General features: G+C 42.0%; 1 protein-coding gene across 1 annotated transcript; it reads left to right on the top strand.

The window, feature by feature from the left end:
- Window positions 1-36,377: 36,377 nt before the first annotated feature.
- On the top strand, window positions 36,378-64,912 carry PSMD3 (proteasome 26S subunit, non-ATPase 3). The gene is made up of 12 exons (XM_073608013.1): window positions 36,378-36,622; window positions 44,269-44,459; window positions 45,939-46,076; window positions 47,943-48,079; window positions 50,862-51,052; window positions 53,989-54,092; window positions 55,350-55,464; window positions 57,551-57,670; window positions 59,392-59,495; window positions 61,365-61,520; window positions 62,467-62,517; window positions 63,926-64,912. The coding sequence occupies exons 1-12, from the start codon at window positions 36,499-36,501 to the stop codon at window positions 64,001-64,003; spliced, it is 1,509 nt and encodes a 502-aa protein (XP_073464114.1). The 5' UTR covers window positions 36,378-36,498; the 3' UTR covers window positions 64,004-64,912.
- Window positions 64,913-72,089: the final 7,177 nt, after the last annotated feature.

Here is a 72,089-nt window from a genome sequence, read left to right as displayed (position 1 = left end):
GTTATCGTTCGTTAAAACGATAACGAAAATACCTGAAATTCGGACGAAAATGCATTCGGACGAAAACGAATGCACATGTCTATGATCCACTACCACACAGTGCCGATGTACAGCTGAACCTGGGAGATTGAAGGAAGCTCTGCAACTCACACTGTTCATGAACTCTTATAATTTGGAGATCATGGAGATTTGGTAAGAGGCCACTAATTCTACTTTTGAGCATTGGTGGAGCACAGAAGCACTTTATTGGATGTCATTATTAAGGAAAACTGGGAACAGTGCACCTTTACTCATCTGTTTGTCCTTTTTGAAAAATTGTTTGGACACAATTTTTTTGATAAGTTTTTGGACATTTATGTTGATATATCACATTGGTGTCTTTGAGACATATTGCACAGTAGACTTTGAGTAATGATCAATATGGACACACAGTGACACATTTTATGTGCTTGACACATGTTTGTGTAGCGGGGACACATTTTTGATGTAACTTAATGTTAATGTTATATCTTATCCTCTGGCGCCATCTAGCGGCCAAAGTGCAAAAGGACTGAATCTTTATATTCTTTTCACTTTTCACGTTGACCTGGAAGTTTATGTTTGTTTATATCTGGACATTAACTTGACCTGCCCACAATGCACAGTGACTCCCATGATCCTTGGGGAGCAGAACTGCATTGTGGGAAGCTTGTAAAAAGGCTGGGAGTGGCCATCTTAGGTCTCTTGGAGATGCATGGCCAGCCTGGGAGGATCTGTGTGAGGTCCCCAGCCCAGTGCGGCCTACCCTGTGCGGAGCGGAACAGCAGCCAGCGATCCTGCCTTACATCACTGCGTTCTGGAGCAGCAGAATGATCATCCAGAGACCCTTGAAGGAGGTAACTGAGGACTCCCGGTCGTCTGAGAGTAGTTTTTGATCCGGCCTTACATCACAGCGTGCTGGAGCAGCAGTGTGATCGTTCCAGAGACCCTTGAAGGAGGTAACCTAGCTGTGAGGCCAGACCCTAGGACCTCCCGCACTTATGCCTTATTGGAATGGAGGAAGGGGGTCCCTGATAGTTTTCAAGGCACCAGTGTGAGACTGCCTGATAGAACTGAACTTTACCTGTCACATCCTGCCAAGCAGGGGGAGACAGAGCTCACTCAGCAAGAGTTCAGTCTCCAGTCTACCCCAAAGGAAAGTGGCAGTGGGTCCCCTCCCAAGAAGAAAAGGGCAGCTATTAAGATAGTTGGAGTCCATGGGAGGAGTTCACAGTCAGAGCAACAATTCACAATATACAGAAGAAGCTCCAGGAACAGAAAGACAAGCTGTCCTACACAAACCTTATGCGTCAGATCAAAGAGGGATCCCACAGAGGGTATCCTGAATCTGAGATCGTGGGAGCTGTAGTGAAAGCCATCATTCCCGGCCTAAATCTCAGAGGGATGCTGGAGATGAAGAATGGCCTGACCCTAGTGCAACTCAGGAGAATATTAAAGAGCCACTACAAGGAGGAAAATGCTTCTGAACTGTACCAACAATTGATAAATCTCGCACAAGATAGTAAAGAAACTCCCCAGAATTTCTTGTTCAGAGCTATCGAGTTGAAGGACCAACTGTTGTTTGCCTCAGAAGGAGAAGACTCGGATGAACACTTTGGGGTTGAACTGATCCAGAAGAAATTTTTGAGGTCCGTGGCTACAGGACTGAGGAGTGATTACATCAAGTTCCAACTATGGCAGTATTTGGAAGATCACTTCATTTCAGATGAGGCGCTCATAGAAGGAACTAATGAGGCAGCCAACCTGGAGATGGAAAGGGAAAAGAAGAAGAGTCAAAAGTCTGGATCTATGGTTGAAGTCAGAGTGGCCAGCACAACTGATAGAGATTCAGAGATAGCCGTATTGAGGCTACAGGTGTCTCAGATGACGGAGATGATGAACAAATTGATGGCAGAACTTACTTGGATGTCCGGCCAGAAAGCTACGAATCAAGATGTCTGTCGGAACTGTGGAGGTGTAGGTCACTACCAGCGAGTATGTCCTAGTCCACGAGGGGAGACAGAAGACAGGCGTGGACCTCAGAGAAGATCTGGGCCTTCAAGAAGAAATTTCTCTGAATCTGAAAGAGAACAATACAGAACACCGGCAGTTTATGCCATCTCAGTGAGGAGTGCTCATCGGTCTTTAAAACGACGCCAGAGGTGGCACTCTCAACCTAGGAAGCTGAGGGGAGCATGAGTTCCATCACACGAATCGTCTGCTCCAGATGTTCCCAACAGGCCTCCTGTCCAGTTGGTAGGCCCTCTGCCTGTAGTGCCTGTTCTGGTTGAAGGGATCTACACCAGAGCCATCCTCGATACAGGTGCCCAAGTTACCTTGATGACCAGAGACTTTTACAAGAGGTACTTGTCATACCTGCCCCTGAAGAAGTTGGAAGACTTAAAGGTTCAGGGTGTTTAAGCGGAAGAGTACTCTTGTGATGGATGTCTGTGGATCAAGTTGTCGTGTGATCCATTGAAGACTGGGAAGCCTCAGAACTTTTAGACACTGGCCATTGTCTGTCCTTGGCTGCCAGGGCCCTCAAGAAGTTCTCTCATCGTTGGGACCAACACAGACCTGGTGAAGCGGCTGTTAGCCCCTGTTGTCCCCAGATGTGACCCTCTACCATCACTGCCAGAAGAAGAGTTGGATGTGTCTACTTTTTCTACAGATGATGGAGAAAAATCCAAAACAGAAGTGGAAGAAACCTACCTGCAGGAGGCAGAAGTGGTTGAGCGGAAAGAGAAGACGAGTGAGTCTACCGTGTCTGAACCAGTGAATCAGAGGAAACGAAGAGTCATTTCCAAACTCAAGAGACCAACCTGTGATGTGTTGGATGAAAGTTCCACAGAAGTTGTTCTCACCCCTCAAGGGTTGTCGAGAGAGCCTCACCTTCTCACCACAGATTTGGTGAGAGGTAACCCTAACTCACCCCTTGACACACCTGTATCAGGCACCGAGGTGTCAGCAGTGGGTACACAGAACAGCTCCCCATCAACTGAGAATTGGTGGGAGGCTCCTCTGTCAGTGTTATGTAACCGTGTAGAATCAAAAATGTGTTACAGAAACAAAATTTTGCATCTCTTTGGGGACCAAAGAGTTCAAGCAGGGGGAGTGTATAGCAGGGACACATTTTTGATGTAACTTGATGTTAATGTTATATCTTATCCTCTGGTGCCATCTAGCGGCCAAAGTGCAAAAGGACTGAATCTTTATATTCTTTTCACTTTTCAAGTTGACCTGGAAGTTTTTGTTTGTTTATATCTGGACATTAACTTGACCTTCCCACAATGCACAGTGACTCCCATGATCCTTGGGGAGCAGAACTGCATTGTTATAAAAAGGCTGGGAGCGGCCATCTTAGGTCTCTTGGAGACGCATGGCCAGCCTGGGAGGATCTGTGTGAGGTCCCCAGCCCAGTGCGGCCTACCCTGTGCGGAGCGCAACAGCAGCCAGCGATCCTGCCTTACATCACTGCGTTCTGGAGCAGCAGAGTGATCATCCAGAGACCCTTGAAGGAGGTAACCGAGGACTCCCGGTCGTCTGAGAGTAGTCTTTGATCTGGCCTTACATCACAGCGTGCTGGAGCAGCAGTGTGATCGATCCAGAGACCCTTGAAGGAGGTAACCGAGGACTCCTGGTCGTCTGTGAAGTGGTACAACGTGACGGCATGGCCGCAGAGAACGAACTGAGATACTGTGGAGAAAGAACCCTGCACACCAGAGTGGAGTCTCCTGACAGCATTGTCCTGCTTGGGTGAGAGGGCTGAGGCCCACAAGTTTCTTGATGCACTTTCATACATCAGTTTACACAAGATAGAGTTGCTGGGACCTGTAGTCCCACAAGCAAAGTCAAGAGGATTCAACACTAAGTCACTGCATCAAAGTTCTTTATAGCTCTGCTGCATCAGAACTTTGCTTTATATATCAGGTTACTTTGATAAGAAATCATTAACCTTTGGATTACAAAATTACCTTACTTGCTAGCAGAAGAAAAGAAGATAAAGGAGGACTGTTCAGTAACATATAAGGCCTTGGGTTATTTCACTATATCAGGGGATGTGATGTTACAGGAGGGAGCTCCCTAGTGCTGTATTTTACTAAATCGATTCAACATTCGATTTATTATTATTATTATACAGGATTTATATAGCGCCGACAGTTTACGCAGCACTTTACAACATTAGGGCAGACAGTACAAGTACAATACAATTCAATACAGGAGGAATCAGAGGGCCATGCTCGTTAGAGCTGGATTTAGTATAGCTTTAAACGCGCAGGAAATAGGACAGTGCTTAGAGTGAGATACACTCGCTCTGACTGTATCCTATTTACTTTGTTATACCTCCCATATATTACTTCAGACATTATACACCTGTATTGTACCTTTGTAAAGTTTAGTTGTCTGTCAGACTATGTTGGTCTGACAGTACAACCATTGTAGTTTAACCCTTCTAATACAACTACAGTAAATACGGTTATTATTTAAGTACAACTGTGTGAGTGTTGTTTTACTCTTCATCACCAGCCAAGAGGAGGGTAAGGAAACTACAAACAGGTATATTATATTGAGTATTGTGAACTTGCCTTTGTGATTTCTGTTTGACTGCACACTATTACACCACAGCTGTGTCAGGGGGACTGAGATATTCAAGGGGGTATAAAGCAGAGTACAGACCCAAATAAATCAGCAGCTCCTTCGGGGGTCCGTGCTACATTTGTTTAATTTCTTTTTTTTTTGTACACACGATCGGATTGTTGGCCAACAGAGCATCAGACTTTTATTAAAAGAGCGTGTGCCAGGAACTTGTCTTGCGTACAAACGGCACACAATTGTTGGCCAACAAACACAAACGTAGTGAGGTACTATGAGGAATTTAAGCTCTTGAGCGCCACCCTTTGCCACCCTTTGCTAATGTCGTGTTTGGTGAGCATTGATTCCGAGCATGCGTGTTTGTACTTTGGGCTTTTGTATGATGGACTTGTGTACAGACAATACGAAAATCTGACAACAGACTGCTGTCTGCTGAAAATTTACTAGCTTGTCATCCAACATTTGTTGGCCGAAAGTTGGACAACAATTGTCTGAAGGCATCGTACACACAATCGGATTTTCAACAAAACCGTGGAAGGGCGTTGGCTCAAACTTGTCTTGCATACACACAGCCAAACAAATGTTGGCGAACAATTCCGAACGTAGTGACGTACTACGTTGTTTTTCTCGTTAGCGCCACCCTTTGGGCTCCTTCTGCTAATTTCGTGTTAGTAGAAGTTTGGTGAGTGTTGATTTGCGCTTTTCATTTTGCACTTTTCATTTCGCACTTTTCAGTTTGCGCTTTTCATTTTGCGCTTTTCATTTTGCGCTTTTCGGTCCGTTTCTAAGCGGCCTTTCGTCAACCAGACATGTTGCGGAATCAGAGGAGAAAATGTGTTATTTATTATTGGCCTTGGAGTTATTGCTTTGACATTATTTTTTTGGTTGAATAATGATTTGATTTGGTGTATTTTCTATATTTTTGGATGCATAGAATGCACTTTTTGGTTAAGTTCTATTGGCAGATAGCATGTCTAATTTTATTTGTTTTCTTTTTTTAATGCACAATAAAAAAAATTGTGTAGAATAATACTTGGCTATGTGTTTTACTTCAAATGACAGTTTGGGAGTAGGCAGTTACATTAAAAAAAAATGCAATGTAAAATTGAGGAGGGACACCAACATAGTTGATGTCACTTGTCAATCAAAGTTCAAGTCTTTGATCTTAAAAACTAGGGGATAATGATGTTGTGGTAACTTGCCTAAAAAATAAAAAAGCATAATAATATTATTCTTGTTATCAGTAGAAAAAAAAACCCTTTGAAAATTTGTTTGCAATAACTCCATCAGTATCACTAACAAAGCAGCTTCATTATTTTTCCATTAAAGAAGAAGTGAATTGTCTTTGCTTCCAAGCATGCATGTTTGTACTTTGGACTTTTGTCCGACAGACTTGTGTACACGCAATCTGAAAATCCGACAACACACATTTGTTGTCGGAAAATTTGAAAACCTGCGATCCAACATTTGTTGGTGGAAAGTCCGACAACAATTGTCTGATGGAGCATACACACGGTCGGATTTACCGCCAACAGCCGGACATCGAACATTTCCCATCGGAAAATCCGATCGTGTGTACGAGGCTTAACGGTCGGATTTATACCCAACAGTCTGTCATCACACAATCCCCGGCCAATAATCAGATTGTGTGTATGAGGCTTTAGACTGGGATGCCATTGAAAGTCATGTCCGTGTAAAGGCAGGCGTCCCAATACTTTTGGCAATATAGTGTTTTTGTAATTGCTAAACTACATAATTATGTAGCAGGAATGCAGCCAACGATAAAATATATACCTGAAGCTATGTCCATTTAAAACATAGATAGACTAACCTCCGTGCAGTGACCTAGTTTTAAAATCAATAGATTGACTTTCAGCATCCTTGTCAGGACTTGGCAGGTTACTTGCAAAAGTATAAAAGTTGCTGGGATGAACAAGTTTGGGAAACACTAATTGAAAGAGAACCTGTCATGACCGGGCTTACACCAGGATCAGAATATTCTAACTTTAATGACTTTAACTCTGCAGGCTTGCATATAAAATATTCATGCTGACCTTATTTAGCTTTACTTACTTTGAGTCTGACTCTTCAGCTTAAAGAGAACTAGTCACAAATGGTCTTAGGCAAGAATCTGAAATATTCAGATTCAAGTAAAGCTCTTTTTTTTTTTTCATTGTTTGTTTGCCCGGGTGGCCGTACCTTCAGAACGCATGCGCTGGTGATGTCACCGACTGCATGTACAGTAAATATCTCCTAAATGGTGCACGTTTAGGAGATATTTACAGTACCTATAGGTAAAAGTCATGTATGGAAGTTCACTCCCACTTTAAGTGACTGCATAAATTCCATAGAGGTGGAATCAGACTAGCGTCATCATAGGTAGACAGAGAGTAACATGGGGATATACAAGGTAAAAAAAAGAGAAGGAAAGTTCTCTAGATAAAAAGGAATCAAAAAGACGAAGGAGGAAGAGTGAAGAAGAACACTAGGAAATCATATTGCAAGGTCAAAGTGGATCTAGAAGCCCAGGGCAGACAAAAGTGAATAATATTCAAAGGTGAATGAGTATTCATGCCAATAAAACTATGTTTTCATAAGTTGTTTGCTCTTATTTTGAAGTGAAAGGGTTGGGTCTTCCAAATCTTTGATCTCATTGAGTTTGGTCAACCATAAGGAAATTGTAAGGGACTGAATTTGCTTCCACAAGAGTGGGATGCAGGTTTTGGCAGTGTTGACAAGGTGTTTAAAACGGAGTTCCACCCAAATTTTGAACAATATCTGTATGTATTCTCTTCCTTGCCTAGATGCTGACATGCCATTTAAAAAAATTTAAATCGCCGTAATTACCTTTTATTTTTCTATTCTTCTTTGCACTTCCTGGTTCTCCTCCCGTGGAAGTAGGTGTGTTTCTAACCTCTCCCAGACTCCTGGGAGCTAGTCTCAGGCTTCCCAGGATGCCACTGAGCATGTGCGGGAACGAGCGGTGAATGCTGGGAGCACAGCATTCACCACATCCAGGAAATAAATGCTTGTGGGCTTCAAATGCCCACAATGAAGATGGAAACCACCTGCAGTGAATAATAAAAGTTATTCTTTCCGACGAAATCTGACACAGGCGGACATATTACACACAATATGTGAGTATGTAATGCTGAGAAGAAAAGTTTGTGAATGAACTCAAAAAAAAAAAAAGGATAGATAGGTGGACCCCCGCTTTAAGTAGGGTCTTCATCTATCGGCATTTAAAGATCTCCTGGAGGTGCATTAAGAGTTTGGCCTGTTCTAGACCCAAGTCAATATTTGTAAGTTTGTAATGTCACATATATCAGTCCATGGACAGAGAATGGCACAGTCCCAAAATACGTGTAAGGACCCTTCTGCCTTTTTTCACCAGCACAAAGATGAAGCATTAGGAAATTGATTATGTAACTTTTGAGGATCCAGGTACCATCTAGAGCAGTGGTCTCCAAACTATGGCCCTTTGCTTATTTTTTACTGGCCCTTGGGGTACTATTCCCCCCACTGTTAGCAAGAGTGGGGCATAGTTCCTGCCACTGACACTGACAATGGGGCACTAGTCACTGACACCGACTATCTCACACTATTTCTCCCATTGATACCAATGATGGGACACTATTTCTCCCATTGACACCAACAATGGGGCAATATTCCTCTCACTGATATCAATGATGGGGCGCTATTACTTTCTCTGACACTAATGATGGAGTGCTATTCCTATCACTGACACCAATGATGGAGCACTATTCCTCCCACTGACACCAATGATGGGGCACTATTCCGCCGACTGACACCAACGATGGGGCACTATTTCTTCCACTGACACCTATGATCGGGCACTATTCCTCCCACTGACACCAATGACGGGGCACTATTCCTCCCACTGACACCAATGATGGGGCACTATTACTCCCTCTAATACCAATCATGGGGCATTGTTTAATCCCATTGATGCCAGGACATTTTCTTCTCCGATTGGCCACAGTCCAGCCCCTCTAAAATCTGAAGGTCTGGCCCTTTGTTTAGAAAGTTTGGAGACCCTTGATCTAGAGCAGCCATTCTCAACCATGGTTCTGTGGAACCCTAGAGTTCCTCCAGAGGTTGCTAGGGGTTCCTTGAGCTGTGGGACTCTGACCTCCCTTTTGATGCTGCCTGCATGGTTCTAGGAACAATGCCACTTGGCAAAGCCAGTAACATGACACCAGTTATCTTTTTAGCTGTCCATAGAGATGGCATTCTGACCACCACTCTAAGGGTTGCATTCTTTCTAATGACCACTGAGGCAAGGGATGTTTTTGCTATAGACCCATAAATGAAGTGGTTTGGGTAAGGGCTCCCGAGACCTGAAATTTTTTTTAGGGGTTCCTCTGGGGTAAAAAGTTGATAAAGGCTGACCTAGAGAAAAAAATTATGTTGGCCGCCTACAGGGATCTACAAATTTTCTAAACAAAAGGCCAGTTTACTGTCGATTTAATTTTAGGGGGGGCCTGAGTGGGGGCATTGGGATTATAAAATACCCCAGGGTTAGTGGCAGTAAACAATACCTCAAGCTTGGTGGTCAGCAAAAATTACATTGTCAGTAGGAGAAGGAATAGTGCCACATTGTTGGTGTCAGTGGAAGGAATAGAGCTTCATTGTTGGTTTTAATGGGAGGAAGTCCCATCTTTGGTGTCAGTAACAGAAATAGTGTTCCATCATTTATATAAGTGGGAGGAATTTTGCCCCATCTTTGATGTCAGTGGAAGGAGTAGGGCCCCATCGTTGGTGTCAGTGGGAGGAATATTGCCTCTTATCAGTGGGAAGAATAGTGCTTCCAGGGCTGGATAAACTCAAGCAAAAGGATGCAGTTTGGAGCCACTGATCTAGATCATTTTTCCAAGCAGCTAGGTACAAAACCTTCTCGTAGTTGTATCAGAAGAGAGTATTGAGGAAATATGTGAATGACTGTTCCTTGGTCACAAGAGGTTGGTGAAAAGGGGTGCCCTAAGCTAGACTGTTCCTAGTTTTTCTGTGTTTGCTGTGCAGCTAGGCTGTAATCAGACTAAGCTTGGGCTACTTTTTCCTGTGCTCTACCTCTGTCTGTACCAGTCCCAGCTGCTTTAAAGCTGGAGAAAAAACAACAGGGAGTTAAGATGGAAGATTTGACTGGTGAGCATCCTAGTGTTGTGCCTCCACAGACTGCAAACTGTGCTGAAGCCCAAACAATGGCTGCCATGTTTTATTGTGAAGAAGTCATCTGACTGTTATGTTCTCCCTTGGTGTGGGAATCCTAAGGAGATAGTTAAACTATTGGGTCTGCAGCAGATAGTCAATAAGAAAGTTGCACAAGAATACAGACTACAATATTCCTATGTCCCTGAGAAACCCATGGACAAGATTGAACTTCTCAGAGCTGAGTGGCATGCTAATGCCATTTGGGAGTGCCAAAACCTTATTCGTCAATGGACTTGCCCTCTGTGTGTGGTATTTCAGCTGCCTGAAGACCTGTGGCTATGGTTGGCACATCTTTATGGACCGGGATCAAAGGCAGTCCACAGTGATTACTGCACATTACCACACTGGATATAAAAGGGAAGCCAGTTAAGCTACTGGACCCAAGATATTGCTAGTGATAAAAAAAGAGAACTGTGGGACTTTAAATGAGGCGACCGCCATCTCTGATATGGACAAAAACAACATAAAGTTGAAGTTACAGTACATAATTTATTATTACATTGAAGAAAAATATTGTATCAAATAGATAGGTAGTCACATGACTTACGCTAAATATGCTGCTACATAGCATGCAATACAAATAGGAATTAGACATTATAAATGTACATGATAAGATAAATAGGTTAAAAAACATGTATTATAGGAACAGATAACTTGGCATCTAGTGGCACTCAGCGCGTTTCCTGGCATTACAGCCATTCATCAGGAGTTTTGTGAAGTAATATATACACAGCCTCAAGGCCAAGTCCGGTATCCGCCAAGGAAGACAGGGGTGACAGGCATGATGTCTCCCCTGGGGTTAAGACAGGGGAACCCTCCAAGGACAGAGAACAGTTCCGGAGCCCAAAACGGTGGTCACAGCATGATCCAATAGACTATGTGTGCACGCATAGTGTTCCAAAAGAAGATGGCTGATATTCCAGCAAAAAGGGTAACCTGTGTGTGGGATCAGTGTGTGCTTCCTTGTGATTGAGTCAAGCAAATTGGATCTATTGAATCATGCTGTGACCACTGTGTTCCTGAGCAGACACAGGGAGATGGGAAAGTGACAGGAAGCACTCACTTTTTTTCGTCTGCAGTGTGCTGGCTATGTGCGGGATTGCAGAGTGGAGAGGAGATCAGGGAGCCTCAGCAGGCATCTTTCAGATGGGTTCTTCACACATGGCAGGAGATCCGAGCTGTGCTGGAGAGGGGGAGGAGTCAGGAGATGAGAGAACATGGGGCTGTCTACTGACCCCGGTCAGTCAGCCCTGGCCGGGGAAACATCATGCGGGCAGCACGATGAACTCCATTACATTGACAGGACCCAGGGCAGGTGCCACCGGCCTGACACCCTGCACACGGGGCAGACCGCTTCCCCCCGTAGGTACCACGGTGCCGCACTACAGCATGTCGCCAGGGACTGTATGTGTTCGGGAGGCAGGACTCGGGAGACACAGCAAGAGAGGGTCCACCAGCCTTGTGCATTAATCAAGGTGCAATTTATTTAAGGTTTCATGGGCGCTATTCAGATTATATTATTTACATTAGCCCCCCCCACACACACACACACACACACACACACACACACTGAGCTAGAGGCATAGCCTTTATTATCCTTTTAATATATAGGAACATACAGAGTCTGACAGACTTTCAGCTCTGAGGAAGAGGGAACACCCTTGAAACGGGTTAGCATCTAAAGAATTCTTGGGCACCTGCTTGGCCTTTCAGGAGGAGTGGTATCAGTTCTGGTTGCTCTGTTAGAAATTTGTTACAGGCTTGATGCTCTGCATTGCTTGTGAGTACATCCCTTGTAAACCTTATATAAATTGTATCTTGGTTAATGCACAAAGCTGGTGCGCCCTTTCTTGTTATTCTGTGCTTAGTGTTTACGGACTCCTCTGAAGAGGGCAGCAAGGCCAAGTTGTCCCTTGAAAACCAAGATCTGAGTTGCATGCTGGAGATGCCTGGAGCCTAAAGGGGATTTTCCCAAAAAGACTGGTGCCAGACCTTAGCATGGAAGTATTATTATTCTATACACTGACTGTAGCAGGTGAAGTCTGCTTCCTCCACTGTAGATGGCGCCTAACCGGAGCGGCATCACCGCCTGGAGAGGAAGTCAGGGGAAACTTGTTTCTCTGTGGTTTCCTGGTTTCTGGTGGTGGTGTTCTGGTTGGCTGCGCTGGGTCTTGGGTCAGCAAAGTCTTTTTAAGTTCCTGCCCCCAGATTTTGGCATTAATTTGCGAGTGGGTAGTTTCAGGTCAGGTTACCCGTCTTCCAGGAACAGTATTAGCAACAGAGAAAGGTTCCAGTCAAGGAGGTAAAGTGTAGGGTCCGCAACTTCTCTGGACATCTTCTAGTTCTGGCACTAGATGGCCAGGCGCATTCTGCTGCTCCAAACAAGCGCTTTCCTGACACAAGCATGACAGCATACATGCATGGGTTAGGCTCCGCCCCTCACCCAATTAGGACTGGTTATACTATATTTAAATAAGTTGCCTCCCCCTAGGCGGCATTCTCTTTTTATTCCTCAAATGGTTGTGGACTGTGAATCAAAGAAGATTTTTATTTTTGCCCTCACCTTGCTGGATTCATCTGGCCAGCCGTACAGGTTCAGCCTCCTTCCTGTGACGAAGCCCCTTCGTTCGGTTGTAAAACTTCCATATGAGGGAGACCCCCCCCCCCCCCCAGGCCTGAATACTGGTCTCTGGATGCAGGTAAAACAGTTCTGCCTTGTGGTTGGTTATGACCGACCCAGTCTCTTCTCCCTGGTGAGTTGTGGCCCCACACACACATTTTGTTAGTCTGACTTTGGATATGTTGGTTTTCCTTGCAAAGATGCTGGCATTGTTTTCAGGCCTGCCCCCTTCCAAGATGGCTTCTTGGCTGCTTCCTGTGGCTGGACTGTGGGCTTTCAGTCAGCATGAAGCAGCAAAATGAGGTTGGGGTAACTGCTGGCCCGCTGTAATAGCTGACAGGAGCTCCAGGCGGCTGCCTGGGAATGGATTGGTGGCCACCTCCAGTCAGGTAAGCTTTCCATGGGCTGTCATGGTGTGTCTGAATCATTATGCTGTTAATATACAAGCTGCCAAAGTAGGTTAAACTGCTGTGTATAGTTCTGTCTGTTTAATTTGCCTCAAAGGTTTGTTTGTCTGTAGGACTACTAAAGCATGAACTGATATACAGGTGTTTGCTGCAAAGTTGAGTCTTTCCTATTAAATCAGCAAGGCCTGGCTTTGCAGGTTTGAGATCACTGTGTCAAATGCTCTAATGCTTGGATTTGCTGTTTTTAACTTTTTTATAGGGCAGTCGCCCAGTGTAGATGATCCTGCCAGGTATATTAAACCTTCATTGTGCTGCTTATGACAAAGTGATGCTTCAGTATGGATGCCACTGCTATGCATTGTGTTGCTGCAATGCGTTTAAGGTCTGCTTTTGGATGCAATGTGTTTAATGATATGAATAAACCTATTATGTCTAAATGCCAGAGTGAAATTCAGTGTTGTGCTTTAAGTAATTGGTTTATTACACTACTATCTGTAATTGCTCCTGTCCAAGGGTTTAACCCTTGCTTACAGCATATAGGTACATTTGCTGCTTCAATGTCTGCAAATGGGTGTGTGGATGGCCACTGATATTGTATTAAGGCTATGTTCTAGACAGTACTTCCAGGTATGGATCGTAAAACTCTCCAGCCCTTAAATACCAGCACCAAAGGAAAAGTGGCAACTTGTTCCTCCAACAGTGACAGGTCCTGTTTGGCTCTAAAGAAAACTGCTATACATTCAAAGTGCTGCTAGAAGGGGCAGACTAATGCCCTGTACACACGGGCGGACTTTTCAACCGAACTTGTCCGCCGGAACGAATCCGTCGGAGAATCCGACCGTGTGTGGGCTTCATCGGACTTCCGACTGACCTTTTCGGTCGAAAATCAGACGGACTTTAGATTTGAAACATGTTTCAAATCTTCCCGCCGGAACTCCGCTGGGACCAGTTCCTATCGGGAAATCCTATCTGTATGCTGGTCTGACGGACCAAATACGACGCAAGGGCAGCTACAGCACTTGCCTGCAATAGGAAAAACACATTTTCCTATTGCAGCAAGCGCGAGAAGGAGGCGACAATGTCCCTTAGGTCTGGTATGCATTTTAAGGGGAACCCCCTACGCCAAAAAAACAGCAAGCTGTCCCCCCAAAATCCATACCAGACCCTTATCCGAGTATGCAGGCTGGTCAAGAAAGGGGGTGGAGACGAGCGAGCGCCCCCCCTCCTGAACCGTAACAAGCCGCATGCCCTCAACATGGGGCGCCCTGCGGCACCCCCACCCCAAAGCACCTTGTCCCCATGTTGATGAGGACAAGGGCCCCTTCCCGACAACCGTGGCCGTTGGTTGTCGGGGTCTGCAGGCGGGGGGCTTATGGGAATCCGGAAGCCCCTTTTAATAAGGGGGCCTCCAGATCCCGGCCCCCCACCCTATGTGAATGAGTATGGGGTACATCGTACCCCTACCCATTCACCTGGGGAAAAAAAGTGTCAATAAAAAAACACACTAGACAGGTTTTTAAAGTAATATATTAGGCAGCTCTGGGGGTCTTCTTCCGACTTCCGGGGTCTCTTCCTCCGCTATCTTCTGCTCTTTTGCCGCTCTCTTTCTGCCGTTGGCCCGGTCTTCTCCATCGTCTTGTTCCCTCTTCTCTTCTTCCGATGTTGACACAATGCTCTCTCTCGCTGTAATTCTGTATGCAAGGTGCACAACGACTTATATAGGCATGGGGCCTGGTCACCGGGTGATGTCACCAGGTGACCCCGCCCCTTATGATGTCACAGTCCCGGGGCATGCTGGTAGGGGTACGATGTACCCCATACAACATGGGGACAAGTTGCTTTTGGGTGGGGGAGCGCAGGGCGGGGCCCCAAAGCACCCACCCTCCCATGTTGAGGGCATGCGGCCTGGTACGGTTCAGGAGGGGGGGCACTCGCTCGCCCCCACCCCCTTTCCTGACCAGCCGGGCTGCATGCTCGGATAAGGGTCTGGTATGGATTTTGGGGGGACCCCCACCCCGTCTTTTCGGCGTAGGGGGTTCCCCTTAAAATCCATACCAGACCTAAGGGCCTGGTATGATCTGTGCTGGCTCCCACGACAGGGCTCGCAAAGTGTCAATCTCGCCGATAAAAGCAGCGAGATTGACTTCCTGTTCTAGTCCCGTCGTACCTCATCACATTCAAAATTAACAGACTTTAGTCCGCGTGTGGGCAAGTCCGTTCATTCGGAAGTCTGCCGTAACTCCGCCGAAAGTCCACCGGAAAACCGTCGGACCTAGTCTGCCGGAAAGTCCGGTTGTTTGTGTGCAAATCCATTCGTTCAGGAAGTCCGTCGGGAAGACTGTCGGACCTCGTCTGCCAGAAAGTCCGGTCGTGTGTACGCGGCATAAGGGAAATCACAATTAGGACCATCCTGGGCAGTATGGGGAGTGTGGTTAGCTGACGTGCCCACCAGGATGCTATGCCAAGATGCATATCAGGCGGCAGTAAACACCAAGGTGTTGACTCAAGTGCAAACTGAATGGGTGGATCTCTAGTCGCTAACGCTCAGGTAATAAGCTAATCAAACAACTGAGTTTGTTAAAAGGGTACCTCTGCCTCAAAAGCAGCAGGCCAAGCAGCGTTCATCAGATTGGCCAGATGTTTACTTTTACTGCAGAGGCAATTAGCCAAGCCAAGTAATCTTCATCAGTCTGGCCAGAAGAGCCAGTCTGTCAGCAGATGATGCAATAGCCTTCGCAGAGGCATGGGAACAGCAATATAGATTTGGAAATGAAGGTTTATACTACCATTAGGGAGGATGGTATGGCCTGCGTTGGAGTTAACATTCTCAGCAAACGAGTTGAAGGCAAACTTGACCAGTAATACGCCTCTGTGGTGTTTGATCCATGAGTGAAATTAGAGTGACCAGCGAGGCAGTACAACCACTATGGATGCAACAGGCTGTTCTCCTACTATTCTGTGGGGTTAGTCAAGCCCTATGGCTTAACCCACTGACTGCATATACTTCTTCTAAGTCGAATGGAATGTGATTAAAGATGGAATCAGTGATGTCTAGATCAGGGACTAATCCTTTAGGCTAGTCACCTAGGCCCAGAACAAAAAGTTTTTGACAGGGCCTGAGAAGAGCTAGAGAAGAGACTGGAAGATCCATAATAGTCTTTGATTGCTTAAGCCCAAGTCTGCTCTTCTCAAGGAGCAGCAAAATTCCTTTTCACTCAAAGGTGCCCAGTCTGTGTTTTATTGCAGAAATTAATGCAAATTTGGGCAGGAGGCTCAGGATCAGTGGGGCCTGTGCAGCACTTGTCTTTGTGATGTGATCTGTCTGCAAAAAATCCTTGGGACAACAGCGGAAGATTCCTGGTGTGCTGGCGAGCTGTACTTTGTGCAGTAAGCAAGTCAATGGAATTTCTTTCCACTCTTCCAACTCCTCTAATTCCCACTATGGTTCTTTAGAGCAATCAAGGCTTTAAGCAAATGTTACCAAATCTTGCCCAACAGGAACCATCGTTCCATTGTTCTTAGTTGTAAAGCAGATTTAGGCAAGATATGGAACGAAGAATCAAGATCCAAAAAATGTCATATGGAGTCATTGAGAACAATCACGCAAACCATCAGATAAAGCAGCTACAGTTTCTCCAGATCTAGCTGATATGTACATTCGCACTTCGGTACACCCAGGTTTCTGAGAGTTTCACTTCTGGTTCATTCAATAACCTTTTGTAACTTCCACATACTCAAGACGTTTTCCAGAACATTGCTTCCAGTACTGGCCATCTTGCAGAACCAAGGGCTGCAGGTTCCTTATGTGGACAACAGCTGCGGGTGGCTCAACATCCTCCAGGTCCTGGCAAATCCTGATTTAGACTCAGATTAAATTTGGACAGATCGTCAACTGGGGAAGGCCAACTAATCTCATTATTATAATGACATTTTAGACATTCAGGAGAATACTGTAGAGTTACCCTCACAGAGGGTGACAGTATTAGGTCCTTATGTGGAGGCAAGTCCTAGCTCTATCCCATCTGTTTGTATCCCATGGTCTCAAATGGTCAAGAGGTAGTCTGCAGTAACCCATGCAGTCGATTGGATGCACTGGAAGATTGAGAACATAATCATCTGGCCTTCTAAGGTAATGGAAGATTTGCTTCCTATTCCAGGGAAGATTACCCCACATATGAGACAAGTCCCATTGATGGTGGCTAAGGATAGTTAATCTTGTCAGCTTTCATCAGCTTCCAGGCATACCAATCATCAAAGTCTATTCACTTTCTTGGTATTCACCTCAGTGACCTCCCAGCTCAAGGTCAATGACATAGGTCAGTGGAGGACAAAGTGTCTAACATCAGGGGTACAGTGATTCCCAAGTGGGGAAGTCATTTGGGCAACACAGCCTAGGAGGCCTTAGTTATACTCCAAACAGATGGTAATAGGTAATCTCCTATCGTCGTGGCAAGAAGGAATACAAGATTATTCAACTCATGCCAGAGATATCTCCCATTCGGGTTTGCCAACAGTAGAACCTGTCTCATCTCATCACTCTGTGTTCTGGTTTCCTAGAACTTCCTGTCAGACACAGTAAAATACGAAGCCTTGGATGTCAGGGGTGAGTCCCTAGACCAACAAGCAGTTCAATTAATCTCAGCTTTGCAGTAAACTCAATGGTCAAGAATGGAAGTTATTCCTGCAAGAAGAGCTTCCCAGAAGTAGAATCAGTGGATCTACTAACATCCAGCTGGGTTGGCAGGTTAGCCTATATAGCCACCAGACTCTGTGATCTCCAAGCTCCTCATTAGGATCTGTAGTCATACAGCTGTGATAAGGGCATTAATGATCCGGTGGCCTTGCAGGCCATGGTGTCCTCAAAGTACAGTCTTTGGTCCAAGAACCTCCTATTCTTTCTGAGATCTCAGACCTTAAACAGCAGAGCCAAGTGTATCCAAATTCATCCACGTTATCCGCGTTGGGAGACCAAGTTAGGAAGGCTCATCTAAAGGTCTCACCTTCAGTATTTGAAACCCTGTGGAAGCCAGGGCACCTGCGAAAAACTCCAGGTGTACTAGAACGTGGGAAATCTCGCCGAATTTAAGGATGGAATCCTCTGCTCCCCAGCTTTAAAGATTAAGTTATCTGCAAGTAAGCCAAGATGAGGGATTGGGCGGTAGTCAAGTTTTGGTCAGGTCCTCATTCTTGAGATCCAGTGACCACCGCACATGTTGGGAAAACCAATTCCGAAAGGGCAGTACAGTTCTTTCTTTCCCCTTTAGAATTTTCAGTGAAACTAATGTTGGTAAGGTTGTCCCACTCTTCCATTCTTCTGAACAAGACTTCCTCAATAGGCTCAGTGACACTAAAGCAGTATTTCTTAAGCTGATCACGTCTGGGAGAAGGCGTTCAGATATCCAAGCGTCAAGCGGTAAACTACCTATTTGCTACCATAATCAAATAAAATAGCTCTGGTTTCTTCTTCTCCAGCACCAGACAAAGGTCTGCATCCTTGCTTCTGGGTCAAGACATCACCCTTCCAGCATGTCCAAACTGAAATGTCTGCATCACCACAAGCTGGGGTAATGGACTCTATGTGGAAGAAATACATGGAAGTGGCCCTTCTCTAGAAGGTCAGACAGTGGCCTCTTCAGGCCTGACAGTATCAGAAGAAGACTTTTCACTGTCCTTTAGAACAATGGCCTTATCTCTGGTCAAAGTAACCTGAGGGGCTTATTGATGAATTAATGATGAAGATTGATGAATTAATCCAGTACAGAGCACACTTTACCAGACGGGTGCCGTACTCATGGGCAAAATCTAGAGGACCAGAATTTTACAGGATACCAACCAGGTTCAAATACTACAAACCATTTTTTGCCTATTGCAAAGTTAATCAGTCAGCATTGGAAGCAGGGGAATTGACTTCAGTTCTAAATGAATGTAATGATATGTTGGTTAAAACACTTCTTCAGCATTGCCTTCCCTTGTGGTTTTATGGGTGTGCTACATCCCATACGTGTATGCTGTCATGCTTGAGTCAGGAAACGGAAAATGTTATACTTGCCTGGCGGTAATTTTCCTTTCCTGATGTATAAGCATGACAGCATACAGGTCCCTCCCTTGTGGGCCTCGCATTTGAGTATAGTTACGAGAATGCCTCCTAGGGGGAGGCGACTTATTTAAATATAGTATAACCAGTCTTGATCGGGCGAGGGGTGGAGCCTAACGCATATGTGTATGCTGTCATGCTTATGCATCAGGAAAGGAAAATTACCGTCGGGTAAGTATAACATTTTCTGTTGTCAGGTTGGCTGAAACCTGCTTCTCTGTTAGAATTTGTGTTTCCGGTTGGGCCTTCTCAAACCAGGTTTGCTAGGAACTGTCTTTGCTTTAGTTCAACATAGAAGTTATTTACTTTGCATCCGGACTGTGTGTGTTATTGCCGTCGCACCACGCTGTACCTACCCACATGCCTACATAGGACTATTGGGAAATACAGCACTGGTTTTATGGTTGAAGAGGGATACTTTATTTTTGCTTATCTATCTGGAACAAGGACGGGATTGCATATGTAAAATAAAAAAAAAAAAAAAAAGGCTATATTTATTTATTTTAATAAATAAAAATATATCATTCATACCCCAGACACTAGCCAACCTACTGACCTCATATATCAGACTGGCAGTACTAAAAACTGTCATTGTTCTCCCAGGCCACCAACAATTCATCATCATTTAGAATCCTACCGTCATTCCTCCAGGCAACTTTGGATATGATGAGTGGCTATGTGCAAAAAAAGACAGCTTTCAATACTGCCGCTTTAATAGGGCCATTTATTGGGTGACAGTCACTTAATGACCTCTAATATCGACAGGAACTATTAGTCTTAAGGGTAGATGTAGAATTAAACAAATTATAATTAAAGCAGAATGCAAAAGGGTTGTTCCATTTAAGCAATGGCATTGATTTACTAAAGACAAATAGGATATTCCCTTTGAAAGGGAATTTTCTCGTAGCTTAGTGAATAATGTAAAAATTTGCTTTGCAAAGAATACCAGATCATGTGTAAGGAAAATGTGAAAAATAATTTTTGCTTGCACATGATTGGATGATGTAAGTCAGCAGAGCTTCACATCATTCACTAAGCCAGGGGCCTCCAAACTTTTTAGTACTAGGGCCACATAATCGTTATATATTTTACAAATATTAGTGGGCTGAAAAAAAAAGTTTTTTAAATGAGTGAATACAATTTCAATGAAATACATTTTACTTAGAAGTTATGTATGGCATTGAATTTATAAAAAAAATTAGACATCAAAGCAGGACATTAGGACTTTGGAGACCCCAAAAAAAATTCCTTCCAAAGCGAACAGCCTATTTGCTTTTAGTTAGCCAACCCCAGAGGGTCTGTAAAGCAGGCTCAGATCCTATGGCTGGGCAAGACTGCACAATGAAAGTCCTAGTTAATCCACTAAAGTAGACATGTGCGGTTCGTTTCATTCCAAATTTAAATTCTGTTTAATTTTTTTAAGGGAAGGGCCAGGACAGAGCACGGAGCCATTCACTCCACTGAGATGCGATGCACAGCTTATCCCTCCTGACAGGCAAACTTTGAGGCAAACTTGGGAGACTGTTATCAGATTGGTGCACTCATGCACCTTGCAAATGTGAGTACCCTAATATAGGGAGCTTTTATCCTAATAAATATTTAAACGATATCACACTATCCAGTTTTTCTTTTCCTTTATTCCTAACTGTGGAGTTGCTGCTGAAAACTGTGTATCTGGATTCCATCACTGAGCCGTGGGATGGCTCATAAGCGTGTTTAGACTCAGTCTCACAGCTGAGTCGCACGCTCTGAGGTGAGCGGCTGTCCCCGGGGGGTCACTGGATGGCATTTGAGCATGGGATTCTGAGCACTAAGCACTAAGATAAATGCATGCACGTTGGATTTTTTATGGACTGTTTTTATGGACTTTATGTGCATTTCTTTCATATATTGGACTTTAATAATCACGTACCACAGCTTGGATTTGATATTCACACTCAATGTGTGGCACTTGGCACTTTGTTGTATTTTGCACTTATCACTGTGATATATTTATTTATAATTTTTCTCTTTTTTTTTTTTTTTTTTTTTCACCTTAGCGCAGCGTATCTTTTGTATACATTGTATTGCACGGCATATGAAACATGTTCTGCGCGGGCAGCTAGGTGATTTCCACATTTGAGGCAATATACCATTGTGGCTCGCAAAATCCCCTTTTATCTATCTATGTTTATGCATCAGAAAAGGAAAATTACCGTCGGGTAAGTATAAAATTTTCTGTTGTCAGGTTGGCTGAAACCTGCTTCTCTGTTGGAATTTGTGTTTCCGGTTGCGCTTCTTCTCCAACCAGGTTTGCTAGGAACTGTCTTTGCTATAGTTCAGCAATAGAAGTTATTTACTTTGCATCCGGACTGTGTGTGTTATTGCCGTCGCACCACGCTGAACCTACCGACATGCCTACATAGGACTATTGGGAAATCCAGCACTGGTTTTATGGTCGAAGAGGGATACTTTATTTTTGCTTATCTATCTGAAACAAGGACGGAATTGCATGTGTGAAATTTAAAAAAAAAAAAAAAAAAAAAAAAGGATATATTTATATATTTATTTATTTTAATAAATAAAAAAATCTCATTCATACCCCAGACACTAGCCAACCTTCTGACCTCATATATAGGACTGGCAGTACTAAAAACTGTCATTGTTCTCCCAGGCCACCAGCAATTCATCATCATTTAGAATCCTACCGTCATTCCTCCAGGCAACTTTGGATACGATGAGTCGCTGTTTGCAAAAAATGACAGTTTTCAATACTGCCGCTTTAATAGGGCCATTTATTGGGTGACAGTCACTTAATGACCTCTAATATCTACAGGAACTATTAGTCTTAAGGGTAGATGTTGAGTTAAAAAAATTATAATTAAACAGAATGCAAAAGGGTTGTTCCATTTAAGCAATGGCATTGATTTACTAAAGACAAATAGGATATTCACTTTGAAAGGGAATTTTCTCGTAGCTTAGTGAATAATGTAAAAATTTGCTTTGCAAAGAATACCAGATCATGTGTAAGGACAATGTGAAAAATAATTTTTGCTTGCACATGATTGGATGATGTAAGTCAGCACAGCTTCACATCATTCACTAAGCCAGGGGTCTCCAAACTTTTTAGTGCTAGGGCCACATTATATATTTTACAAATATTAGTGGGCTGAAAAAAAAATAGTTTTTTAAATGAATGAATACAATTTCAATGAAATACATTTTACTTAGAAGTTATATATGGCATTGAATTTATTAAAAAAAATAGACAAATCAAAGCAGGACATTAGGACTCAACCATACAATGCCATGCAACAATAACCTCATCGGAGTTACAACCAAAGTCCCCCTTTACATCAGAGCCCTCCTTACATAAACGTCTCCATCAGAGTCCTCCCGTACACGAGAGTCCCTAACAAGAGAGTCACCATAGGCCCCCCCCCCTTACATCAGGGTCCCTATCAGAGTCCGTTTAACATCAGAGGGTCGGATAAAATCTTGCAGCAGGTGGGACTTTGGAGACCCCAAAAAAAAATTTCTTCCAAAGCGAACAGCCTATTTATTTATTTTAGTTTATTTATTTTAGTTAGCCAACCCCAGAGGGTCTGTACAGCAGGCTCAGATCCTATGGCTGGGCAAGACTGAACAGTGAAAGTCCTAGTTAATCCACTATAGTAGACATGTGCGGTTCGTTTCCTTCCAAATTGAAATTCGGACAAGTTTTTTTAGTTTTTCGAAAATTAGAATTACAATAGTGCCGAATTTAAACGAATCTGAAATAATGAAAAAAAATTTGGATGAAATTTGAATTCAAATAGTTTTCAAATTTCCAAAGAGAATAAAATAGAATAGAAAATAAAGGAATAGAATAGAAAAAATAATAGACTATAAAAGAATATAACAGAAATAAAAGAATAGACTAGAGTAAAACAGAACAGACTAGACTAGACTATAATAGGAACAAATAGACTAGAATAAAATAGAATATAACCATCTTCTGAAATTTGAATTTCAAATAAAATTTGAATTTGAATACATAAGAAAATAATAGAATAGAATTTAACCATTTCCCAAAATTCAAGTAGAATCAATTAGAATTTGAGTAGAATAGAAAAGAATAGATTAGAATAGAAAATAACAGAATAGAAAAAATATAACCATCTTCTGAAATTCGAATTTCAAATAGAATAAATTTTAATAGAAAATAATAGAATAGAAAATAAAATAGAAAAGAATGGAAGAGAAAAGACAAATAATAAAAAGAATATTATTTTAAAAAACTATAGACTAGATTAGAATAGAAAGAATATAACCATACAATCAATTTTGAATTTGAATAGATAGAAAATAGAATAGGAAGATGGTTATATTCATTCTATTCTATTCTATTCTGTTTTTTTTCTATACTATTGTGTTATTTTCTATTCTAGTCTACTCGATTCTTTTCTATTCGAATTGATTCTATTTGAATTTTGGAAAATTGATATTTCTATTCTATTGGGTTTTTTTTAATTCTATTCTTTTCTATTCAAATTTCAGAAGATATTATAATCTTTCTATTTTATTCTATTCTTTTTTATTATATTCTATTAAGTTCTTTTATTTTCTCTCCTATTTTGTTCTGTGTTTTACTCTATTATATTATATTCTTTTATTTTTTGTTATATTATTTTCTATTCTATTTTATTCTCTTTGGAAATTGGAAAACTATTCAAATTTGAAAACTTTTCAAAATTGATTTGAAAACAAATAAACAAATGAAACAAATTTATGTAAATAACGAATCGAAACAAATTTTTTTGTTCTGCACATGTCTACACTATAGCGAGTTCCATAAAGGGCAACTTCCTTAAAAGTGAACGGTATCCCCTGCTAAAGGATTTTCATTTTTAGTAGGATACTTTCTAAAGCCTAGCCACTTTTCAAGGAATTGAGATGCTTCAGTTTCCACATTACAACACCGGCACTGCACAGGTGGTTATGATGGCGGCTTACCTTTCCACCCAGAAATCAATTTAAGAAAGGACATAGTGAAACAAACAGCCATTACATCAGAAGAGAGAAAAGTTAACTGGCTTCCATCCAAACTGGCATTACAGAGTGTATGTGTATAAAACTATAGTTACAATATTTGTTCCTTCAGGGAAACAGATTAATGTGAGTGGCTAAATACTGTATGTAAAGTATTATAGCGTGTTTAGTAGCCATTTACAGTAAGTGGGTAAAGTGAATAAAATAAGATTATCATTTCATTGCAAATTTAGCTTTGGCGACTGAAAACAATGTACTGAAAGTTGACAGATATACCCTAAGCCAGTGCTACCATTTTCCAAACCAGAGCATATCTAATATGCATAGAACTATATGTATGTATATGTGTGTGTATATATATATATATATATATATATATATATATATATATATATATATATATAAATTTTGTATAAGCGCGCATCACACACACTGCCATATTCAGCATATTTCTGTGCCAGGAAGTCATAGCGGTTAGCGTGGGCGTTGCCTGTAGCCACACATCCGAATGGTTACCCATGTACAGGGATGGATGAGTGGTTCTGGCCACAAACTGTTCTTCCATGAAATCCAGCGTTTTATTTTTGATTTGTCACAGTAACACATGAGTGGAAATCTTCTCATTTGTAAACCAGTTTTGGTGACTGTTGTTGAATTGAGGATAACCCCTGTTTTGGAGAGATCTCCTCTTACTTTCTGCTATATTTTTGCTTGCACATGATTGACTCATTCAATAAGCCAGGGGCCTCCAAACTTTTCTGTACGAGGGCCACATTGTATTTTTTACAAATATTCGTGATCTGAAAAAAAAATCTGTTTTTATAAATTAATGAATTCAATTTAAATGAAGTAATAAGTTTTACTTGGAGTTTATATTTGTAATCACCCAGATATGATTTAGATATTTAGATTGGAACATCAAAGAAAAAACTGCAGAAAACAAAGACAAAAAAAAAATTTGAAAAAAAACTTGAGTCCCCCTCATAGACGTGTGCACAGGGGGTGCCCGGAAGTCGCTCAGCACAGAGCACTTCCCATTCATTCACTGTCCAGTGCAGCTGAGGCTGCCGAGAAAGGGACTGGGGAATCTCTGTCCTCAGTCGCTTTCTCTGTCCCAAAAGTGAGAAATCTGGGGTCTGTTTAGTCCCCTGATATTTCACCAAAGCCTGCCCTCACGGCTCCTGAAAAAATTGTAAATAAAGTTTTAAATATTGTAAAAAACTATTTGAAAAAATAAAAAAATACTGACACCAACCTCTGCCCAACAAAAGCAAACAAACAGAAAGGCGCAAGCACCTAGTGCATTACCAAAAATTTGAGCAAATAAAATTAGGTAAAAAAATGGATACTCACAAGAGTGCATCTGCTAAAAGCCCATACAGAACAGGATATGTATACTCCAATTACATCCCACTATAGTGCTAAACTGATGCAATTTGGGGACCCACCCCCTTTCTCAGAGCTGAACTCAAATTCTGCCCTACTGGCATGTCCACTGCTCTACTGTCCCATGTTTTAATACACTTTAAAATGTATTTATTTTTAAGTGTGTGTGTGTGTTGAGAGACAAAAAAAAAAATATATATATATATATATATATATATATATATATATAGCTATAGATATATATATCTCGATCTCTATCTCTATCTCTATCTCTATCATCTCTATCTCTATCGTCTCTATCTCTATCGTCTCTATCTCTATCGTCTCTATCTCTATCGTCTCTATCTCTATCATCTCTATCTCTATCATCTCTATCTCTATCATCTCTATCTCTATCATCTCTATAGATAGATATAGAGATATATATAGTTAGTATTGGGATGCCTGCATTTACACGCACATGAACTTTAATGGCATTCCAGTCTTAGTCCGTAGGGTTCAATATTGAGTTGGCCCACCCTTTGCAGCTATAACAGCTTCAACTCTTCTAGGAAGGTTGTCCACAAGGTTTAGGAGTGTCTCTATGGGAACGTTTGACCATTCTTCCAGAAGTGCATTTATGAGGTCAGGTACTGATGTGGACGAGAAGGCCTGGCTCAGTCTCCGCTCTAAATCATCCCAAAGGTGTTCTACCAGGTTGAGGTTAGGATTCTGCGCAGGCCAATGAAGTTCTCCACCCCAAACTCGCTCATCCATGTCATTATGGACCTTGCTTTGTGCACTGGTCCAAATCATTTGGTGGAGGGAGGATTATGGTGTGGGGTTGTTTTTCAGGGGTTGGGCTTGGCCCCTTAGTTGCAGTGAAGGGAACCTTTAAAGTGTCAGCATACCAAGACATTTTGGCAATTTCATGCTTCCAACTTTGTGGGAACAGTTTGGGGATGGCCCCTTCCTGCTCTGGCTTGACAGCGCACCAGTGCACAAAGCAAGTCCATAAAGACATGGATGAGCGAGTTTGGGGTGGAGGAACTTGACTGGCCTGCACAGAGTCCTGAACTCAACCCGATAGAACACCTTTGGAATTATTAGAATGGAGACTGCGAGCCAGGCCTTCTTATCCAACATCAGTGCCTGACTTCACAAATGCGCTTCTAGAAGAATGGCCAAACATTTCCATAGACACTCTCCTAAACCTTGTGGACAGACTTCCCGAGTTGAAGCTGTTATAGCTGCAAAGGGTGGGCCAACTCAATATTGGACCCTACAGGCTAAGACTGGGATGCCATTAAAGTTCATGTGCGTGTGGAGGCAGGTGTCTCAATACTTTTGACAATAAAGTGTTATATATACATTGAGCAGAATTATAAACGCTAAATAACTATTATCGTGAGCTGAACATAAAGATCTACGACTTTTTCTATATACACAAAAGGCCTATTTCTCTCAAATCTGTCTAAATCTGTGCTAGTGAGCACTTCTCCTTTGCCGAGATAATCCATCCACCTCACAGGTGTGGCATATCAAGATGCTGATTAGACAGCATGATTATTGCACAGGTGTGCCTTAGGTTGGCCACAATAAAAGGCCACTCTAAAATGTGCAGTTTTACTGTATCGGGGGGGGTCCAAAAAACAGTCAATATCTGGTGTGACCACCATTTGCCTCTCGCAGTGCAACACATTTCTTTTGCATAGAGTTGATCAGGTTGTTGATTGTGGCTTGTGGAATGTTGGTCCATTCCTCTTCATTGGCTGTGCGAAGTTGCTGGATATTGGCAGGAACTGGAACACGCTGTCATATACGTCGATCCAGAGCATCCCAAACATGCTCAATAGGTGACATGTACGGTGAATTTGTTGGCCATGCAAGAACTGGGATGTCTTCAGCTTCCAGGAATTGTGTACAGATCCTTGCAACATGAGACCGTGCATTATCATGCTGCAACATGAGGTGATGGTCGTGGATGAATGGCACAACAATGAGCCTCAGGATCTCGTCACGGTATCTCTGTGCATTCAAAATGCCATCAATATAATGCACCTGTGTTCATTGTACATAGCATACACCTGCCCATACCATAACCCCACCGCCACCATGGGCCACTCAATCCACAACGTTGACATCAGCAAACCGCTCACCCACACGATGCCATACATGCTGTCTGCAATCTGCCCTGTACAGTGAAAACCGGAATTCATCTGTGAAGAGAACACCTCTTCAAACGCCATCCAATGTGAGCATTTGCCTACTCAAGTCGGTTACGGCAATGAACTGCAATCAGGTTGAGACCCCGATGAGGACGACAAGAATGCAGATGAGCTTCCCTGAGACAGTTTCTGACAGTTTGAGCAGAAATTCTTTGGTTATGCAAACCGATTGTTGCAGCAGCTGTCCGGGTGGCTGGTCTGACAATCTTGGAGGTGAAGATGCTGGATGTGGGGGTCTTGGGCTGGTGTGGTTACACGTGGTCTGCGGTTGTGAGGCCAGTTGGATGTACTGCCAAATTCTGTGAAACGCCTTTGGAGACGGCTTATGGTAGAGAAATAAATATTCAATTCAAGGGCAACAGCTCTGGTGGACATACTTGCTTAGACTTAGAGCAATAGAGGCTTAGAGCAATAGAACGTCCTTTTATCGAGTCAAGAATACATACTTCAATAGATTTTTTTTAAAAAAGCTTTGAGTCTCTTTAATGGTATTATTTGGAACAAGAAATCTACATAGCTATGTCTATTAATAACTTGGAGTTATCACAGTTGTACAGCTCTATTTATAAATGGCTAATGTAGAAAAGATTTGCCATCATAAAAATAGCATCCAATACCAATTCAATGGGTGAATTCACAGGTCAGATCGAATGGAAAAAAACCCGCAATGGCTTCACACAAAAGGATAATTTCCTTAAAGTTCCACTAGATGTCACTATTGTACCACTCACCAAGCATGTTCACATTTCCAATACTTATAAGAATGAACCTATACGTTGAAAGAATTAATGATATAAAATATGTCACTTATTTAGTTTAGTAGTGAGTATTACTCATAGCTCCCAACTGTCCCTGATTTTGAGGGACTGTCCCTCATTCAGAACAAAGTCCCTCTTTCCTCCCCATGCGTGCCATATATATATAAATATAATTACTGGCCACTAAGCAAAAATACATAACAATGCTCAATTGGTACTAAGGGGCCCAAAGTGTGGCAAGAAAAAAAAAACCCACATCATTACACCACCACCAGCCTGAACCGTTTATACCCAAAGTATATCTCCTCTCTTCTCACCCCTAGAAAACATGAGCGGTAAGCCCCACTCTCTGCATGGGGGGAAAAAAATGTTTTCTTGGAATTCTTCTATTGATTTAATTTGTAGCTATGGGTAAGCCTATAATAAAGCTTACCTGTAGGTACAGTGAATATGTAAATTAATCAGTGCAGCGCTAAATTGATAACTAAAAACGATTAATGAATCAAAATTCAATAGATAAAAAGTTCATATGTTCGTATGTTGAAACACACATGTAGATAGAGAGGCACACAGACGTCAATGGTGGTAAAGGGTGCTTCATGCAAAAGTTTGGGGTGCTCCTTGATCCGTGCTCACACCATATGTTTAGCCAAACTGCTCACCTTGCTTATTAGACCCCTGAGCTAACAGGAAGGTCATAAGAGCTTTCACCACCTCTGGTGGTAATGGTAAACTTGTGGATGGAAGCTGGGCACCTCTCGAACTCCGCAGATAAGCCTTGTAACTCTCCCGTAGCAACATATAATACAAAGAAAAAATCTAGTGCTCTCTGTATGATTTGTAAAAGGTATCATTTAATATAAGATGGGTACTCACATAAAAAGCACTTAATCCAAGTGCTAGGATATAAAGCATAAAAGGACTGGTAACAGCAAAGCTGATAAGGTGGCCGTAGTGACATTAAGATGAACTCTCGTATGTGCGAGAGTTCATCTTTATGTCACTACGGCCACCTTATCAGCTTTGCTGTTACCAGTCCTTTTATGCTTTATATCCTAGCACTTGGATTAAGTGCTTTTTATGTGAGTACCCATCTTATATTAAATGATACCTTTTACAAATCATACAGAGAGCACTAGATTTTTTCTTTGTATTATATGTTGCTACGGGAGAGTTACAAGGCTTATCTGCGGAGTTCGAGAGGTGCCCAGCTTCCATCCACAAGTTTACCATTACCACCAGAGGTGGTGAAAGCTCTTATGACCTTCCTGTTAGCTCAGGGGTCTAATAAGCAAGGTGAGCAGTTTGGCTAAACATATGGTGTGAGCACGGATCAAGGAGCACCCCAAACTTTTGCATGAAGCACCCTTTACCACCATTGACGTCTGTGTGCCTCTCTATCTACATGTGTGTTTCAACATACGAACATATGAACTTTTTATCTATTGAATTTTGATTCATTAATCGTTTTTAGTTATCAATTTAGCGCTGCACTGATTAATTTACATAGTTCTGAAGGGTTTATATATTTGCCTTTAGTGTTCAGCTGCTGTGAGTAGACATTGAGTTTTGCGCTGACTGTTTGTTTTCAATTGGGTACAGTGAATATCTCCTAAACTTGCATTGTTTAGGAGATATTCACACAGGATGCAGCTGACGACGCGCTTAAGGGACAGCATATCTGTGCCGTACCTTCAGAGTTCCACGCCGGGGCTCCTGCGCCGTGATGTCATCACAGCCCCAGCCATTCAGACAGGCAGAGCCTGTGAACCTGGAAGGAAGACCAGGTGAAGATGGAAATGCTGGGAAGCCGTGATAGCGATGCGCTGGAGGGCTCCGTGTGCAGGTAGGTCTGTCGTAATATTCTAGTATGCAGTGTATTATGACTTAAACCTGCAGGGGGCACGTTTTTTTTTTTTTTGTGTAGGTTTACTACAGCTTTAAGTTCTGCTTTAAAGTAGATGTAAACCCAATCACTATAATCTCATCTAAGCTTTAACATGTTGATTACATTTCACGTTATTTTTAGTGTTTTAAAACTTGCAGCTTTCCTTAAAACTAATACTTGGTAATTGTGCCATGAAGGTCCAGTTCAGGAAATTCCTGTAAGGTGACAACACTCTGTCCCTGTCTAATTGTGCTCCTGTGTTGTCTCCCTGTCACATGGGCTTCTGAAAAACACTATAAGGGTCATAGGTGTGCGCAGCCTATTGCATTAGGGTGTGCACCCCAAAGCTCAAACACACATGCCTTTCCCAGTTTCTCTGCAGCCTCAGCTACGCGGGACAGGGAATGAATAGAAAGTGCTCTGTGCTCAGTGGCTTCCTGTTCATTTAAAAACTGAAGCACAGTACACAGTTTACTATGCTTCATTTATGAATGAACACAGTCAGTAAGTGTGTTCATTTATTAAAGGAAGGCGCTGGTAAATGACAAATTTGCTACCCCCTTCCCCCACTCTCCATCCTAAAACGTCCCAAGAAGCAGCTGGAGGGAGAGGAGAAAACCAGCAGCACTGCGGAGTGGGGGGGGGGGGGCGTCTAGCAGTAGGGGGAATCGGCACCGCGCACCTATGATGAGTTATTCCTGGCCATACACAGCCCAGGTCAGCGTACTTCTTAGGTGGGTATGACCAGGTGGTTACGTTCAGGTACAGATCAATGACAGGCTCACACTGTCCATAGCTTTTCACATGTAATCTAGGGACCAATAAGTGGCTCTGTATACAGACTGCTTACATCCAGGGCTGCTCATCTGTCCTAACCACAGGTAATCCTATGATCATGTGCAGACAGCTTAGGCCACATTATAAAAGCCTGGCTGTACCTGACACAGAAATACCCCAATCTGAGTGATGTATGACCATGAACGGCAATGTGAATGAGCCCTTAATGGCTGTTTCAACACACAGCACACAGGCATGGTCCACTTTTGTCACCACCATGACACACATCCTGGGAAATCCAATACAGTCCTTGCTGGAGTGTGTGCATGTACACAGGAAGTTGCTACAAAGTGTGTGTAGGAGATCAGCAGCACTGAGATGCAATAAAAGATGGAACACGTATTTTTATTATATATTCCATATACTGTATCTCACAAAAAGTGAATACACCCGTCACATTTGTGTAAATATTTTATTATATCTTTTCATGTGACAACACTGAAGAAATGACACTTTGCTACAATGTAAAGTAGTGAGTGTATAGCTTGTATAACAGTGTAAATTTGCTGTTCCCTCAAAATAACTCAACACACGGCCATTAATGTCTAAACTGCTGGCAACAAAAGTCAGTACATCCCTAAGTGAAAATGTCCAAATTGGGCCCAATTGGCCATTTTCTCTCCCCGGTGTCATGTGACTTGTTAGTGTTAAAAGGTCTCAGGTGTGAATGGGGAGCAGGTGTGTTGAATTTGGTGTTATCGCTCTCACTCTCTCATACTGGTCACTGGAAGTTCAACATGGCACACCATGGCAAAGAACTCTCTGAGGATTTGAAAAAAAGAATTGTTGCTCTACATAAAGATGACCTAGGCTATAAGAAGATTGCCAAGACCCTGAAACTGAGCTGTGGCACGGTGGCCAAGACCATACAGGAAGAGTGGAAGAGGACTCCAGTGGCAACCTGTGAAGCTCTGGTGAACTCCATGCCCAAGAGGGTTAACCTCCCTGGCGGTATTCCCGAGTCTGGCTCGGGTTGGATTTTTTATACCAAAAGCGGTATCCCCGAGCCAGACTCGGGCTTGCATCGCAGGATCCAGGAAGAGCATACTTACCTTGTCCCCTGGATCCTGCGATGTCTCCCCGCTGTGATCGGCGAGCCGCTGTGTCTCGCTCGATTCACAGTGCCGAGCTCCGTTCCCTGCGAGCGTTGCGACGCACGGGGACGGAGTTCGGCGGTAAATTCAAAAGTGAAACACACAGTATAGATACAGCATACTGTAATCTTACAGATTACAGTACTGTATCAAATAATTACACATCCCCTTTGTTCCTAGTGGTCTGCCCAGTGTCCTGCATGCAGTTTTATATATATAAAACTGTTCTTTCTGCCAGGAAACTGGAGATTGTCCATAGCAACCAAAACTGTCTCTTTACATCAAAAGTGGTTTTAGAGCAGCTAGAAAAAAGCGATAATAAATTAGAATCACTTGCAGAATTGAGCGATAGTGATTTGTGGGGAGATCCGTCATCAAACACTAAAAGTAACGAAAGCTAAAATTCTGCAACTGAGCAAATTTCAGTGTTTTTGATTTGATTACATTATTATATAATTTTTATTATTATTATATTATTATTTGTTATAATTATTTATAGTTATTTATTATATTATAATTTTTTATTTCGTTTTTCAAACTTTATCATACCCGGGATGTCTACTAGACTCTTGTTTGGACAGATTTAAGTGAACTATTCCTAAGAATTACAGGCCTACAATATAAAACGCCAAATTTCTGTGCAAAATAATTGTACCGCTTTCAGCACCTAAAATCAGAAATAATCATACCGCCAGGGAGGTTAAGGCAGTGCTGGAAAATAATGGTGGCCACACTAAATATTGACACTTTGGGCCCAATTTGGACATTTTCACTTAGGGGTGTACTGGCTTTTGTTGCCAGCGGTTTAGACATTAATGGCTGTGTGTTGAGTTATTTTGAGGGGACAGCAAATTTACACTGTTATACAAGCTGTACACTCATTACTTTACATTGTAGCAAAGTGTCATTTCTTCAGTGTTGTCACATGAAAAGATATAATAAAATATTTACAAAAATGTGAAGGGTGTACTCACTTTTGTGAGATACTGTATATTATAATTATTACATCTATTATGATTTTTTGTATTTTGTAAAGTATTATTATTATATAGTTTATTATAGATAAATTATATTTATTATTTATATTGTGGAACAAGTATTTTTTATTTTAGAAATATGGAAACTGCTTATGGCACACAGTACTCTGGCAATATAAATATAGATACAAACTGTGTTGTGCATAACTCACTTATACAGTGGGGCAAAAAAGTATTTAGTCAGCCATCAATTGTGCAAGTTCTTCCACTTAAAAAGATGAGAGAGGCCTGTAATTGTCATCATAGGTATACCTCAACTATGAGAGACAAAATGTGGAAACAAATCCAGACAATCACATTGTCTGATTTGGAAAGAATTTATTTGCAAATTATGGTGGAAAATAAGTATTTGGTCAATATCAAAAGTTCATCTCAATACTTTGTTATATATCCTTTGTTGGCAATGACAGAGGTCAAACCTTTTCTGTAAGTCTCCACAAGGTTGTCACACACTGTTGCTGGTATGTTGGCCCATTCCTCCATGCAGCTCTCCTCTAGAGCAGTGATGTTTTGGGGCTGTCACTGGGCAACACGGACTTTCAAATCCCTCCAAAGGTTTTCTATGCGGTTGAGATCTGGAGACTGGCTATGCCACTCCAGGACCTTGAAATGCTTCTTACGAAGCCACTCCTTCGTTGCCCGGGCAGTGTGTTTGGGATCATTGTCATGCTGAAAGACCCAGCCACGTTTCATCTTCAATGCCCTTACTGATGGGAGGAGGTTTGCACTCAAAATCTCACGATACATGGCCCCATTCATTCTTTCATGTACACGGATCAGTCATCCTGTTCCCTTTGCAGAGAAGCAGCCCCAAAGCATGATGTTGCCACCCCCATGCTTCACAGTATGTATGGTGTTCTTTGGTTGCAACTCAGCATTCTCTCTCCTCCAAACACGACGAGTTGTGTTTCTACCAAACAGTTCTACTTTGGTTTCATCTGACCATATAACATTCTCCCAATCCTCTTCTGGATCATCCAAATGCTCTCTAGCAAACCTCAGACGGGCCCAGACATGTACTGGCTTAAGCAGGGGGACACGTCTGGCACTGCAGGATCTGAGTCCCTGGCGGCGTAGTGTGTTACTGATGGTAGCCTTTGTTACGTTGGTCCCAGCTCTCTGCAGGTCATTCACTAGGTCCCCCCCGTGTGGTTCTGGGATTTTTGCTCACCGTTCTTGTGATCATTTTGACCCCACGGTGTGAGATCTTGCGTGGAGCCCCAGATCGAGGGAGATTATCAGTGGTCTTGTATGTCTTCCATTTTCTAATTATTGCTCCCACTGTTGATTTCTTCACACCAAGCTGCTTGCCTATTGCAGATTCAGTCTTCCCAGCCTGGTGCAGGTCTACAATTTTGTTTCTGTTGTCCTTCGACAGCTCTTTGGTCTTCACCATAGTGGAGTTTGGAGTGTGACTGTTTGAGGTTGTGGACAGGTGTCTTTTATACTGATAACAAGTTCAAACAGGTGCCATTAATACAGGTAATGAGTGGAGGACAGAGGAGCCTCGTAAAGAAGAAGATACAGGTCTGCGAAAGCCAGAAATCTTGCTTGTTTGTAGGTGACCAAATACTTATTTTCCACCATAATTTTCAAATAAATTCTTTCAAAAATCAGACAATATGATTGTCTGGATTTGTTTCCACATTTTGTCTCTCATAGTTGAGGTATACCTATGATGACAATTACAGGCCTCTCTCATCATTTTAAGTGGGAGAACTTGCACAATTGGTGGCTGACTAAATACTTTTTTGCCCCACTGTATATAGTACATAACATAAATCTCAAATAACATCAATGTAAACATATATCAAACAATTCATCAACTATAAAGTGCATAACAATAGTGCAGTCCAAAGTTAAATAAATGTGAGCTAAATGTGTATTTGTTAATTTTCCAACAGTGACATCCACTTTCTTCTACAAGAAGAAAACTACGTCTGTGAGGCCGGGTTCACATATGTGCAGCCGCGGTTTTTGTGCCTGGGGTCCGGTGCGTTCCTGTTCACCGATTCAGGTGTGAATCAGGTCCCAATTTTTGCCTGAATTTGCACCTGAATTGAACCCAAAGACGCACCGGACCCTTTTTGAATGTGGACTGGGGCCGCCCCGAAACATGTGTGAACCAGCTCCATTGAGAGCCGCTCACACTTGCCTGTCATGCGATTTGGATGTGGGGAAACCCAGCCTTAACGTGCTTCCACCTCCTTGTAACACTGATGTGCTCACAGAACTCTCACCTCCTTGCGTAATCAATTGTGCCTTTTGATTACAGTAACATCCTTTTGGATGATGATCCACCGATATAAACCTGGTCTTGGATCTGTCAGATATGCCCAGGTGTTGTATGTTGGTGGTCCCTTTAAGGCTTCTTCCGCCACGCTTGTCCACATGTTAGGGTGAGACAAAATAATCTCCCATAGTGTAGTACTTAAAATCAGTGAATTTATTTAAAAATAGTAATTCTCACATAAATTTTGAGTAAAAAAAGCCTTGGTAAATCAAGTATATCACCAGCATGCGGGTCTCCTACATCGCTTCCACTCCGGGATGCCCTACGCGGTACGTCACGTGACTTCATCAGGGGGACAATAATTTAACTTTGGACTGCACTATTGTTATGCACTTTATAGTTGTGAATTGTTTGATATATGCTTACATTATTGTCATTTGAGATTTATGTTATGTATTATATAAGTGAGTTTTGTGCAACACCGTTACTTTATACCTATAAATCTATTCTACTAGTGTGAAACAGTGGGTATTTGCAGCTTATTTAGGCTATTGTCACATATACTCACGCACTCAAGTCACTTCATATTTTACTGAAGTAGCACAGAGGTTTACCCTTGCTTCATTTTCACTCTGGCAATATAGATAGTTAGGGCTTACGTGTGTGATGTTTTAACAACAAAACAAATAATATATCACTGCATTGCTACTCATGTATTATAAATGTGGCAAACTAGACATTTATTGACACTAATATTGTGTGTAAAAAATGTGTGCACTGCCAGTCATGTTCCTCTCTGTGCTGCCATGTTGGCTAGGTACAAGGCTTCCTCCAGCTCCTCTTTCAACACGTGGTGACGTCACGCCGCAGCCAGGCTGCTCTCGGCGCTCCCTCCGCTCGCCCAGTCCTCCCAGTCTCGGCTCACTTCCAGTGACTCAGCCTCGCAATCCATGCGCTCGGCACTCCGCTCTCCGACCTGCGCCTCCTCTCCCGGCATCCTTCGCGCTACGTCCGAGCCAGAGATTTGCTAGTCATTCCCGGACCGGAAGCGGAAAGCGAGCTCTGCAGGCACCGGGTGGTCAGGATGAAGGAGGCTACGGCTAAACGACGGGAACCGGAGGATGTGGAAATGAAAGAGGAAGAGCCGGCGGCCGGGAGCACCACCGGGGAGGGAGGGAAGAAGGAGCTGGACAGTGTCACCCTCGAGGGTATCTATCTTTCCCCTTGTTGTGTCTCGTACTCTGTGTGTCTGTGGTAGGACTGCATGTCCTAGGAGTCAATGCCAGGGCTTGCTGTGACTTGTAGTCCTCCCATAGCTGGAGATTACAGCGGGGAGGGGGGAGGCTGGTTTGCAGCAGATCAGGTAATGTGGGTGGTGAATGGGGCCCTATGGGGGTCTCCAGGAATTAGCGAGCGCTCAGTCACATGATCCTCAGACATTGGCGCAGGGCTCAGCCCTGGGAGCGGGTGAATCTCCATACCACATTCAGGGGAATGTCTATTCACCCAGGACACCTCCATCTGTAGAAGTCCATTCATTCTGCTCTGCTGCTGGGGCTTGCACATCATAAGAAGGGCTCATTCACATTGGGTGTGGGGGGCTGTATAGCCTAAAAATACGATTTCTGCACCTGGGAGTTAGAGCTGCACGATTCTGGCTAAAATGAGAATCACAATTTTTTTGCTTAGAAGATAGATCACGATTCTCGCGGCGTAACATCATCTTTCACATTCAAACAAAAAAATTGGGCTAACTTTACTGTTTCGTTTTTTCTTTTTTATTATTAATTGAAGTGTATTTTTTCCCAAAAAATTGCATTTTGAAAGACCGCTGAGCAAATGGAGTGTGACATAAAATATTGCAGCAATTCACATTTTATTCCCTAGGGTCTCTGCTAAAATATATAGAATGTTTGGGGGTTCCAAGTAATTTTCTAGCAAAAAATATTGATTTTAACTCAAAAAAAGACAGAAAAAGATTTAGACTTTAAGTGGTTAAACTTCCTTCATTTACACCTTGTTGAAAACTTGGCTGACTGCCCGATTATTTACACACAAGTTCTATCCCTTTGATCTAAGAAGGAAGCTTAGTTACAATGTTTCAAGTTAAAAGACTTGGCAGACTGCCTGGATGTTTTCTTTTGACAGCTGAGTGAGCAGATAAGTCTCTCCACTTGTTTATATAAAAGAATCGGCAACCTCTGCAGGAGAGATCGTCAGGGGAGGTGAATCGAAATCACGATTTTTTTAACAATTGTGCAGCTCTACTGGGAGTCGCAGGTGTCCCATACAAATCAATGGCATCCTGTTGCTGTGCAGTGGTAGCCCCACATTTGAGTGTTTACATGCATGCACAGACAAATGTGCGCCCCGTGGATGCAGGCAGTTGGAGATCAGGGGCGCTCGTCTTTCCCTCTACATATGTAAACATTCGCATGTGCAGTTACTTGTGTACAGCCGCAGCCTGCAATTGATTTTTGTAGGCTGCTGTGTGCGACGCCCGTGACTTCCCAGAGCAGAGTTCTGTACACTGTAAAAATTAGCGTATTTCTGCTCTTGGAAGTCATAGGTATTGCATGCAAATCAATAGCAGACTGTATGCTGGTAACCGCACGTGAGTGTTTACATGCCTACAGGAACATATATGCATCCCTGTAGATGTAGGAGGATGGCGTTCAGGGGAGCTCATCCATTCCTGTAAGCATGTAAATGCTTGCATGTGCGGTTACCAGTATACAGCTGTGACCTTACATTGATTTGTACAGGTAGCTGTGTACAGCGCCTGTGACTTCCATATTTTACCTCCATTTGCAGAAGTCAATTCATTCTGCTCTGCTGCTGAGGCTTGAACAACAGGGGAGGGGCTCATTCACATGGGCGCCAAGGGCCGTATTTCTGCACCTGGGAGTCGCAGGTGTCCCATACAAATCAATGGCATCCTGTAGCTGTACAGTGGTAGCCCCACATCTGAGTGTTTACATGCATGCACGGACAAATGTGAGCCCCGTGGATGCAGGCAGTTGGAGATCAGGTGCGCTCATCTATCCCTGTACATATGTAAACATTCGGATGTCCAGTTACTTGTGTACAGCTGCAACCTGCCATTGATTTGTACAGGCTGCTGTGTGCGACACCTGTGACTTCCTAGAGCAGAGTTCTGTACACTGTAAAAACCTGGGAGTCACAGGTATTGCATACAAATCACTAGCAGGCTGCGACTGTATGCTGGTAACCGTATGTGTGAGTGTTTGCATGCATATAGGGACGGATGTGCGCCCTGTGGATGCAGGAGGTTGGCGTTTAGGGAAGCTCATCCATTCCTGTAAGCATGCAAATGCTTGCATGTGCGGTTACCAGTATACAGCAGTGACCTTACATTGATTTGTACAGGTAGCTGTGTACAACGCCTGTTACTTCCATATTTTACCTCCATCTTCAGAAAGCCATTCATTTTGCTCTGCTGCTGGGGCTTGCACATCATGGGAAGGGCTCATTCACACGGGCGCAGGGGGCTGTACAGCCTTAAAAAATATTTTTGCACCTGGATGTCACAGGTGTCCCATACAAATCAACGGCGTAGCCCCATATCTGAGTGTTTACATGCATGCAGGGACAAATGTGCGCCCCGTGGTTGCAGGCAGTTGGCTTCAGGGGCACTCGTAAATCGCTGTATGTATGTAAACAATCTGATGTGCGGTTACTAGTTTAAAGACAAAACCTGCCTTTTGATTTGTACAGGCTGCTGTGTACAACACCAGTCACAGAAGTATGATCGTATTTTACTTCCATTGGCAGAAAGTCCAATCAGTCTTCTGTGATCTAGTGATTGGGCTGAATTCACGCAGCTTACACATCAGGGGAAGGGCTTATTTACACAGCAGAGGGTTGTATGTCCTAAAAAATTTGCATATTTGTGCACCTGAGAGTGACAGGCATTGCATACAAATCTATGGCAGGTTGTAATCGCACATCTGCGTGTTTGCATGCCTGCATACAGACGTGCCCCATGGATGTAGGTGGTTGGCATTTAGGGGCACTCATCTCTATACATATGTAAACCCTGGATGTGTGGTTACCAGTGTACAGCCACAAACCTGCTATTGATTTGTACAGCTGTATGCAACACCTGTGACTTCCTGGAGAGTTCTGTACACTGTAATGCCTCTTGCACACAGTACTGATGTTTGAGCATCTGCTATTTTTTTAATTTCAGGTGTTTGTTTTGTGCGTATATGCGAGTTTGCGTGCACAGTGCATGCCTATGGAACATTCATTAATGTTTATGCTCATATGTGCGCAAAAAAATGGGAACGCAAATTTTTATATCTCCTTTTTTTTTTCTCAAGAATACGCAGTGTTTGTTTATGTGCTTGTGTGTAAGCAATGCACTGCATTTTAGATCAGTAAAAAAATGCTGTACTGAGCTTTTTCAAGCTGCAGTGTGCAAGAGGCCTAAAAAACAAGCATATTTCTGCACCTGGGAAGTGACTGGTATTGCATACAAATCAGTAGCAGGGTACGACTGTACACAGGTTACCACACATCAGAGCTGCACGATTAAGTGTTAAAAAAGAAACCCGATCTCGAGTCACCCCCCCCCCCCCCCCCCCCCTCACGATTTCAATCAGCCATTTCCGCGATTCTATATAAACAATGCAGAGCCGAGCTGTCAAGAAAAAAAAGAAAATCCGGAAAATGTTTATTAACATTCTTCAGCACTGAGAGATAGAGAAGAGATGCATGTAACATTTTTGTTCTTTTAGAATTGGATCAAAGGGATGAACTTCTGTCTGTAGATGAGGTCAGTTTAACTACTTAAAGTGGTTGTTAACCCACTTATATAAAATCGTCCTATCTGTGCTGCAATCTACCAATAAATGTCCCTGTGCCTGTGTTAGGTAAAAAATATGCTTATCTGTATCCATATCAGCGCGGCTCCCATCGCTCAGCTGACTCTTCGGTCTCCTCACTTTCCGACTCTCAGTTCCAGTGGGCGGGGTCAAGCGCTGACGCCAGCCAGGGAGGAGAAAGTGAGAGCCGCGACAGCTGAGCGCTGTAATATACCAATAAAGTCACAGGGACATTTATTGGTATATTACAGCGCAAATGTGATGTTATTTTATGAAATATGAGAGCAGCAGCGGGGGAGGAGGTGGGGGACAGGGGAGAGATAGACACAGAAGAGAGACGTAGCAGGATCAGCCAGGTGTTACAAGGTGCCAAATTACACAGCACAAGCACTGTGTTGTATAACATGCTTTAAAGGAACAGAATCTTTTTTTCGGGTTAACAAACGCTTTAAAGACTAAACTTTTTTCTGACATTTGATGCCTACAAGTTAAAATCAGTATTTTTTGCTAGAAAAAATACTTTGAACCCCCAAACATTATATATTTATTTTTTTGGCAGAAACCTTGAGAATAAAATATCAGTTTTTGGAAAAAAATACACTTCGATTAATTTAAAAAAAAAACGAATCAGGAAAGTTAGCCCAATTTTTTTGTAGAACGTGAAAGATGATGTTACGTCGCAAAAATCGTGATCTTTATTCTAAGCAAAAAAAAAAAATCATGATTCTCATTTTAACCCAAATCGTGAAGCTCTACCACACATGCGAGTGTTTTACATGCGTACAAAGACGGATAGACACGGAACCTGTACAAATCAATGACAGACTGATACTGTTAGTGGCTGTTCACATGTAATCGTACAAGGTGCAGTTACATACCTCTAGGGACAGATGAGCAGCTCTGTGTCCAATCCGCTCATCTGTCCCCAGGGTTGATAAAAATCAATGATTAACCGCTTCCCGCCTGGCCCATAGCAGGTGACGGCTGGGCGGTGGTTCAGTTATCCTGACTGGGCGTCATATGACGTCCAGCAGGATAACATGCCGCCTCGCGCCCATGGGGGGGGGCCCATCGCGGCGACCGGTGGAGCGGTGTGTCAGTCTGACACACCACTCCACCGATCTTGGTAAAGAGCCACCGGCGGAGGCTCTTTACCACGTGATCAGCCGTGTCCAATCACGGCTGATCACGATGTCAATAGGAAGAGCCATTGATCGGCTTTTCCTCACTCGTGTCTGAAAGACGCGAGTAGAGGAGAGCCGATCGGCGGCTCTCCTGACAGGGGGGGTCTGCGCTGATTGTTTACAGCGCAGCTCCCCCTCAGATGACCACACTGGACCACCAGGGAAGGGGGCAACATGTGGATGGCCAGGTATGTACCCCATGGCCAGCCACATGTGCCAATCAGTGCCCACAAATGGGCACTGATTGGCACCATTATATTGCAGTGATGCTCAGAAGTGCCACCCATCGGTGCCACCCATCAGTGCCGCCTATGGGTGCCCATCGTTGCTGCATACCAGTGCCGCTCATCAGTGCCCGTCAGTGCCACCTCATCGGTGCCGCCATATCAGTGCCCGTCATTGAAGAAGAAAACTTACTTATTTACAAAAATTTAACAGAAACAAAGAAAAACTTGTTTTTTTTTCAAAATTTTCGGTCTTTTTTTATTTTGCGCAAAAAATAAAAAACACAGAGGCGATCAAATACCACCAAAAGAAAGCTCTATTTGTGGGAACAAAATGATAAAAAATTTGTTTGGGTACAGTGTAGCATGACCGCGCAATTGTCATTCAAATTGCGACAGTGCTGAAAGGTGAAAATTGGTCTGGGCGGGAAGGTGTCTAAGTGCCTGGTATTGAAGTGGTTAAAAAAAAAGAATTCAGTTTTTTTTTTTTTTTTTTTTCCAAAATTTTATTTTAATAAAATACTTTTGGAGTAAAAAAATCTATCTTAAGATAGTTTTTTTCTATTTAAGATACATTAATAATTTAGTTTATTCAGCATGAAATGGAGCTTTGTTATGTAGCATGAGGCTGTATATTCTGCAATATTTACATTTTTGGTAAACTCATTCAATGAATGCAAGCTGAGATAACATGCACTGCATTGATGCATTTACACAATTTCACAGTAGCCATGATACAAAAAAAGGTTATCCCATTGTTTTGCAAATCTATGTACACAACAAACTGTGTGAATCGGTTCTGATATTTCTGTTTTACTAACCTGACAGCTTATTATTCTAAATAGGAACCTTCATTTTGTTTGCAAATATTAAAGATTCTAACTACCAGCAAGAATGAGTCCCTTACATTATAAAGAGCACCTGTCTGCGCCTGTTAGCGGGAATCCACTCACCTGCCGCCACGTCCCTCACCTTGTTGTGTCACTGCCACATCACCAGCTGTCCCATTAAAGTGAATGAGACTCTCGGTGAGTCAACAGCGGGTCAGAGGAGGAGCCGCTGAGGGACAGAGATGACAGTTGCTCTTTAAAAATTATGATTTAAATAAAGTCCTTTTACTAGTGATTTAAATCAAATCCACCCTGTCTGTCTCTAACTGCAGGTAATTGCTTCATGTGCTATCGGACTCCGTGCACACTGGGCTTAAAAAAAATGCCAGTTCCCTTAGCAGAAAAAAAACCCTCATATATAGCATTTTTTGTACAAAGTGTAGGCGAGTTTAGGAGAGTTTTGCGGGGTTTTTTTCTGCCAGAAAGCTCCCTATCAGAAACACAAACCATAAGGGCTTTTTTCCTGCCTAAACGTTAAGCTAAAAATAATCGTCCCTATGTTCTTGGACATGTAGGATAAGATTGAGCTGGTTCTACAGGCAAAACACAAAACTCCTGTAGAAGCAGCAATTTTTAGGCCAGTGTACTTGGAGCTTTAGATTTGGACAGCTGCAGAATCTTATTCTGACATTGATTTGTACAGGCTGAGCCACCACAGCTGATAATAAACACCTGGCCATGCCCACCGCAGAAACATGCTGATCTGGGCATTGGACGGCTGTGTGAATGAGGCCTTGGAGTGCTACAAATTCTACTACCTCAGTGCGTGACCGGCTTTCTTTCTGTGCTTACTGAAATGAGCACTAGTGAATTGTGTAGTATTCTCTCTTATTATTCCTCTATGGCAGGGGTGTCCAAACTTTATTCAAAGAGGGCCAGATTTAATGAAGTGAACACGCATGAGGGCCGACCATTTTGCCTGACGTTTTTTGAACCATTAAAATTCGGTCTAAGTGTGTTCGTCTGAGCACTAATACACTGCCCAACAAGAATTCTCTTGCCTTTGTGGCTGTGTGGGATGAAGAGATGAGCTTGGGCGTGTTATTTGTATATACCATATTTATCGGCGTAGAACACGCACCTTCACTTTAAGAGGGAAGTTTCAGGATAAAACTTATATTTTAAATAAAAGAACTGTGAAGCAAAATAAGGGTCAGTGCCCATCTGCAGCCCCGCCGTTGCCATGAATGCAGCAGCCCCGCCGTTGCCATCAGTGCAGCCTGACCGATGCCCACCTGCAGTCTCGGAGGGGGCAGGACGAGCGCCAACAGACTACTTAAACTCGTCCAATTGCAGCCCAGGAGACGGGACTTCCTATTACAGAGGCCGCCGTGTAAACAGGAAATACTCCTGTATGTATGGCACTCGTTCTGTCTCCTTCCTGTCCCCTCCAAGGCAGCCAGAATATATATCTTTTGTGGCCCCCGGCGCTCAGAGATTCGTTGGGGGCCACAAAAGTTATATATGTCCTGATCACCAGGCAGGCCATTTGAAACCAAAACGCGGGCCGCGATTGGCCTGTGGGCCGGACCTTGGATATGCATGCTATCTAAGCAGTATAAACACGACAATCTGACCCAGTAGTTTGCGTTTCTACTTGAATATGAAGTAATGGTATACTGTAGTATATGCATGTATTTATTTCCTGTATTGTTGTTTTTTTTTTTTTTTTTGTTTTTTTGCTAATGTTTCTTTAAACATTTTAGATATTAAGGAGCATGTGAAGCAGATAGAGAAGGCAGTGTCTGGAAAAGAGCCAAGATTTGTTCTTCGTGCACTGAGAGCCCTGCCATCTACATCCCGCCGTTTGAACCCCAATGTCCTGCACAAAGCTATTAATGGCTTTTTCACCTCCAATGCTACCACCCGTGACTGGATGCTGAGCTTCTTGGAGGAGGTAAGTACGAGAATAATCAATGTCTTCACTTAAAGAGTGTATAAGCCTAACCTTTCATATTCCCGATATGTGCCTGCCGTACCATGTACTTGTATGAAAAAACTGTACTGTTCTTTTTTTTGTATTGCTTCCTTTATGTGAAATCCCTTGTGTTCCTGCCAGTCCCTCTGCTTTTCTATTAAAAACTGACCATGCTAGGCATGAGAGCACAGCATGGTCAGTTCTCTAACTGTGCTGGGAACTCAGCCTTCTCTCCTCCAATTATCAGATGCTCCCTTCCCCATGTATGTGATCATTTTATTAAAAAAAAAAAAAAAGAGGGGGGGGGGGTGGTTGTTTTTTATGTATACACAAATGTTTTGCCTTTTCATTCTATTTCAAAATGAATAATTTTTTTCACAAAGTGATCCTTTACAATCACTTTAACGATTGCGGTATTGACAGCCTCCCTTTCCCACTGGAGCGTTTTGCAGGCGCTATAGTGTTAAAAATAGCGCCTGCAAAACGCCCAAAAACAGCTGCTCAATTCACTCCAGTGTGAAAGCCCTCGGGCTTTCACACTGGAGTAGTGCGCTGTGTCAGAAAAAGTCCTGCCAGCAGCTTCTTAGGAGCGGTGGACTCACCGCTCCTTCACCGCTGCTCCCCATTGTAATCAATGAGGTAGCGCTGTGACTCCGGCATTTTGCGGGCCAATTTAACTCCTTTTCGGCCACTAGCGGGGGGTTAAAACCGCCCTGCTGGTGGCCAAATAGCGCCGCTAAAACGATGGTAAAGCAGCGTTAAAATAGCGCCACTGATACCCTAGGCGGCATAGTGTGAAAGGGCTCTTATAGTATGCTGTACTACCTGGTTTTAACATATGGAAATATTTTCTCCCTAAAACTGATAATACATTATAACAGTCTGATCAATCTCATTTAGATCTTTCCTCAAATGTGTGTAGTACAAGATCCTACCCTATTTTGTACAGATTGAATGGATTTGTTTAGCTTTGGTCCTTGTAGTGCAGTCAAATTTTATAGTGTACAGTGGGGAAAATAATTATTTCCCCCACTGTATGACCAGCTTAAGAGATTCAGTACCAAATAATATTGGAATTTTAACTGTCTCTCATCAGGGGAACAAAATCTGACTGGTGGAGGCAGTGGAAAAATAGCTTGCTCTATCAGACATAGGAACAGGGAGATGTTTGGAGGGAAAAATAAAGGAGGAGAGCTGGGGACCACTTCCACTGAGGCTTGGGCTGGCGAGCTCCAAATCAGCACAGGAAGAGAGTCGGACACTCTGGTTGTGAATGGTAGTTAAGCGTAATGGCTCTTATTGCACTGTTTTATACACAGATACAGAAGGTGGATTTATTGTGAGATGCATTCTGAAACTAGAGTATATATTATTTTTGAGTCTTTACTTAGCTTGAAGCTTTTAATGATAAAATTTTATGTATTGTATAACCTATTCTTTTTACATCTAACTCTGCAGATGATGGATACAGAGGCAGATTTACAGTTCAGACCAAGAACAGGAAAGGCTGCCTCTGCCCCTTTGCTCCCAGAGGTAGAAGCTTACCTGCAGCTTCTTCTGGTGATCTACCTGATGAACAGCAAACACTACACAGAGGTGAGAGCACGGTTTATTTTACCATTGTTTAATTACGTAGAGCATTTTATAGTTGATACCTAAATGTTTTTAGGTCACCAGTAAATGGATTAATCTGCTAATAAAGCACTTAGTAGCACTGTGTGCTTTCTGGATAGTGTAGTAATGAAACGCATAACAATCAACACACATAGGGGTTGATTTACTAAAGGCGAATCCACTGTGCACTGCAAGTGCACTTGCTGTAGATCTGAGGGGAAGATCTGAAATGAGGGGAAGCTCTGCTGATTTTTTCATCCAATCGTGTGCAAGCAAAAATTTTTTATTTTTTTTTTCTTTCCTACATGTCCCCCTCAGATCTACAGCGACTGCACTTCCAAGTGCACTTGTAGTGAACAGTGGATTTGCCTTTAGTAAATAAATTTCCTTTACAGACACACATTTATTTGTGGCTACAATATTTCAAAGTAAACTTGTCTTGAACCAAAACACTTGTGATTACACTCTTATTCAATTTTATTCAAGCAGCTCTTCCCTGTTTCATATAACACATACTGACAGTAAGTCTGAACCTATACAGCTTTTGAGTTTGGAATAGTTGCTTCCCTATGATTATGCAGTTACTTGCTTGTAGCAGTTCCTTTATAGCATACTTGTGCTTTGCTAATGCAGTTCCTCACAACCACTAGGAGCAAAATAATAAAACCCACTTTTGAGTACAGATGAGCATGTGACTCGCTGCTTTTTGTGACAGGGCCAGAGCTAGGTGATTAGCCCAGTGCTGTCACTTGGGGGAAGAGAACAGCAGAAAGTGGCATTACCACTTACGGACTGCCCGCTGCTGTTTTACGTCGCTGCTTTGAAGAGGTGTATCATTGTTATGGCAGCAGCTAGCTGCCATAACCCTGATATCCTCTTCTTCTGCAGGCGGTCCGCTTTCAGATAAAAGTGGTCTCTGAGGCGAGATCACTTGGCGGCGAGAGAGGGCCTCCGTTGCTTACCGGAGCCGTCGGTAATGGCAGAGGCGATCGAGTCTGCTCCCTGGCTTGGTATAGAGAGGAGTGAGGGGAAGATGGCCCCCACCCGTCTCCATATCATTGCAGGGTGGTTGTGACGTCAAAACGTTACTTCCGCCCATAGCTCTTAAAGGGACATTTTTATTTGTTTCAAATGGCATTTAATTTTTTTTTATTGCATTTTAGTGTAAATATGAGATCTGAGGTCTTTTTGACTCCAGATCTAATATTTAAGAGGTCCTGTCATGCTTTTTTTGCTATTACAAGAGATGTTTACATTCCTTGTAATAGGAATAAAAGTGACACAATTTGTTCTTTTAAAAAAAAAATAAAAAATTTAAAATTAATGTCCTATGGAGATTTTTAAGGGTAAAAGTTTGTTGCCATTCCACAAGCGGGTGCAATTTTGAAGCGTGACATGTTGGATATTAATTTACTCAGGGTAACATTATGTTTCACAATATCAAAATAAATTTGGATAACTTTACTGTTGTCTTTAATTTTTAATTCAAAAAAGTGTATTTTTTTCCAAAAAAAGTGCGCTTGTAAGACCTCTTCACAAATACGTGTGACAGAAAGTATTGCAACGACCACCATTTTATCTTCTAGTGTGTTAGAACCCCCAAATATATATATATATATATATATATATATATATTTTTTTTTTTTCTAAGTAATTTTCGAGCAAAGAAAACAGTTTTTAACTTGTAAACACCAAATCTCAGAGGCTCGGTCCTTAAGTGGTTAAAGTAAACCAATTGCTTTGCCCTAAATGGGTTTGCTTTCAGATTTGTTTATGTTCAGTTACATTGTGTTTCTGGATTCTGTGATCGCTAGCATTTATAAATTATTTTATTCTCATTCCCCACAGGCGCAGAAGGTGTCAGATGACTTGATGCAGAAAATCAGCACTCAGAATCGGAGAGCTCTGGATCTCATAGTAGCAAAATGTTATTACTACCACTCTCGCATCTATGAGTTCCTCAATAAGCTAGATGTTGTCAGAAGGTGAGCAGCAAGTCAAGGCTTAGAAAGCTACATTGGACAAAAATGTAAAATCATTCATTGATGAATTAATGCTATCTAGAAAACTTTGCTGCTATGCTAAATCAGAAAGGCTGGTCAGTTTACCTAAAAGACTTTGTCTTTGAAGCAGGTATTGCAGTTGGGAAGTTGCTGACAGGCTTTATTACACCAGGGATAGGCTGTCCCCACCAGAACTGACAGTCTTGCCCAATCGCTGTGGCCATCTAAATGATGGTGGCATACTTCCCTGTTTGATATGGAACAAATCATTGGAAAGCTCAGCTGTGAAACGGTGACTCCTTTTAATATGACTATTTCAGTGCAACAGAGATCACAGTGCTGTTGGGAATTCTCACCAAAGAATTCTCATAGAGAGGAAAGATGAATAATTCAGCCGACTAGTATCTGTTTTGACAGAGTAATCAACTATAGAGACACCCTGGCCTGCATGAGAACTTGCAGGAGTCCAAGTTACTGATCACAGTTGGGGCTTGTAGAGTGAAGAAGTCTACTGCACAAAATCGGTGTGGGGTGAAAGTTGTATGCCTTTTTAGTTGCAAATGTGTACATTTGACTATACAATGCTTTTACCTGGAGTCTCTGAGTTGGATTGTTACCTCTAGCTAGCACATACCGAACAAGTTAAATTTTCAAAGTAAAAATCTGGTATTCAAGAAGAAGAGAGATAGAGATAAATATGAAAGTATTCAGACCCTCTTAAATTTTTCACTCTTTGTTATATAGCAGCCATTTGCTAAAATCATTTAAGTTAATTTTTTTCCTCATTAATGTACACACAGCACCCCATATTGACAGAAAAACACATAATTGTTGACATTTTTGCAGATTAATTAAAAAAGAAAAACTGAAATACCACATGGTCCTAAGTATTCAGACCCTTTGCTGTGACACTCATATATTCAACTCAGGTGCTGTCCATTTCTTCTGATCATCCTTGAGATGGTTCTACCCCTTTATTTGAGTCCAGCTGTGTTTGATTATACTGATTGGACTTGATTAGGAAAGCCACACACCTGTCTATATAAGACCTTACAGCTCACAGTGCATTTCAGAGCAAATGAGAATCATGAGGTCAAAGGAACTGCCTGAAGAGCTCAGAGACAGAATTGTGGCAAGGCACAGATCTGGCCAAGGTTACAAAAAAATTTCTGCTGCACTTAAGGTCCTAAGAGCACAGTGGCCTCCATAATCCTTAAATGGAAGACGTTTGGGATGACCAGAACCCTTCCTAGAGCTGGCCGTCCAGCCAAACTTGGCTATCGGGGGAGAAGAGCCTTGGTGAGAGAGGTAAAGAAGAACCCAAAGATCACTGTGGCTGAGCTCCAGAGATGCAGTCGGGAGATGGGAGAAAGTTTTAGAAAGTCAACCATCACTGCAGCCCTTCACCAGTCAAGCCTTTATGGCAGAGTAGCCCGACGGAAGCCTCTCCACAGTGCAGGACACATGAAAGCCCGCATGGAGTTTGCTAAAAAACACCTGAAGGACTCCAAGATGGTGAGAAATAAGATTCTCTGGTCTGATGAGACCAAGATAGAACTTTTTGGCCTTAATTCTAAGCGTTATGTGTGGAAAAAAACAGGCACTGCTCATCACTTGTCCAATACAGTCCCAACAGTGAAGCATGGTGGTGGCAGCATCAGAGCCATGACTTAAACCCAATTGAGCATCTCTGGAGAGACCTAAAAATGGCTGTCCACCAACATTTACCATTCAACCTGACAGAACTGGAGAGGATCTGCAAGGAGGAATGGCAGAGGATCCCCAAATCCAGGTGTGAAAAACTTGTTGCATCTTTCCCAAAAAGACTCATGTCTGTATTAGATCAAAGGGGTGCTTCTACTAAATACTGAGCAAAGGGTCTGAATACTTAGGACCATGTGATATTTCAGTTTTTCTTTTTTAATAAATCTTCAAAAATGTCAACAATTCTGTGTTTTTCTGTCAATATGGGGTGCTGTGTGTACATTAATGAGGAAAAAAAGATGATCTTAAATGATTTTAGCAAATGGCTGCAATATAAGAAAGAGTGAAAAATGTAAGGGGGTCTGAATACTTTCCGTCCCCACTGTGTGTGTGTGTGTGTGCGCGTGTGTGTGCGCGCGCGCGCACACACACACACGCAGTGTTTTGTTTTTTTTTTTAGTATTGATATTTTCTGTAATTTCTCAGCTATTTTTTAACAGTTGAGCTTTCCTACCCTTAGACCTATAATTTTGGTCTTAAAGTTGAACTTTGGGCAAACTTAAAGCGGGAAGGGGAAAAAAAAGAGCCAAGCAGGCATCGTGTAGCACAATTTATTAAAATATAAAAATCTATATTAACAGCAATGGCACTCACAAGCAGGTGTGGTGGGGGATGAAAGTTCACAGTGGATAGGAAGTCCAAGTATGAACCGGGAGCTATGGTCTCTATCCGTATAGAGGGAGCGAGATCAGCCTGGGCTCTGTCTGGAGGGAACTGGCGTTGAGCTGCCCTGTGTGGCCGTGTTGGTCTTGTCTGGTGTTCGGATGTCCGTCCAAAGTGTGTTTTTCCAGCAGGTGTGTAGACAGGAGCTGTCAGTCCATCTGCCATGAGAGCCAATAGGAACGCGTTTCGGAAGCAAGCCACGGCAGACGGACTGACAAAAATCAGCCAAAATCAGCCTTCAACAGAAGATTGTATAATTTGATAAGATGTACAAGTATTTTTTATTTTGCATTCTGCTTTTGATTGGTGGCCCGCTAAACAATATATACTCTTACAGCTTCCTGCATGCAAGACTGCGCACAGCCACACTCAGGCATGATGCTGATGGACAGGCTACACTGCTCAACCTGCTTCTTAGAAACTACTTACATTACAACCTGTATGATCAGGCTGAAAAACTGGTGTCCAAGTCAGTATTTCCTGAGCTGGCGAACAACAACGAGTGGGCTCGCTATTTGTACTACACAGGTGAGCAATGTTTTCCATGATGACTTTTGAAAAGGGAAGAAAAGATGATGCAGCTGTGGTTCATCCCTTTTGGCTTATTTTCTGGACACACTTTTATCCAGAATTTCATCTTACTACGGATTGTGCTGAACGATGATTGTCTTCGATCTTCATCATATGTAGAGGAGAAATAACATACACGTGAGCTAGAATTGGTTCTTATCTGTAGCTTTCATACCTGACATAACTCCTTTGTCTTCCTTCATGCCCAGCAGCATGACATTTCCTACAGCTATCTACAGTCACTCCAGTTAATTTATTACTGATCTCACATAAAGTTTTTCACACCAGACCATCATAAATTATTTGTTTTTGTGGCAGACATGTTACTGAATGGCCATAATTATGAAGTGTAACAACACACTTTGTTGCATAGTAGGCTGGGTTGAAAAAAGACACGAGTCCATCAAGTCCAACCTATGTGTGTGATTTTATGTCAGTATTACATTGTATATCCCTGTATGTTGTGGTAGTTCAGGTGGTTATCTAATACTTTTTTGAAATTATTGTTGCTCCCTGCTGAGACCACCGCCTGTGGAAGGGAATTCCACATCCTAACCGCTCTTACAGTAAAGAACCCTCTACGCAGTTTAAGGTTAAACCGCTTTTCTTCTAGTTTTAGTGAATGTCTTATTAAATTCCCTTTCACGGAAAAGTTTTATCCTTATTGTGGGGTCACCAGTACGGTATATGTACATTGAAATCGTATCCCCTCTCAAGCGTCTCTTCTCCAGAGAGAACAAGTTCAGTGCTCATAATCTATCCACATAACTCCATACCCTTTTTATTAGTTTTGTTACACTTCTCTGGACTCTCTCCAGTTCAAGCACATCTTTCCTGAGGACCGGTGCCCAGAACTGGACAGCATACTCTAGGTGCGGCCGGACCAGAGTCTTGAGCTGGAGAATTATTTTATCTCTGGAGTTAATCCCCTTTTTAATGCATGCCAATATTCTGTTGGCTTTGCTTGCAGCAGCTTGGCATTACATGCCATTGCTGAGCCTGTCATCTACTAGGACCCCCAGGTCCTTTTCCATCCTGGATTCCCCCCAAAGATTCTCCCCCTAGTGAGTAGATTGCATTCAAATTTTTGCAACCCAAATGCATTATTTTACATTTTTCCACATAAAACCTCATTTGCTATATAGTTGCCCACCCCATTCATTTGTTCAGATCTTCTTGCAAGGTTTCCACATTCTGCAGAGAAGTTATTGCCCTGCTTAGCTTAGTATCGTCTGCAAATACAGAGATTGAGCTGTTTATAAAATAAAACCAAAGAATTTCCAAGCTCAATTTACCAACCAGCCTGCGACCAACCGAATTAACCTTCCTAACAGTTTGCGTTAAAAACAGGGGTTTAGTTGCACACATTTGCAAGTACATGCATAAGCTGCAGGCCACGGCAAGGCATCCTGTGTCCTACAGACTCTAACTTTAAAGAGTCTCCACAGTGGGAGCACATGTATTTTAATTTAGATGAAGGGCAGATGACTGGAGGGAGCCCAACCCTCCTTAAAGGCACAAGAGCACACTGAACACCTAGCACATTGCACAATGGCAGCAAAGGTGCCAGTATGTTGCCTGACCAATATGTCAACAATACAAAAAAAGGTCACTGCCCCCACCTACAACTGGTCTTCACAGCAAGGTTGTTCGCAGGCTGGTTGGTAAGTTGAGCTTGGAAATTCTTTGGTTTTATTTTACATGCATTTGCCCTTCCAGTGCTCCTTGCTGTGAAGACCAGTTATAGGTGGGGGCAGTGACCTTTTTTTGTATTATTGAGCTGTTTATCCCATCCTCCAGGTCGTTTATGAATAAATTAAATAGAATTGGTCCCAGGACAGAACCCTGGGTGACCCCACTTTCCACCCCGGACCATTCCGAGTACTCCCCATTTATCACTACCCATGTACTCGCCATATGGTCCATGCCAACGGACCCTACTTTGTACAGTAAACGTTTATGGGGAACTGTATCAAATGCTTTTGCAAAATCCAGATACACCACGTCTACGGGCCTTCCTTTATCTAGATGGCAACTCACCCCCTCATAGAAGGTTAATAGGTTGGTTTGGCAAGAACGATTCTTTATGAATCCATGCTGATTACTGCTAATGATACCGTTTTCATTACTAAAATCTTGTATATAGTCCCTTATCATCCCCTCCAAGAGCTTGCATACAATTGATGTTAGGCTAACTGGTCTGCCTTTCTCCTTTGCTTTTATATACATTTTTATGTTGGAGTTAAGCCACCCAGGACTGTTATTAGCTCTTTTAAATTTATTTCCCATTGGGATGCACTGGCTAATGCCCTTATTTAATATGCTCTTAAAGCATACCCATTTTTCCTTCATGTTCTTTGTTCCTAAGATTTTATCCCAATTATTATCTTCTAACAAGGATGGTAGTTTAGGGAAGTTGGCTCTTTTGAAATTCAGTGTCTTTGTATTCCCCTTATGTATCCTAATTGTGCGATTTATACTAAAACAAATTGACCTGTGATCGCTGTTTCCTAAATTGCCCCGTATTTCCACATCTGTGATCAGGTCTGTATTGTTGGTAATCAGTAGGTCTAGTAATGCTTTGTTTCTAGTTTGTAGTTTCTAGTTGGGACAGGGTTTGGTGACTAACTAACTTACTTTGAATATACTGAGCCTGAAAAGCTATGAACTATCAAGATTTTGAGAGAATTGAGAACATCCCCTTTAATTGCTACCTTCTTCAGCTATAGATGGTGGCAAAGAATATGTTCGTAAAGCAATGATTTCAGAAATGTTCTCTAAGTGTGGGAGTTTCTGGATATTTGGATTCTGTTGAGGGGTCTATAGACATGTAAATTATTGTTTTAGACTTTAAGGTTTCCATTTCAAGAGATTGCACTCATGCTGTCTTCTAGGTCGGATTAAGGCCATTCAGTTGGAATATACTGAAGCCAGAAGGACTTTGACTAATGCTTTGAGGAAAGCCCCCCAGCACACAGCGGTGGGCTTCAAACAGACGGTAAGATGATTTTTTTATCTTTCATTAGAGGTTATGTAGCACATAAAGAGGGGAGGTAAATTCTCTGTAACACTTGCTTAACAATTTCTGCCCCGCAAAATTTGGCTTCTTGATGATCAGGCCATTTTTTGCAATTCGGCACTGCGTTGCTTTAACTGACAATTGCGTGGTTGTGTGACGTTGTACCCAAACAAAATTTACGTCCTTTTTTTCCCACTAATAGAGCTTTCTTTTGGTGGTATTTGATCATCTCTGTGGTTTTTATTTTTTGCGGTATAAACAAAAAAAAGAGCGAGAATTTTAAAACATAATATTTTGTACGTTTTGCTATAATAAATATCCCCAATTTGTTTTTAAAAAAGCTAATTTTTTTCCTCCAGTTTAGGCCAATATGTATTCTACATATTTTGGGTCGCAATAAGCGTATATTGATTGGTTTGCGCAAAAGTTATAGCGTCTAAAAAACAGGGGCAGGATTTCTGTCATTTTTATTATTTTTTTTACTAGTAATGGGGGTGATCAGCGATTTTATTAAATTTTTTTTATTGGGACTGCAACATGGCGGACAGATCGGACACTTTTGACACATTTTTGGGACCATTGGAATTTATACAGCGATCAGTGCTATAACAATCACTGGCAGGGAAGGGGTTAACAGTAGGGGGAGTGATTCTAACGGGGGGGGGGGCACGACTGCCTGGGTGAGGAGAGCGATCATTGTTCAAACTTGGTATGAACAACAGATCGCTCTCCTCACCCCTGACAGCATGGAGATCTGGCTGTTTACATTGACAGATGTCTATTCTGTCTGTGTGGAGCGATCACGGGTTCCCAGCTGTCGCATCGGCTCCATCCTCGCGCCCCCTAGTAGTCAAAAGGCGAGCCGACGTATAGCTACGACGGTTTGCCCAGGGGAGCCAACCTGCCGCAGTATAACTGCAGCGGCTGGTCGGGAAGGGGTTAAAATGCCTTAGCTATGCATATTTAACAGCTTTTTATAAATGCAATGTAAGTAGATACTTTGGGACAGACGGGTTTACCTACTAAAGAAGTAGAGGCTGTTCAGGTGTTTCAGCAAATGAAATACTAGTAAAAATACAGATTTTCCTTATGAACTAAAACATACACTTTTCAAGAGAAGAGTCCTCTCTACTTTATTAAATTAAAGGAAATGTGTGGCTTTACACATTCCTAGGCAGTTTTTCAATCCTCCTTTTGTGATTCTGCACTAATTTCCTTCCTTTTTAATCTCCTCAGGTCCACAAGCTTTTGATTGTGGTAGAACTTCTACTAGGTGAAATCCCAGATCGTCTCCAATTCAGACAGCATTCGTTAAAGAGGTCTCTTATGCCTTATTTCCTCCTTACCCAAGGTGAGCCTTCCATGCTTCTTTAAAATGACTTTGAAATGTAAGTTTACCTTTTCAGGAAACCTGAAAAGATGAACTAAAACCATTAACCCCCCTCATCAAGTTTCCAGTTGCACTTCATCTTCATGGGGGATTAGCGGTCAGTGCAGCAGTCTCGGGCTTTGATTTCCTCTGCTCTTTTCCCCCTCTTTCGGTTGGGCTTCCGGGACAGTTCAGAGACATTTTGATTGGCCAAAGCGGTCATGTGCCATCACTGACCAATCTGAATCGCTCCGATTCGTCCAAGAAGCCCTACGGAAAGAAGTGTAAGAAGCGTGGGGATTTCATATCCTGAGAAACGCTACATGGGCACTGACCGCTAATAACCCACAGAAATAAGTGCAGCAGGGGACTGGGGGGTGGGGAGGCTGTGTAGTGTAACTTCATTTTTTCATTTTTTTCTAAAAACATGAACTAAACCTTTAGCTGTGAAAAAAAATAAAGACAAGATTCCGACATCTATAGTTTTACTTAATTGCATACTTATTAAACCTACAAGTGTTACTCTTCTGCTGCTGCTAATGGCAAGCATTAGTCTTTCTGGGGTCACTGCAAAACCCAAACACTTTATTGTTCTACAGATTTGTGTTTTTAGGATTTTCTTTTGTCTTTTTATGGCATTTGCAATGTCAATTTCCATGTTTATTGGCATTTGATTCATTGTTGTGGTGTACCCTAGGACAAATGTGAAAACTACATACATTTTTACACAGGTGTAGTCTGTAAAAAATGTTTTTCATAAGATAAACATGATAGATTTACAATAACATTTTTATTAATACTAGGAGATTGTGGGGTGTCTGAGAGTCACAGGCACCACATCCCTTAATAATGACCTCAAAAGGTTTATAGAGTGAGAGAATGGGATTTTAAAGGAGCCAACACAAGTTGGTATAAAAATTCCCAAATTTTATTAAACATTTAAATTAAAGAAATGTCATATAAAAAACCCCATCATAGAACATCCATGCGGCTACAGTAAAGATGCAGTAACTTCAGCTCTACATGTTTTGCCAGACTATGGCTTCCTTAGGAGACTTTACAACTACTGCATACATAATCACTGTGTTGTAACACAATTGGGGTAAACTCCACACACCAGCAGGATGTTTTTGGGAGATATTGAGCCACAGGGGAACCACATACGAACCAGTGAGTTACCTGCCACTATTGTGGCAGGTAAGCAAAAGGATAGACACCACTATCCTCTAGGACCCAAATCTAAATCTGTTTGCAGGGCAGTTCAAAATTGACCCTGGAGTAGCTACAAAGGGACAACAAGCTCGTATATTGGCACAATATGTCTGAGATAAACTGACAAGCTGTGGCGTGCCCCAGGAGAGATTTGGAGTTTAGCTCTGACATCAGAGACATCTTGCCAATATGTGGGCTTGTTGCCCCTTTTGCAGCTACTCCAGGGTCAGATATTGAACTGTCCCGCAAACAGATTTAGATATGGGTTCTAGAGAATCTGGTGGCTTCTATCCTTTTTGGACTCCTTTCTTCCACAATAGTAGCAGGTAATTTGCTGGTTTGTATTCTCCCCTGTGGCTCACTTATATCTCCCCAAAACACTCTTCTGGTGTATGATTTATTGCACTGTGTTTACCACAAGTATTGTATTACAACACAGTGATTATGTATGCAGTAGTTGTAAAGTCTCCTGAAGAAGCCATAGTCTGGTGAAACATGTTGAGCTAAAGTTACTGTATCTTTACTGTAGCCGCATGGATGTTCTGTGATTGTTTTATATATGAAATTTCTATCATTTTTAAATGTTTTTATAATAGTTTGGATATTTTTATAATAACTTGTGCTGGCACCTTTTTTAAAATCCGTTCTCGTTTTATTCATATTTTTATTAATACTTTATTGTATGATGCACACAGTGTGATCCAAAAGCAGCAGCAGTAATTTGAGTACAGACTTGTTCACTTATTATAATTAATGGAATAATTTATGGTGATGGACTCAAACCTTTTGACGTCTGCTTGTACATACAATATGTAGGAAATCAGTACAAGACTCTTTACATGCTTTTCTTTTACAGCTGTCCGTACAGGCAATCTGTCCAAGTTTAATCAGGTGCTTGAGCAGTTTTGTGAGAAGTTCCAGACAGATGGAACGTACACACTTATCATCCGACTGAGGCATAATGTCATCAAGACAGGTAGGTAAATTACCTCCTTCAGTGAATAGACCCTGCTGGGGCCTGCTGAGTCAGTAACATAAAGTTCTGCTGTTCAGTCAGAAGACTCAATATAGAAGGGGTGATTTATTCATGAACTTATAATAATGCTGCAATTTAGGCATAATCCCCCCCCCCCCCATGCTTCTTTGTTGTTTATCTGATGTAGTTTCTCACTTCACGGCATTTAAAGAGACCATGTCACCCCCTTGCAAGTAAAAACACAGAAAAAAAAGTATTGCCTTGCAATGTGCCTCTGATCTTGCTTTCAAATTTGACTACTTCAGGAAAAGTCAACTACGACGCAGCCCCCTCCTTCGTTGCACATGACAGCCCTCTTCTCTGTTGGGGGTTAATTACTCTGTGCTGGTCCAGCTCCTCAACTCTCCCTTCACTTTGTTACATAACCCTTTAAGTTACAACTGGGAGAGGAGCAAAGGGGAATACTACAGAATGTTAATTGAGTGACTGTTCTGTGTCTGCTGGGGGTGCTAAAGTCACATCTGAGATGGCGGTGCCCAGCAGCAGTCTTGAGGCTTTTACATAAAAATAACACACCTAAAATACGTTGATGCACATCTAATATTATGAGAGAATTGTTTAAAGGAACAGTCTGGCGACAGGGTTTCTTTTATGCAAATATAAATTAGGGAAAGAAGAATTAAAAAACCTACTGTGGAGTATCTTTGTCATACCAAGTAATAAAGGAAGGGTAAAGTCCACAGCCTTCCTGGATCAACTTCAATACAACCAGCCTGCCCATACGTGGATCAAAATTTGGGCAGTTCCTGCTGAACTTCAATCCGTATATGGCCGGCTTTACTTGGGTTCCAAGTCAGCAAGTCTCAGAGTTGGTGGTTTCTAGGCCACATAGGAGAAAATATGTAAAGGCATTGATGACACTGACTGCTAAGTATTTATGGCAGTGTGATCATTTTTTAAATGATCGATACATTCTTCGAAACCCTGAGCATTTTTTTTGCTTTGCAAACTATTGGCTAAAATATAAAAATCTTGCATGCCCCTTGTAATATCTTCTAGTATGTTATCTGAATACACATCAGTTTTTATTTTATTGAAGAAGAATTAAAAAAAAAAAAAAAAACACTGTTAGGTAGTACTCTATTGAAAATTATGGTAATAAAAATGAGGACTATAAGTGAATTGTTGCCTTTTGTGAACTGTCAGACCAGTGGGGTTGATTTACTAAAACTGGCGAGTGCAAAATCTGGGGCAGCTGTGGATGGTAGCCAATCAGCTTCTAACTTCAGCTTGTTCAATTAAGCTTCGACAACAAAACCTGGAAGCTGATTGGTTTCTGCACCAGATTTTGCACTCTCCAGTTTTAGTAAATCAACCCTACTGTGGCATATGAGAATAAAATCTGAAAAAATTATTGGTTTCTATAAACAGCTGACTTGTCCTTCTTCCAATTATGTTAAGCAGGTTTTTTTTTTTTTTGTTTTTTTAAATAAATAAGCCCTGGTATAAGCTGACTGCACTCTTCACCCAGTACTGTCTCTGATATAAACAAAACTGCAGTGGAGAACCATTTCAGGCACCCTTTTTGTTGTGGCACTTCATTTAATAAGTTTAAACATCAGAGAGAACTTATTTATTGCTGAGTTTTATGCTTTGGCCATTTTTTTTTTAACTTTCTTCGATATTACACACTCACACTAATGTTTCACCTTATTCTGTAGGTGTGCGTATGATCAGCCTATCATATTCCAGGATCTCTCTGCCTGACATTGCCCAGAAGCTCCAGCTTGACAGTCCTGAGGATGCTGAATTCATAGTTGCTAAGGTAAACAACACCTGAGAGGAGACATGGCGAGAGCCTGATATATAGAACAAAGATGTATGGAAGTGCTGATGAAACTCTATTTGGAGAGCGATTTTTAATTTCAAACCCCAACTCAAGATAGATTTTTATTTTTTAGTTCTGGAAAGCATCTGTCCCCTTCTTCTTCCTTTTTTTTTTTTTTTTTTTTTTTTTTTTTTTGGGGGGGGGGGGGGGGGGGTGGTATTTTTTTCCTAATTTCTTGATCATGTGACACCTGTACAAAAGATGAGGGCAGGACATATTACTATAACTCTTCCTTCCATTAAATGTGGTTCTATTTCATCTGTGTCCAGACCGGAGAGATTTCTCATGCTTCCTATCCTGACAGGAACAAAGCAGAAATCTGCCCAATAGGATATATTGACAATAAAACTTGACAGAAACTTTCTGTTCTCAGCTCTATCCAAACAAAATAAAACATTTTAGCTGGAGTGTGTCTTTCAAACTGAAACTCAAAAAAGAATAACTGCTAACTGGTAGGGCTGTATTGGTAAATGGTTTGTAAGTTTCTATTAGCGTACTCTTCCTGTGGTTCATCTGCAGTGTGCACTCACGACCTATTCCCAATATCTATAAGATGTCGGGAATAGAGCTGTTTACTGGGACAATATAACTACAGTGCACAGTTGCTAATGGGGAAGAATGCTTCTTACCGGCGAGCCAGGGAAATGATCCGACAGTTCACACGGTTGGTCACAGAGGTGAGGAGAGACCAAGATCATCTCTGATCACCACCTCTATGATCTAGGAGGGCCGGAGTAATGTCGTCATGATGACACATCTGGTCTAGGGCAGAAGTAAACCGCTTTTTTTTTAAACAAAGGATCTTTTTTTTTGTTTTTTAATTTACTTTATGATCTTTTGCTTTCAAAGGTAGAGGAGAGATTTGGGGTCTTATAGACCCCCAGATCTATCCATAAAGTAGACCTGTCATCCCTTATTTTTATTTCAAGGGATGTTTACTTATTTAAGAATAAAAGTGATAAAACAATTAAAGGGACAGGCGTAAAAATTAAATAAATTAGAAAATGTAAAGTGCCATCCCTCTGTGTTCACGCGCAGAAGCGGACACGTGTAAGTCAAGCACGCATATGTAAATGGTGTTCACACCATACATGTGAGGTATCACCATGAACATTAAAGCGAGAGCAATGAGTCTAGTCCTAGACCTCCTCTGTAACTCTAAATGGGTAACCTGTAAAACGTTTTAAAGCGTTGCCTATGGAGATTTTTAAGTATGATAGTTTGTCACCATTCCACGAGCTTGCGCATTTTTAAACCGTGACATGTTACATATCTTATTTACTTGGCGTAACCTAATCTTTTTTACTTTACCAGAAATTGAGTTAAATATTGTGGTTTATTTTTTTTTTGCATTGAAATTCATTAAAGTGTATTTTTTCAAACAAAATTGCATTTGAAAAACTGATGTGCAAATACTGTGTGACATAGGGTGCCTGCTAAAAAATAATATATATAATGTTTGGGGGTTCCAAGTAAATATTCTAGCAAAGAGTACTGATTTTTAAACAAAAAGTGCCAGAAAAGGCCTGGTCCATAAGTGGCAAAGAATATAAAATTCAAGACCAAAAAAGATGATTTCTGAATTGTTGCTGTGGGTTACTATACTTAGTACATTGCCATTGATTTAGTAAATAAACATGTTCATAAAACTTATAACCACCTATTGGATTTATTCTATCTTCCCTTTTTCAATTTTATCTGTGCAGAGATAGGTATTGGTATTGGCGGCCTCCTAAGACAGACAAAGCAGTGCAACCTTCTTGCACGTTGTATTATCGTTCTCATCCCTGACTTTGTTTTACCTAGGCAATCCGTGATGGAGTCATTGAAGCCAGTATTAACCATGAAAAGGGTTATGTCCAATCTAAGGAGATGACTGACATTTACTCCACACGGGAGCCCCAGCTGGCTTTCCACCAACGCATTTCCTTCTGTTTAGACATTCACAATATGTCCGTAAAGGTAAGGAGACCATTTAATATTGAGAAATGGCCCACGATACAATGGGCACTCCTCTTACACTGCACCCCAAATTTTGCCTACTGGGGATATACCCAAAGCCAGATATGTATAAGTTCACTAAAATCTTTCTAAATTAAATGCTTTTTTCTGCACGAAGAGTCTTGGCAAGACAATAGATGAGAACTAATTTACCTGAGTTTAGTACCTGGGTAGCAGAAGTGAATAATAGCTTACCATGTAAGAAACTCATATATACGAACCTTTCTAGTCGTACCTGAAGATTGCCCTCCACCATCATTTCTTTTATCTAATGGAGACTGAATGATGTGGAAACATATGTCCGCAATGTACTATGATTATTATTATCTTTTCTGTTATGTGTAAATGTGTGTCTCAGCATGTAGAGCAGGAAGATGACAGGTCCGTCCCTGCACACTGTGCAGCGGCGGACCTGTCAGAGCGCCGCTCTCCCCTACGGGGGATCGGAGGATGACGGACCGTAGAGTCCGCCGTCACCCGATCCGATCCGAAAACGGATGGAAAAGTAGGTTTTTCCTCCGTTACACTTTTTCGGATTGGAGCGGGTCAGATGCCAGCGGACATGTCACGGCTGACATCCGATGCTCCATAGAGGTCTATGGAGGGTCTGTTCAGGTCCGCCTAAAAAACTGACAGGCGGACCTGAATGAGTGAGGCCATATTCTGTTTGTAAATTGTTATTTTTTGTTACAATAAAGATACTGTCTAATTTTAAAAAAATATTCAGAAATGGCGATACCCATTCTCTCCAGGCTAGTGCATTAAAGTCTGCACTAGCCTGGAGAGCTTTTATGATTTACAAGTTTGTGTGATGCATACAAAAGGAATAAAACTCATAAATGGGACGTATTTTATTTGTAAAACACTATTTTTTTTTTTTTTTTTTTTTTCCTTTCTATTTTTGTAGGCTATGCGATTCCCTCCCAAGTCATACAACAAAGATTTGGAGTCGGCAGAGGTAAGAACCAATAGAACAGCTCCACCAAGTTTTTAGTTTAAGCAGAGGTAAACTCACTAGCAAAAAAAAAAAAAAAAAAAATCCATTGCAGAGACAACTGTTTTATATAGTGGTAAGATTAGAAGATTTATTGTCATTGTAAAAGCAAATTCACAATGAAATTACATTACTATTACACACATTTTACATATAAAAACAATCATCACCTACACATTTACCATTACAATAAAAAAATTAGACTAAAAAAAAAAGTAGCTTGTTAATGACAATCAAATGAAATTTTCAAAATACTTTTATATTTGATCACCTGACCACCTGCTATCTTCATTGGGTCTCCTGGGCAGGGACTGTGGTTGGAGTGAGAGCTTAGCCCTTCCTCTCTTCCACAGTTGTAATCCCTTAGGGCCAGGCTACATGAGCTAGGTGCACATGTCAATCTCTAAGGAGGGAAGGGTCAGCGGGACCGGGCAAGACACACCCATGTAGGAGTGCTCAGCCTCTTCTTCCCAAGGTAACAGCTCTGTAAGAGGCTGAAAGATGATGCTGCCATTGCAGTCCTAAGACAAGGGTGACAAAGCTGTGAGAAACTGAAACTTGTGCATACAGCATTGTCAGCGTGCAACAGGAAGACGGGTTGGACTTAAACTAGCAGAAGCATCAGGTATAAACATTAACGCCAGGGACTTAGTGGAAAACACTTTACTGATTGATGATTAAATGCTTTCTACTTCTCAAAGCAGAATTTTAGGTTTAAACTGAGTTTTTAAAGACTTTGAAGCGTTATGCACACAGGCGTACCTATCCATCCACCCATGCAAAAGGCCGTCTTCGCCCGCACGGGTTGCACAGGTGTTGGACACAGCGGCTGCACAGATACAGCCAGTGGTCCCAATTTGACAGCAATACTGGTGCATGTCCCCAAACACAGACAGTGTGCATTCAGACCAAAGCAGCTGTCAGATTGAGACCAGCTGTATCTGTGCAGCTGCTGCATCCTAATATGTGTGAATGGGACTTCCTACACGTGGATGCACAGAAAACACCTCTCCATTTCGTGTGGGCAAAGATGGCTCTTCGCATTGGGTATGCCCAAGTGGTTAAGATTAATACCTTTTTTGTGCAGTATGACACTAACTTTTTAATGAGCCTTTACTAGATGTAATTGTACTCCTGAAAGGCTGCTTATGGTGTGAAATTCTCTATTTATGCCTATTTAACTGGACAGCTGTAGAATTACAGTTCCAAAAACAAATTCCTTTTTACTATAAATAAATGAAGCTCCTGAGGCCTTTATTGATTCAGTTATGTTATATTCTTATTGGAGAACCTATGGCCAGCTTTTACTTACTGTTCACTCCTGATGCTGTGCATTTTGTACTAATTCATCCAATTGTTTCTTATTCCTTAGGAGCGGCGTGAGCGGGAACAGCAGGATTTAGAATTTGCTAAAGAAATGGCCGAAGATGATGACGATGGCTTCCCGTGACCTTGACTTTACCCACCCTCACTTTGTTCTGTTTATATTAGGGTTTATTTTTTTTCCGGTTTTGGTTTCAAGCCCTTCCTGGTACACCCCCTCGTCCTTTCCCCTCCACGTTGGCCATTTTATAAACAGTCATAAGCATACATCCGTGCAGCAGAGAACTGGAAGGTTTCTCCAGCAGGTTTTGAAGTAACGGACTGCATCTTCTATTATGATGTATTTATGAACTCTTCCTAACTGGCACTCCTCTACTGTGCCTATCATTATAGATTTATTTTCCTTGTCCTCAGTCTTTGAGATTGTCCACACTGATGTCATTCTACAATGTTTTACTTTATACACCACCCTTGGATAACCAGCAGCCCCTCTCTAGGAACTTCCAACTGTCTGTGCACACCTTGCCTGGGTGTTGGCAGTGGTAGTGTCCCAAGGAATGGAGGGCCATGGGTTACCCAGCTGTGGTCAAAACCAGTATTTTTTTGTTTTTTGTTTGTTCTTAACCTCTGTACCCTCAAAATCATGTTTTCAGGGTTTCGTTACTCTCGCACAAGTGCTTCAACTGTATAGATGGCTGAACTGGTGATTTCCACAGCCGTGCTCACTGTGGGAAATTCTCCAAACATGACCAGTTGGGGGTACTGCAGAATTAGAGCCGAGAACCACTGTTGTTCTACAATAGGTTACAAAAACATTTTGGCCTGATCGGTTTTGCATTTTCTGCCAATAGTTTTAATACTCGCACTTCAACTGTAAAGAAGTGTAATATACAATGACCCGGAGTCATAAAGTTCCACTTAAGATCTTGTACATCTGATTTTTTTTTTTTGTTACTGATCAAGACTGTAAGGTGATGACATGCATCAAGTTTTGTTCGGCTCTTTAGTAACTCATTAAAGGCTGTTTGTAACCAAATTTTTTGTGGTGTGCGTTTTTTGTACTGTCTGCTAAGTTACCGCATTAAATAGTGACGATTTTCATCAGAAGAGCAATGTTCATGGGTTTTTGTTTTTCTGAAGGTCTGTTGGGGTTGAAGGCTCCTTGAACCAGGAAAATGGGGCTAAATGAAATAAAAGGGCATGGGATAATTAAAGTATTCCTGTCAGTAGAAGAACATGTAGACTGCTATTTCTGCTGGGCTCTTTCTGATCCTGCTATACCGGAGTCCCGCTTTTACCAGTCTAGGTGTTTGAAATCCCTGTGACTTTCTCTCCTCTTCAGCGCTGAGAGAATGGGCTAGGTTGGCACTGACTAATCAGAACCCATCAATTAGAATTCCTCCTATCTGTACACGCTAAGAGTGTATTAAAGTAAATTGTTAATTTCCGCGCTGTGGTTAAAAAGCGGGTATGGCTGCTACCCCTAAAGACTCCACTAGGTGGAGTTAGTGAAAGAAATATATACAGGAAGGAGGGGAGCACGTGTGGAATTCACTCAACTTTCACCATAACTGTTTTTGTTTTGTTTTTTTTGTTTTTTTTTTTTTTGTTTTGTTTTTTGTTTTTTGTTTTGTTTTTTTTTTGCTGATCCAGGCACAAGTCACTTTGGAAGAAACAAACTGTTTTGAACTGATTTTTGTTTACACAAGTTTTTTTTTTTTTTGTACATAAATATTTTTTTATACGAAGTCCACTCCAGTCTGCACGGACAATAAGCACATTGCACTTATCTAAATAAGGTTAGATATTATTGGTGTATATTTTGGTTTTTGGAATATTTTATTTTAGGAGATTATATGGAGGATCATTTTTATTTATTTTATTTTTTTATTTATTTATGGTACTTATATAGCGCCGTCAATTTACGCAGCGCTTTACATATACATTGTACATTCACATCAGTCCCTACCCTCAAGAAGCTTACAATCTAAGGTCCCTAACTCACATTCATACATACTAGGGACAATTTAGACAGGATCCAATTAACCTACCAGCATGTCTTTAGAGTGTGGGAGGAAACCGGAGTACCCGGAGGAAACCCACGCAGGCACAGGGAGAACATGCAAACTCCAAGCAGGTAGTGTCGTGGTTGGGATTCGAACCAGCGACCCTTCTTACTGCTAGGCGTAAGTGCTACCCACTGCACCACTGAGTTAGGGACCTTAGATTGTAAGTTCCTTGAGGGTAGGGACTGATGTGAATGTACAATGTATTTGTAAAGCGCTGTGTAAATTGACGGCGCTATATAAGTACCTGAAATATTTTATATTGAGCACATATAGGATTTAACACTATTAATGTTTATGTGGTCTGTTATTTTTAAAGAGACAACACATTTTGTTAACACGATCACTTGCTAAGAGGGTACATATAGGAGATTAAGCCACGTGGATTTCAAATACCCCGTGAAGTGGCGACCCGATGTCTCACAGTGGGTGATCGCGGTACTCCTGTATAGCATGACTGGGGGGGGGGGGGGTCCAGTGTAAGTTTACCTTACAGATTTTCTGTAAAGGTAAACTTACCCTTTAACCACTTAAGGACCAGGCTCTTTTTTAGATGTGTTTACAAGTTAAAAACATTTATTTATTTTTTTTGCTAGAAAATTACTTAGAACCCCCAAACATTATACAATTTTCTTCCTAACACCCTAGAGAATAAAATGGCGGTCGTTGCAATACTTTCTGTCACACCATAATTGCGCAGCGGTCTTACAAGCGCACTTTTTTTGGAAAAAATACACTTTTTTGAATTAAAAAAATAAGACAACAGTAAAGTTAGCCCAATTTTTTTTTTTATATTGTGAAAGATAATGTTACACCGAGTAAATTGATTCCCAACATGTCACACTTCAAAATTGCGCCCGCTCGTGAAATGGCGACAAACTTTTACCCTTAATCTCCATAGGCGATGTTTAAAAAATTCTTAAAATGTTGTTTTTTGTTTTTTTTTCTTATTTTACCTTTTTTATTTTTTTTATTTTTACACTGTTTTAAAAAAATAAATAAATTGTGTCACTTTTATTCCTATTACAAGGCATAAAGTGGTTAAGCCAGGCTCAGCTTACTGCAGCTGTCTCATCAAGTAGATCTCTCCCCCTTTTATTCAGATGAATTGACTGTCTGAAGCAGCTCAAGAAGAGTATATAAAAAAAAAAAAGGGACCCAATAGTGTTCTGTTTTTAAATTTATAGGTCACATTATTAAAAATGCAAAAAAATGTGTATAAGATAAAAAAACAAACACACAGAGCAGGGTATATCTGCAGCTCAACGCTGAAGGGAATCACCTACTGACAGCTCAAAAAGCCAATCATTGATGAAGAAGATTTTGTGATGTAATGCATGGGGCTGAGCCCCCCTTTCTGTGTGCTTTCAAAGAAAAGGGTGCTTTAATGAGGACCTCTAACCTGACCTTTAAACACCGGGGCTTTATCCATCTGAATTTACAGGATCTTATTCTTTTTTTTTAACTTTATGATCTTTATTGAAACATTTTTCATAATACATCTTCTCATACAATCACCCATCTCCCCCTCCCCCCACCAGTCAGGAGTAAGAATAGTAAACCTATGAGGTGTAAGTTTCTCGGATGTTTGTTGACTAGGAGGCCCTAATATCTTCCACCCAACCCCCATTCTATTACTCCGATCTCCTCTCCCAGGCACCCCGCACCAACCAAACAGCCTCCGACAATCCCAACCATCCATCTCATCTTCCCCTCCAACACCTTTCACTCTCATTTACACTACTCTCCCATTTCATTAGGTCACATCCTGTCTCCCTTATTCTTTTACCCTCTCTTTTTAAATATTGATGCCACTTATATGCCACCAAGGTTTCCAACGCTTATATTTCTTTACACCACCTTGTCTAATACTGCTGTTTCCTTCAGAATTATCTCATTAATGCCACGTTCCCATTCTCTTCTGGACGGGGGCAGGGCCGATTGCCATCTCTGAGCTATCAATTTTGTTGCCTGAAATAAACATCTCAAAATTGCGACTTGAGTGTTTCCTGGATTTCCCTCTCCCAGGCCTAGGACACATAGCTTGACATCCAGGTTTGGGGAACCCCAAATACCTGTTCTATAATTCCCAGTACCTCCCTTCAGTAGTGAAACAGCTACGGGCACCTCCAGAACATATGGATTAAGTCCCTCTCTGTTTCCCCACACTTGGGGCAGCTGGCATCCAATCTGCGACCAAACAAAAAAAAGCTTTTGCGGGGTATAATAGGCTCTGTATAGTAGAAACAAGTGTGACATCCTCTGGGAGGGGGAGAGCGAAACCAATGGGGCAAGTTCCAGGATTCTATTCCATTGACTTATGCGGGGAGTTTTGTAGCAGTTTCTCCCTCCCCAAATCTCCTTCCGCCAGGATATTACACCCTCCCATATGCTGGAGTTGTGACGCCAGAAAGTAACTCAAAGGGTGTAGAAGTGCTACTCCTCCTTCCTGTCTTTGTAATTGTAAAGTACAAATTCTTGCCAGCCCACCCCTCCAAATCTACTCTCTAAAAACAGCGTCTATCTTTTGGAAACACTTTCTTTTTTTTCTTTCACCCCTTCCCTTCTAAATCCTCTTACCTCGGGGGAGGACCTAAGGGCTATTGCCAGAGGTTTGATTGGGAGGGCGAGGAGGGACGACAAAGGGCACCCCTGCCTCGTCCCCCTCATCAATAGAAATTTATCAGAATATTCATTATAAACCTTTACTTTCGCCTCCAGTGTTTTATACAGCATTTTTACCCAGTTAATAAAAATCGGGCCGAATTGAAATCCTGCCAGAGCCCTCCACAGATATTGCCATTCAGGGCTATCAAAGGCCTTAGCGGCATCCAAGGACAAAATGGGCCTTGCTCCATCCTCATCCGTTGGGACCTGAAGATTCAAATATACCCAAATAATAGCAAGAGTAGCAGCGCTGATATCCCAAAGGTGAGTAAATAGTGTTTGAATATAAAATTAACCTCAAAATTTTAACAAAAAAAGGATTGACAGAAAATGTGAATGACAATAAACTTAAAATATTAAACCAACACTGATTAAATATTACGGCATTAAGTGAAAAATTAGTCCATAAAAAGGTGTTGTGAGAAGGCCTTAGGCTCAAATCCGGGTTGTCACGGAACGTCCCACACTCCGCTTGAGTGCTTCCGTCATATACCACTTCCTCCCAGTCTGTATACATATATCCCAACCTCTCTGAGCACAAAACAAGGCGATACTTGCTTGTTGCTACCAAGAACTGTTTATTTAGATTTAAAATTACAAGACTTTATATGCCATTGGAACCTCCTCTAACAATACAACTGTAACCTAATTAACATAATTGACATGAGCTAATTAACTAATCCTTTATACAGCCTAGGTGACTGAGACATGACCTATTGCCCAGACTGAGTTAATTATCACAGGACATTTCTCACACTAACAGCTCCAATAGGAGTCGTCCCGTCTCCTACATTGTATAGAGGACAATGTCATCAGCTCATTCAATTAACATAAACACAGGTAGTTGGAGCTGATGACACCAGCATCTCCTCAGAGGATGTGTCCCAACAGAATGAATCAGTCTTATCAGCAGGGAGCTGCTGGAGGAATCCCCCCTCCCTCTTCAGGGACACAAATCTACAGTAAGGAGTCCCCAACAGAATCAAACAACATACAATATATACACGACTGAGTCCGATTAGTACAGTTCAGACTGGATTTCTAATTCACCTCACAAAGAGTATTGTTCCATTGAAAATCCAGGGCCCATAATCAAAAGGCAACAGGCTTGCATTCAGTCCTCTCCAACAGCCTCTGTTCTGGCTAGGTCTGTCACACGGGTCTTCTAAGTGGAATGAATAAATAAGTAGGTGAATAATTCCTCCACCGCACCACCGTGATAGCTCAGTAAGAATTGCGCGCTTACCACAAGGCAAGCCAAAGGGAGCTTGCGACCTTAACCCGGTCGGGGCCTTTTCCTGGATGGACTGGTTGGACAACAATACTCCACTCCCTTTGTCCAGAGGGGATAATGAAAAACACTGCTCCACCAAGCCACAGGGGATCGGTCACACCATGGAGGGATGTAAATGCAACTCCAAGATAAGGGATGATTCCCATTCAGAGGCTCACCAGGGAAAGAAAGGGAAACACCATAGCGTAATCCTGGTAACTACCGTTTATTTAAGAAAGTTAAAAACACAGTGTAGTAGAATCAAAGCAGCGTAAAAATCAGCCGGCCGGGTAAAGCAATCACCCGTCCTGCAGACGGTACATGCAGCACGTCAGCTCCTCCCGACGCGCGTTTCGTCACACTCTGACGTCATCTGGGGCACTTTCTTTCCCTGGTTATCTTGGAGTTGCATTTACATCCCTCCATGGTGTGACCGATCCCCTGTGGCTTGGTGGAGCAGTGTTTTTCATTATCCCCTCTGAACAAAGGGAGTGGAGTATTGTTGTCCAACCAGTCCATCCAGGAAAAGGCCCCGACCGGGTTAAGGTCGCAAGCTCCCTTTGGCTTGCCTTGTGGTAAGCGCACATTTCTTACTGAGCTATCACGGTGGTGCGGTGGAGGAATTATTCACCTAATTATTTATTCATTCCACTTAGAAGACCGGGATTTGAGCCTAAGGCCTTCTCGCAACACTTTTTTATGGACTAATTTTTCACTTAATTAATGCCGTAATATTTAATCAGTGTTGGTTTAATATTTTAAGTTTATTGTCATTCACATTTTCTGTCAATCCTTTTTTTGTTAAAATTTTGAGGTTAATTTTATATTCAAACACTATTTACTCACCTTTGGCATATCAGCGCTGCTACTTTTGCTATTATTTATGTTGGTGTGTGTATCTCACATAGAGCGGCTGCTTTTATTAGAATTTTGAAATCATTGATTTGAGATTTTTTGTTTGGTTTTTCACATTATCCATTTTCTGTGTTATGACTTGCAAGAAATTCTTTGTTTACTATAGCGCAGTATTTTTTCCATTATAACACATTTACATCAAATATACCCGCCTTATATTTGTACTAGTAGATCTTCCAGGTATAAATCCTGACTGGTCGGGGTGGACAAGTTTCTGTATGATTTTTTTCAACTTAGCTGCCAAGACCTTTGCAAGAATTTTTATATCTCTGCTCAGTAAAGAGATCTTATAGGAGGATGTATTAAGTGGGTCTTTACCTTCCTTATATATCACTACTATAGCGAATGCCATCATAGATGAAGGGAGCTCTCCCCCCCGTCGCCGACCAGTTCAAGACCCGCAGCACCTTCCCGTAATGCCGGTATGTCTTGGCCGGGAGACCATCAGGTCCTGGGGATTTCTGACCCGCCATCTTCTGCGTAACCCGCTGTAGTTCCTTCATTGTTGTGTGGTAGATCCAATTCCTCCCTGTCCATCTCAGAGAGAGAAGGGATCATCAAACTCCTGAAAAAGACATCCATTTCTTCCCCCTTTTTCTCCTGCCAGGAGCTATACAAATCCTCATAATATTCTCTAAACGTATCCACTATTTCTGGCGTATATGAAGATACCCTACCCTCTCCTATGGTGATCGTTGGAACCACAGATGGGGGTGAGTTTGTCTTAACCAGGTGGGCCAGCATTCGCTCTACACTTTCCCCCTCCCCAAAGGCAAGTCGTTTCTGAAAAAGTTGTTTGTTCTCTACTTTCCTAAACATTATTAACCGGTAATTCTGTTGTTCATATATCCAGGCTCTGAGTCTATCAGGTGTTGGGTCATTAACATTGTTCTTCCATTATTGTCACCCTCTCCCCAGCCACCTTTTCCCAGTCCTTGGTCCGTTTTTAAATTTTTGACACCTGTTGTATCATTATACCTCGGAAGGAAAGCCTTCAAGGTATCCCATACCACCCCCACTGAGGTGGTACCTCTATTTAATTCAACAAATTATCTTAATGCTGTTAATACCTCATCTGGCTCACCCATCAGTTCCATCCAGAAAGGGCTTATTTTCCACTCCCTGGGGCGCTTACTCTTCCCTAATCCTACTGATACTCTCACCGGAGAATGGCCCAAGAGGCCTCTTGACATGTAGCTTACATTCTTTACTACAAATAACGCCTCCTCATTCCCCAGAACCAGATCGATTCTGGAGAGTGTGAAATGTGTCCTGGAAAAGCACGAGTACCT

The sequence above is a fragment of the Aquarana catesbeiana genome, linkage group LG12 (genome assembly GCF_042186555.1).
Source record: "Aquarana catesbeiana isolate 2022-GZ linkage group LG12, ASM4218655v1, whole genome shotgun sequence".
NCBI lineage: Eukaryota > Metazoa > Chordata > Amphibia > Anura > Ranidae > Aquarana > Aquarana catesbeiana.
The sequence above is the reverse complement of the archived record's forward strand: the minus strand, read 5'-3'. Positions and strand labels throughout refer to the sequence as shown.

Excerpts from the sequence above, each read along its gene's own strand:
- PSMD3 (XM_073608013.1), top strand. The coding sequence starts at position 36,499 with ATGAAGGAGGCTACGGCTAAACGACGGGAACCGGAGGATGTGGAAATG. Across the intron at positions 51,053-53,988 it reads TCGCTATTTGTACTACACAG|GTCGGATTAAGGCCATTCAG; the intron begins GTGAGCAATGTT and ends GCTGTCTTCTAG. Across the intron at positions 62,518-63,925 it reads AAGATTTGGAGTCGGCAGAG|GAGCGGCGTGAGCGGGAACA; the intron begins GTAAGAACCAAT and ends CTTATTCCTTAG.